Source organism: Plectropomus leopardus, chromosome 3, assembly GCF_008729295.1.
Source record: "Plectropomus leopardus isolate mb chromosome 3, YSFRI_Pleo_2.0, whole genome shotgun sequence".
NCBI classification, from domain to species: domain Eukaryota; kingdom Metazoa; phylum Chordata; class Actinopteri; order Perciformes; family Serranidae; genus Plectropomus; species Plectropomus leopardus.
This window is the reverse complement of record NC_056465.1, coordinates 27,245,971-27,318,059: the sequence shown is the minus strand read 5'-3', so window position 1 is coordinate 27,318,059 and position 72,089 is coordinate 27,245,971. Positions and strand designations below refer to the sequence as shown.

At 40.7% G+C, this 72,089-nt stretch overlaps 3 protein-coding genes across 3 annotated transcripts; 2 read left to right on the top strand and 1 right to left on the bottom strand.

Annotated features, from left to right (window-relative positions):
• The first annotated feature begins 14,498 nt into the window (after positions 1–14,498).
• Positions 14,499–31,562, top strand: onecut3a (one cut homeobox 3a). Its single transcript, XM_042484047.1, has 2 exons — positions 14,499–15,564; positions 31,270–31,562. The coding sequence occupies exons 1-2, from the start codon at positions 14,526–14,528 to the stop codon at positions 31,560–31,562; spliced, it is 1,332 nt and encodes a 443-aa protein (XP_042339981.1). The 5' UTR covers positions 14,499–14,525.
• A 6,972-nt stretch (positions 31,563–38,534) lies between these two features.
• atp8b3 (ATPase phospholipid transporting 8B3) lies at positions 38,535–60,705 on the bottom strand. Its single transcript, XM_042483702.1, has 29 exons — positions 60,640–60,705; positions 60,299–60,391; positions 59,969–60,027; positions 58,631–58,722; positions 58,355–58,468; positions 55,883–55,981; positions 55,192–55,253; positions 54,005–54,077; positions 53,637–53,707; positions 52,009–52,100; positions 51,730–51,888; positions 50,588–50,676; positions 50,303–50,496; positions 49,986–50,194; positions 48,621–48,652; positions 47,980–48,136; positions 47,446–47,634; positions 47,246–47,358; positions 45,462–45,629; positions 44,579–44,690; positions 44,390–44,465; positions 44,184–44,307; positions 42,914–43,100; positions 42,597–42,820; positions 42,396–42,479; positions 42,056–42,280; positions 40,238–40,376; positions 39,402–39,532; positions 38,535–38,880 (listed from the first exon to the last, which is right to left on the bottom strand). Exons 3-29 carry the CDS (start codon positions 59,991–59,993, stop codon positions 38,644–38,646), a joined length of 3,477 nt encoding a protein of 1,158 aa, XP_042339636.1. The 5' UTR covers positions 59,994–60,027; positions 60,299–60,391; positions 60,640–60,705; the 3' UTR covers positions 38,535–38,643.
• A 7,469-nt stretch (positions 60,706–68,174) lies between these two features.
• Positions 68,175–71,046, top strand: si:dkey-172o19.2. The gene is made up of 3 exons (XM_042484071.1): positions 68,175–68,193; positions 68,297–68,367; positions 69,134–71,046. The coding sequence occupies exon 3, from the start codon at positions 69,138–69,140 to the stop codon at positions 70,206–70,208; it is 1,071 nt and encodes a 356-aa protein (XP_042340005.1). The 5' UTR covers positions 68,175–68,193; positions 68,297–68,367; positions 69,134–69,137; the 3' UTR covers positions 70,209–71,046.
• The last annotated feature ends 1,043 nt before the right edge of the window (positions 71,047–72,089 follow it).

Sequence of the window (72,089 nt, the reverse complement as noted above, 5' to 3'; positions counted from 1 at the left end):
AAACGAAGGTGGAGATAAGATGGGGTAACTGTGAGAAAATGGCTGATGTCTTGACCAGGGGATGTAGCTTTGTGGAGCCGGCAGGAGAGCAGCTGCAAAAAGATGCGTCAACGAGGGTTTTTGAGGGCGCTTAATGTTAAATTAAAGACAATTTTACGTTGTCTGTGTTCTTATTTTGATATTTTATTGGAACATATTTAATTTACACTTTGTCTACAAATGAGCACCATCCTCTCTCAGTGCTTACATGTGCCTAAATCACACTTGCAATGCTATTAATATCTTTTTCTGCAGCTTTGCTCCACCTCTGTGCATGTCTGTGTTTTCTGTGGATACTCGGACTACATCACAGCCCTCGCTCTCACTCCTCCTGCCAATGGCTTTCTGATGGACTCCCTCTCCCTAACCTCTTTTCGGGCTCACCTCTGCGCCTGTCAGTCAACCCGCAACCCTCCTCCCATTGGCCAGAGATGCTCTGTTGATCAAACGACGGGGCCGTCCAATTGGCCAGAGAGCTCAGGGGGGAAGGAAGGAATTGATTTATCTGTGGTATTAGGGGATCAATTAATCCCCATTGTGTGTGCCAGCACAGATAGTCCGATGTGTCTTATTTGGTATGGCTTGTTTCTGCTCGGCCAAGATAAGAGTCTCTCCCATCACTTCCCTCAATGAGCAACAAATCAAATCAAATCGAAAGGGATGACGGCACGCAGAGGGTTCCTCCCCAGGCTGTGGCTGGCTGATCACAATAAGGAAAAGCCATCAATATGAAAAGCAGTCTGTGCAGAATAAATGCTGCTCATTTGAGGGCTGAGATGTCTGCCCTGTTGCCATGACAATCCCGAGTGAGGATATAAACATCTTAAATAACTCGAGTTGTCTCATGACCCTGTCTACAGTTGATCAATGACGTTGAATTCAAAAAACAGATACAGCGTGCAAACAGGTGGAGCTATTAAAGGATAGGTCCGCATTTTTCACGTCTGTCTTAAATGGATGTTGATTTATAACCATCTTTGTATCATAAATATTTGGGTATTGTGTGTAGATTAACTGTGGTAACCTTCCCTCCATCTCTCTGGCACCCAGATCTCCCTGCTCATCTCTCAGATCAAATCAAAAAAATTTTGCTGGTTCGAGGGCTGCTGCTCAAGGTACAGGTTGGACCTTCAAATTAGGATTCAAAGAAGCAGACTGATCTCTCAAACTCAGACCAATCTCAGCTCTAACAGTAAAAAAAAAGGCCGTCTGATCAAATATAACCCAAAATTCTATTTCTGCAATACTTATCTCTCACCTTAAACATTTTCATAACATATTTTAGACTATTGTTTAACTGTAAAGCAGAATATTTTGTCAGCAGCCAGTCGCTATATTGCATTCCGACAGAAGACTCACATTACGTAGTGGGAATGTTGATTGGTCCGTTGCAGCGCAGTGCATTCTGGTAGTTGTAGGTTTTCTACCTCTTGAGCAAATCAATCAAATTGTGTTTACATATAACGTTTCAAAGAAATCGAATGCAGTTCAAAGTGCTTTAGAGTTTGGTTGAAGAAACAAGAGCAAAAATTAATCTTAAAAAATGAATCTAAAAAAACTGAATAAGTACAAACCAAAATATTTGATAGTAAGACACTACATAAAAGCCAACTAAAAAGATAGCTTTTTAGTTTACATTTAAAAAGTATCAATATTTTCAGCTCCTCTCTTTTCCTCTGTCAGGCTGGTCCAGCATTTTGGAGCGAAATGGCAAAAATCACCAAATATTTTAGTTCTATTTTGCTGAACAGCCAAAAAATAAGAGTCGAAGGATTTGAGGGGCCTTCATGGTTCATAAACTAAAAGCATCTCTGAGATGTAGTCTGGTGCAAGGCCATGCAGTGCCTTATAAACTAATAAACACATTCTGAAATCAATGCAAAAACTAATAGGCAACCAATGTAGAATTTTTGAAAACAGGCAAATGTCACAGCCCTTTTCCCATTTTCTCTGGTCACGTGGCACCAGTTCAAAAGTATTTGGGTCTTTCTGCTGCATAGAAAGCCCAGTTTCATGAAAAAAAGAATTTCCCATTAGTGAAATACGTCTTTACCAATACACATGCACAAATGTTCATTGGAAGGTTTCTCTTGTAAGGAGCTGTATGCAACATTCAGAGCATTAACATAGCAGCAAATCACTATTTCCTTTGTAAAGATGCAGTGTAAAGACTCCCTCTGTGTGTACTGTAATCCGAGCATCTCTACTTGTTGTTCTGGTAAACCAGTCCAGCCACACGTCCATGTTAGTCCCTGTGAGCGCGTCCCACTGGCTTGCTAATCACTGGCGCTTTACACTGTGCTAATACAACCGTTACGGCTGATATAAGGATGGTTTTGTCACAGAGGCATAGCACGCATTTTTCAGTTTTCTGCCAGGCTAACAATGTTCTCTCTCTCAGCACTATTGCTGTGCTGTCACCGTTAGCTGCTAGCTGCCTTCTCAGTCACCTCTATACTCAGACAATCCCACCCCAGACCCTGAATTATAAGCCCCTTGCACACATACACTGCAAACCCAAAATTTTCTAGACATTACCCAGAGGAGCTGTATGCGACAATGGAAATGTCGTTATCAGTTGGATCGCAAATTAAACCGACTTCACCCTGCCAGCTCCCAATTACAAAGTCTTTGAACTGTCAGAGTAAGCAGGCAACGGTCCAGAGAATTCACAGCTAACTAACGGGCGTGTTGATGATGTTTCTATTATGAGGCTTACGCAAAACCGGATTTAACAAACATTTATGGATTAAGAAGCGAGATTATTTACACACAGACAGAAACAAACATGTATAATTGGAGTGATGACGACATTCGGAAAATTCTGTCGGTCAGGCACAAGGCCGAAATCATCAGAAGGAACAACAAGAGATATGGTCGTTTATGACCAAATCATAGACTGTATATAAAGAAGAACAACAGGACAGTTCGCCCTAAGTGTAACTTTTCAATCCTGATCGCCTCCTGATGTCTGACTGCAGTAAAGGTCATAAAGCCCGCCCCTCCATGTTAGTGAACTGGATATAGGCCAAACTACAAGTCGAAGTACAAGTCAAATACATTTTTCCCAAAGATGGTTTCTGTCACTAAAGGTCGTTCTCATCACCCTGATGTTTGTTCAAGTGACTGTTTTTATGATAAGTTAGGTTTTAATGAGTTATTCAATTCTACAAAAGGGGGCTTTTCCGCCATGACTGACAGCTCTGACAGCCAATCTGTGCACTTGCATTCAATGGAGCTGCTCGCAATTGGTTGGACAGGTGTTTCGGTGGGAACTCCTCCACCACGAATATTGCAACTGTGCAGACTCCGGCTCCAAATGACTGTGCCTTCACAAGATGGCAGCGCCCATATCTCGGATATATTTTAGGCTCGCCTAAGCATAGCGGGAGGAAGTGAGGGTGTTTCGTCCATCTTTATATACAGTCTATGAAACAAATTACAAACTGGCTATGTAATGGTGGTGTAGTCCCTGTTATAGTCAGCCTCCTGCACACCCCTCGCCTAAACCAAACAGAGTATTTCCAGTATGTGAGAAAGCTTCCGACACGGACAATTTCTTGTTCTGTGCATCAGGAGTAAAAGAGAAACTCCAGACAATGCTGGACTTCATTATCCAAAGTTTTGTCATGAGTAAATGAAAAAACAGCTACAGCTATGCTCTTAATGTTGAGCACAGCTCCTTCACATTGTTCTAAAAACATCTCAGACTGTTGAACCCTCATATCGGCTTTGGCTAAACTTGAGGATGCATTTCTGCACAGAATGAGGACTGTGGATTTTGTCCATTATTCATTTAAATGATAAAAAGTGTTTCTTTTTGCCTACTTTAGATTTGATTACGGCCACCAGTAACTATTTTGACATACATATGGGATCATTGTTTAAACTTATACTTCAATTGATTGGTGATCAACAGAAAAATAACAAGAAATAATTTAGTAACGTTTCAAGCAAAAATGCCTAAAATGGCTGCTTCTGATTTTTTTTTTTTTTTTTTTTTGTCTTATGATTGTTAAGTGAGCATAATAAATAGACTATTTGTCAGACTAAACAACACATCACTTTAACACTGCAATGGCAATTTTTCACTATTTTTTAACATTCTACAGACCAAACTCTTAATCTATGAAGTGATAAAGTATTAATCGATAATAAATACTCCGTAGTTGCATGCCTAATTGCAGCATCTTAATCATACATGATGCACATAAAAAAAAAATAGCACCACCTGAGAAACCAGGAGGAATGCAAGCAACATACTGTACTGCACATTTCTGAGTGGGAAAGCAATCATAGCCAGGGGAGGAAGGGAGAAGGGTCAATGGACCGATCACTTGCCGATACTCGCTCCGAGATGACAGTGAAAAGAAAAGGTAAGAGAGACTAGGATAGAAGTGGGTGCTAATTCCTACTTTTCAGTTTAAATAAAGATTGGAGCTGGATAAAAGCCATTAAGGGAGAAATCAGACAGGGCATGCTATGTAGGACAAGAGCTGACTGCAGGGAGGTGAGTGGTGGGATCGATACTCAGTCGATGCGCTCAACACCCAGCTCTGCACACACATACACACACACACACATACAGAGGGGCATGTGGTATTGCCGGGCATCTGCATGTTTGTGTGTACGTGTGTGTGTGTGTGTGTGTGTGTGTGTGTGCAGCAGTGACTAATGGAGAAAGAGAGGGAGAGCAAGAGTGCATGCAATATACAATTAACTCTCTTTTGAGTGAGGGAATATTAAACACGGGCTGCTTGTGCGGACTGTAATTTGTAGTGATAAAAGTATTAAAGCAAAGCACTTGGACAAAGATGGAAGGGTGGACAGCTGCAGAGATGGATTTATTTTCGGAGGCACGATACAGTTAACAAAGATAGATGTTTCAAAAGAGCGTCTTCAGCCCGAACTGGAGCCTCAGTACGACTGCAATCACTCTGCATTCTGTCCTCCCCTCCTCTCCTCTCTCTTCTTCTTCTCCCTCTCTTTCTTTTACCTTCTCCCTCCCTCCCTCGCCTCCCTTCCTCTCTCCCTCGCTCTCTCTCTCTGTAGAATTGATCGACTATGTCTCCTCAATCCATCTCTCCCTCTGTCGCTTAGCAACGGGTGCTCTATCGGGTGTGGAGGGTGGGAGTTTCACTAGGGGAGGGGTGGGAGGGAGAGGGGTAGCAGGGGAGGGGAGGGGGGCATGTATGGTTGTTGGTGGTGGGGGGGTTAAGCAAAAGCCAATTGTACTTGATTCCACATTTATTCTGACTGATACATGTTTCCCTTTCATACTCTGACTGTGAGGCTTCAGTACTCGCAAGATGAATATAGAGAAAGATTTACAAGGTAGCAAAACGATACCGGCACTGAGATTTTTTCACTATTTATTCCACCTAAAAAAAAAAACCTACATGTGCTGCAGTTGTAGCACACCAAAAACTGTTTGATATCCCAGCCAGGATGACTAGTAGTAGGTCACTGGTTCTGTTTTGTGCGTGTGAATGTTGCAAATCCAACCATCACTTTCCCTGAAGCTGTGTCACCGTTTCATACAGTGAGCCGTCTCTGTGAAAATACAAAAGCACGCTGGTGTGAGCCTGTAAATTTATCTACGCCTCCTGTTTTCTGTCTCTACAACACAGAGAAAAACCACAGAAAGAAAAAACTTCCAGGGTATTTTGGCTCAAAAACACACAACCTACATCTGCTGATAACAACACTTTGAAAAGATGCAAAATTACAGTAAACTTTTTTGTGTTATACTGAATTAAAACAAGTATTCTGGTGCCGAATTAAAACAAATAAAATGTGGGGAATATAATAAACCCCTGTGGCTATTAGAATCATTGTTGAAAGCATGAATATGATTTGAAACAAAAAGCTGTTCAAAGTGTACAATCCCTGAATTAACATGCATATGGGAATAAGAATAAGTGTTGAGCAAGAAGCATTGTTCTGTTTTTAAGACCTTATCCTTTTGATCTACACTTAATGTCTGATCCCCTTTGAGGAAGATGTGTAGGCTATTCTTTAAGCCTAATAAATCCAGCGTTAGCAGTACTTAAGAGGAGGAAAAGCTGTGTGGTTTAAAACCAGGAGGGCAGGGGGAGCAGAACAATGAATAATGCTCTTAACTAGCTTGTGAGATAATGCGTACATGTTACAATCTATAATCATTCTAATCTACGATCTATAAAGCAGAATAAACGTATAGATATTTGGGCCTCGGCTCAAAGCTATCATATACATCTACATTAAAATCAGAATCAGATTTATCAGCAAGTAGGTTTTCACTTGCAGGGAATTTGCTTTAGTTTTGTGGTGCACAAAATACACATACTACGAGGGATAAAAAAAAGTAATGCAACACTTGAAAATATAAATATAGAATAGAAAAGTTATTATAAAAATACAGCACAGATCATTTAAAAGTACTATAATGCAACAAATATGTGCAATATAGCTGTTTTAGAATAAGAGAGATGTACAGTTTGGTGCAGGATGAGCAAAAATTTTAGTCAGGTAATGTGCAAAAGTTTATAGGAGAGCAAATATGTGCACCATGCAGAGATAATAGGTGTGATGTGTGTTCATGTTTTTGCATACATACAGTGTCTTGGGGGTGGGGGGATGAAGAGGTGGGGTTTTCTACAAGTCCATGTCAGCGAGGCCCTGAAAAATATACAATTACAATCTTTAATCAATTACAATCTATGATCAATTACACTTACAATCTATGATCACTTTAATCCAGAATGTGTGCTGCGAGTTATTTTGACATGTAATACCTTTCACTAAAATGCATGCATACAAACAATTCTGCAGGTGCGCACACACACGCACACACACACCTGCGGTAACTGCAGTTATGCTGCACGTATATTGTCAGTCCAATACAAACAGCTGATGGATTGCAAAAACAAAATAAAACATTACAGTTTCACTTCAATTACATCTGATTAGCTCTGTGGCTCACGACAATTTTATGATCACTTTAAAAACAGAGTCAAATATGGACACTATCTATCTATCTATCTGACAAAAATACAAATTGTGGGCCTCCTGAAACTCCTTATGAAAATCCTTATTTTGACACAATTATAAACTGATGCAGAGAAGGCACAAATTGGTGTATAAAAATTCACCAAAATGCAGGAAATTTAGTGTTTGATGCAAGAAACTTTCTAAGGGAGGGCACCCAAAACTCCCATTTCATATGGGAGCATTTAATCAGTTCATTGGCTCAGGTCAGTTCTCCAATCAATATTTTAAAAGTCAAATATGTGCATTATCTATCTATCTATCTGACAAATATACAATTTGTAGGAATCCTCAAACAGCTACGCACACACAATACATAAATCTATATTGCTGCTGATATAGGTGTAGATTTTGAGGGGAGACACAGGGGACACGTCCCCCTCAATATTTAAAATATGCATTTGCAGAGGACCTGAAAGAAATACAAACCGATGCTAACAGGACACATATTGGTGCATAAAAATTCACCAGATGCACAAAATTTAGTGTGTGATGCTCAAAATGTTATGGCAGACTACCCCCAAACTCTCTTTTCCATGTGTGTCTCCCCAAAGTTGAAGCAAAACCCATGGCCTTGGCCCTTGGCTGTTTATAAGTCGAACACAGCTGATTGATTGCAAACACGAGATAAAAGACTAAAAAAATTAGTCGAAAGCAGTTTCAGTTCATTTGCATCTGATCAGCTCTTCAGTTTGCGTCAATTTTCTCATCAATATCTTTAAAAAAAGATTAAAAAATGTGCATTATCTACCTATCAGACATAAACATACAATTTGTAGGAATCCTGAAACAGCTACCTACAAACAGTATGAAAATCTATAGTGCTGTTTACATAGGTGTAGATTTCAGGGAGGGTTTGATGTGGACGCATCCCCATCAATATTTAGTGCATGTGCATTTGTCCCCATACATGAAAGTAGCAGAGGACTTATTCTAGCAACATTTTAAGACATTTACACTATAAACTGATGCATAAAAGGCACAATTTGTGCATGAATAAATTCACCAGGGCACAGAAAATTAAGTGTTTAACACTAAAAATTTGCTAGTGAAGGACATCAGAACGCCCTGTTATATATGTGTCCGCCCCAATGTTAAAGTGAAACCTCTTGGCTGTTTACATCTAAAACAACAATGGTAAACAAAAATAATGGCTGTAAAATTACATTTACAATGAGGAGTGACACACACACTGTATAGTATACTCACATAACAGTTATGACACAGCACATACACACACACACACACACACACAGAGAGAGAGAGAGAAATAATTTAAAGCTCAAAAATTTCATTAAAAGTCTTAGTGTTTATAATATTTATCCTCTCACTTTATTTTATTTTTTTTAAATTTGTATATACAGTAAAATGGTAAAATAGCAAACACTCAGCAGAATGCTACATTTAGGCTTCTCAATTGCCCCATAATAAATTAAATAAATAAAGTGAAAAAAAAAACTAAGGGATATTTTATTTTAATTTTGGAAAGACTACAACAAATTAAGTTCTTAAGTCTTCTTTATGTTGTTTACATTTTTTTTTGTCAACACCTTAAAAATTCCGCTCATTTGAGCTTTTAGGGCCTTTCCTTGTGGAAGTGGGGGGTGCCGAAAAAAACCGAAAAAAAAGAGTTAATCCGTATAACATTTAATAATCCAGCCCAATCTAATCGATGGTGTATTGAATGTGTTTGTGATTAGTAGCTCTATTGATTGCGGTGACATCATGTGAACACACCGGAGTGATGCTTATTTCGCTAACAGCTTGTCAGAATCAAAATATATCTGTAGGGTTTCAGTGACCTTTATGAAGAAAAATAAATAAATATGTAGTTTCAAATTGTTATTGTTTCCAATTGAGTTTGTTTTCGATAAATTACACGACACGTACAGACGGAGAGCTTTATTTGAAGACATTTGTCCTCTGACAAATTGGGCAAATGTCAGAATAGTGAAGCAAAATAGCTTCAGATCCAGAAGAAAATAAGAGTTTATTATAAACTAACAAATTAAAAGCTGCAACACTTATAAATGTATTTATTTAATTTATTTATTTTAATATCCTAACAAACAATCATTTTGAATATATTCCTCCTCTATGATATATAAAAATCATTATAGCGCTTTTTAAGGATATAAATATATATTTAAATAAAAAAAACATCTTACCGAGGATTATTGATAAGAGTCTCCATGCCAGGCTTATTTGGCACCTGTTGTCCTAAATATTTTTGGAGCCGTTACGCACACACACGGACGGGCCTGCTCTATTTAAGCGCCTATTTCAACATAAGTTGACTTTCATTCTGAGTGAAACCAAGAGCAGAGAAGAGATGTGCGCCCAATTCTTTCTGCCAATCGATCAGACTGCAAATGGATCGATATGGCACCAGGGCTATTGATCACCACAGTCCTCTATTGCTAGGCGCTTTCAAATGCAAATGCACCTAAATAATAATCTGTGGCAACACACTAATTCCTTAACAAACTGCAGGGAAACGCTTTGCAAACACAGCGATGTGTTCAATCTGCAAGTGATTTTTTAAGGCCTTTTTAAAAAATTTGAACTCTGACTGTGAAACAAGCGGATTTAACAGTAGGCTGCCGTTTAAAGATTTACAGGACAAACAGGTAACGTTCAAAATGCAGGGTGGACATTGATTTGGCCTGTAGCCTCTTTAAAGTTTGTTGAAAATGTTTCAAGGAATAAAAGTTAAAGGAGTAAAAATAATGACAATATATAGCCAAATAAAAACAACGGCTGCACAACAAAATAGTTCCTGTTGAGCCACAACAAAAAAAAAAGAAGTTTTAGTGTTAGGTGGTCAACGGGTTGCAAATTAAATGAGAATTATGGGCATATTTTCACATTTTACAAGGCGTAAGAATTAAAGGATAGTCAAATCTCTCATCCCAACACACGCTTACTTAAAGTAAAGCCAGGGGCAAACAAAGCAAATGTGAGTTTTTCTCAACAAGGCCACATCAGTGTGTGTGTGTGTGTGTGTGTGTGTGTGTGTGTGTGTGTGTGTGTGGTTTGGGGATGAGAGCAGCAGCCCCGTCCCGCTGACTTGCTCAGAGGCCTGATCAATGCGACATTACTAAACACTGCTGCTTAACTTTTGCCAATAGCCAGATTCAAGTAAATATACTTTAGAATACATTAAGCGTGATGCATCAGCCACGGAGTCATTCAAGAAGTCATGAAAAGATTAGTCTGTCTCTATCGAGTGATTCCTGGGAAAATAGACCAGCTTACACGGGAGAAGTTTACCCACTGGAAATACCTCCCATTATTATCTCGGTGTTAAATAGCCTATAAATACGATTTTTAAAAATGTAATCTGGGGTCTCTGCTGCAAAAAAGAAAAACATGTCCAATCATGAGAAATTAAAAATATTATTTTTTAAATCTGCACATTACTTTCGATAATAATAATTTACAATACAGTGCGTATTTACAATACAGAAATATAGATTTAATAATGTGTTTTTTTACACAGAGTCCATGCAGCACTCAGCCAAATGAAAAGCTCAGCTTAAAGTTTTCAGCTGAGTGCATGCCTGTGGTCATTTCCTGTAATGAAACTGCCTGTTGAGACAGGTCAAACACATAACAGGATAAGTTAAACCATTTTAGCAGAATGCATTTTGGGCGCTCCTATCGATCCTTCAGAAATGCATTGAGCGGAGCTCCGGGTTCAGCATTGATTAGTTGATCAGCAAACGACAGCAGTGCTTAAAGATAAAAACAAAATGCTTTTGGGTCTCATAAAACCCTGTAACAGTGAGTCTCAGTGAGTCGAAAACATACTGAATTACCTAAGTGCTATAGGAAATATTGTAACTTTTTTAGGACAGGAATTTACATTATTAACAAGTTAAAACACACAAAATGAGACTGCTGAACAATCACTGCATAGAGAGAGAGAGGGAAAGAGTGTGAGTGCGTGTGTGTGTGTGTGTGTGTGTGTGTGTGCGCGCGCAAAGTCGATGCCAACATGGTGCTGAGGCCACCGCCTCGCCCGCTGTTATTAATATGAAATAAATCACCGGGTCTCTGCGGCATCGCCCCAGTCACACCGCAGCTATCGACACAGTTAATATTTCATATTGTATTCGCCATAGGATATGCTTATTTAAGTATTCGAAAACAGTACATTAAAATACAAATTAAAACTGAGCTCTAGGCGGACACATGGATTTTTTTTGTGAGTGTGTGTGTGTGTGTGTGTGTGTGTGTGTGTGTGTGTGTGAGGGGGAAAATGGTTTACTTTGCATTCAAATTTTTATTTTGGCTGGCTGAATGAACGATTTGACCAAGCTGCATAAAATAGAAGTAAACAACATTGATTGAAATTGGGGGAGAGTACACTGATCAGCTCCCCACGCCCTGTTGACCCTGCTGGTTTGATCTGAGGGAGTTCACATGACCTCGCTTGCTGCACTATAGAGAAAAAGAAATTGGAAATGGGGGTACTGGTATGGAGTTTACAAGTTCTTGGTGAAAGTATAAAACTTTTCATCGCGTTGTTTTGGTTGTAAACCCTGGTGAATTAGGAGCGAGGAGCCAGCAATGAAAGTTAACATCCATCACCACCGCGACCAATAAGCTGCTCTGGCCGGCTGGCTGAGCACAGATGACGGATTCGCTGCTGTGCGGGCTTCGGTAATTCATTTTCGATAGCAGTGGTTGCTGGGATCAATACAGGGACATTAACCCAAGCGGACACTGCTGTTCTCCTGATGGCACAAGCCAAAAGCCACCATCCCCCGTTGGCAATCAGCAAAGACACAGTTTTTAGGGTCATTATTTGGAGGGGAAGAGGAGCTGTGTGCCAAGGCCGCTGATATCACAATTCATCAGTGCAGTTATGGATGGCCTTGACCTCGCTGTTGGTAAACACTGGTCAGGGAAATTATTTTATGCAATTTGCAAATGATTAGTGATGCCACTTCCTGGATTGTTGCACTACTTTTTTTTCCCAAGCTGCGGGTCGAAATCCTAATAGCCTAATTTTGCATAACATCGGTGTAAATGCCAGGGGTTCTCACTTAGTAACATAGTTTACAGAGCAAATAAAGGCCTACTGAGGACTGGCAACACACACACACACACACACACACACAAACACACACACACACACACACACACACACACACACACACACACACACACACACACATCACACTTGCAGGAACACACTCTCCAGTGTGTTCAAACATGTCTAAAACATGTCACAGAGGTGTTGATGTGATTTTTTGCAGTTTTCCAACATGTGTTAGTCTCAGTATCTCACCCTATAGAAAGCTGCACCTGCAGCTGGACAATTGCATAAAATAATTGTAATAATAAAATAATAACACAACCCTGTAATAAAGCGTATAATGTTATTTCCACAGTGCCAAATCTGACAAGTGAATCTTATTTAAAATCTTGGATTGCCTTTAAAAAGGAAAGTAGATATCACTACAAATCCCAATTTGTTTACTTTATATATAATTGCTAAGTTTAGCTTTATTTACATAATTTTGTGAAGCTGTTGCAACTTAAAAATGACAAAGGAATTACATTTCTAAGTGTTAGCAAATTCAGTAAACCAAGTTAGTCTGACTTAACTTGATCCAAACAAAGGATTTCAGTAATGATGATGGTAAAAGATCTGTGACTTCTGTTGTTTTAATACGTTTAAGAAAATACAAATATGACTGAGGTTAAAACCAGCAGAATACAAATATTTAGCACTGCATATTTGGTTTACTGAAGTTGCTTGAACATAGAAAGATTGACTTAATTAAACATGTCATTTTTAGGTTGCAACAACTTCACAATATTATGTATATATTACTAAATGATTTCCTTTTTTAAAAAAGTGAAATCATCTTCTCAGATTTTATAGTGTGAGGCCATAAGGGGACAAAACAACATGTAACATTTTACGTTATTAAATACAACAAATTATAGGCTTTATATTGTAACAGTATCACTACCAAATTGGCTGTTGTGCTGGACTGCATGTGCTCATGCCATTGCATCCAGCCCATTATATGAAGCAACACCTGGAATAAATAAGAAATATTTCGCTTATAGCACTTCAAACTCTCATCGTTTTCCACCCAAAACGCGTGACTTATTCGTGCGCCCCTTATACAGAATCCAATCCCTCGATCTCAACCTTATATTGCATCCATATTGCGGGCTCCTGCAATAGGCACCAACCTATAGATGCATCTCCTGATCCATACATACTTTGACATTGATGGATTGCTGACCTGGATTGACGTCAGCGAGCAGCAAGTTTTCATACAAGAAGTTTTGTGAGGCACGAGAACACAGTGAGGGAGTTATGCCTGAATCTGAGGAGCAAAGAGGCGAAAGGGGTCAAAGCCCAGAAGCGATGATGAAATGCAACTCGACGGATTTATTCAGTAAAATTTGCTGAAGGGAAAAAAAATCAGGAGTGAGGAAAAAGTAAAGAGTGAAAGTTAACAAGAAGAAAGATCTCATCGTTTACTTTTGAGATTGCGAAAAGAGACCGAATGTAAATTGGTACTCTGGTTAGCCTATAATTTAGACGTGTCAAAGGTCATCCACGCTGTCTGAAGCTTGTGTTTTGTACTCTCGAATAATTTATTTACATCTACAAATACAGCAGTTATTTCAGTTGGCGTCATTAGACATTAGACATTATGCATATCTAATTTCTGAATTAAAATACTAAAGATCAAAGCAGATCTGTGACCTCTTCTTCAAGATCACTCGTGGTTTTGTTATTCATCTCGTGGCCAGATGTGACACATGTCAATTAATATTTAACCTTCAGCAGAGGAATCACATGTTCTGGCGCCGTGTCAAACCTTTTTATCAGAGAAAACAAGGCGCGCGTCCATCTTATCCATCTGAGTGTAAATGTTGCACACACTGCAGAGGATTGCACTTCTGTGTGTTATCTTCACAAGTGTCTAATGCAATCGTTTTCAGGAATTTGAGGTCCAGCGCGCAACACGAACAACCCCATGACATTAGGGGCCAGTGACGTCAGGTTGGCCCCAGACAGAGTGCGCGAGTGCGAGGATACACCACGGGGGCGCGCACATGCGCACAGGCTCGATCTCATCTTAACATGAGCGCGGGCGCGTCAATATACACACAGAGAGGAGAGCAGCGCTTTGGGTATAGTAGAAGGTGCTCTACAGCGAGAGAAATCCGGGCAGGCGCAGACACCTTCACACTGAGCAGAGAGGGTTTTTTGCGGCGCAGTTTGTGTGGCGGCCGGGATCTTTTAAAACCATGCTGGATTGACTGCAAAGAGGCAACTACAATCAATGGCTTGGCTTTGAAATCGTTGAAAATTTATTGGAAAGGAGTGTGAGATAGAGCGACAGTGAGAGAGGGAGAGAAGCGAGGGAGAGAGCGAGAGAGTGGCGAGAGGGGTGGAAATAAAAATCCTTTCAGCGATGGAGCTTACAATGGAAAACATTGGAAATCTGCACGGTGTATCTCACTCCCATCAAACGAGCGACTTAATGAACTCCCCGCACGCGCGCCAGTCGTCGGCGTCGCATCGGAACTTGGTGTCGCACGGACGGTCAGCCATGGTGTCCAGCATGGCCTCGATATTGGAGGGAGCAGGGGACTACCGCACGGACCACGCTTTGTCTGGCCCCCTGCATCCGGCCATGACCATGTCGTGCGACTCCGGGATGAGCCTGAGCAGCACCTACACCACGCTGACGCCACTGCAGCACCTGCCCCCCATATCCACCGTGTCGGAGAAATTTCACCATCCACACCCACATGCTCACCATCATCCGGCGCACCAGCGACTCGCAGCTGGAAACGTCAGCGGCAGCTTCACCCTGATGAGGGACGACCGGAGCCTCGCCTCCATGAGCAACCTCTATGGCCACTATCCCAAAGACATGTCCGGCATGGGGCAGCCTCTGTCCCCTCTGTCCAACGGTCTTGGGTCTTTGCACAGCTCCCAGCAGACTCTCAGCGCCTACGGTCCCGGAGCTCACCTCTCCAACGACAAGATGATCTCCTCGGGGGGCTTCGAGTCCCACGCAGCCATGCTGTCCCGGGGCGAGGAGCACCTGGCGCGGGGTCTCGGGGGCCACGGGGCCGGGCTCATGACATCCTTGAACGGCATACACCATCACAGCCATCCGCACTCTCAGGCAAACGGGTCCATGCTGTCGGAGCGGGACAGGCAGACGGTGGTGGGAGGCGGGCAGGGAGGTGGGTCAGGGCAGGTGGAGGAGATAAACACCAAGGAGGTGGCACAGCGAATAACGGCGGAGCTCAAGCGCTACAGCATCCCCCAGGCCATCTTTGCTCAGAGGATCTTGTGCCGGTCCCAGGGAACTCTGTCTGACCTGCTGCGGAATCCTAAACCGTGGAGTAAACTCAAGTCCGGTCGGGAGACGTTCAGGAGGATGTGGAAGTGGCTCCAGGAGCCCGAGTTCCAGCGGATGTCGGCGCTCAGGCTTGCAGGTGAGTGAGGAGACAGCTCCCAACCTGAGTGATGTGGAGGGATCAATTTGAAGTCAATGTGGCGAGACTGTCAATAGCTGCTCAAACAGACATTACTAGAAGTTATTAGTCGATTGTATCGAGTAAAACTTCATCATGACAGTTGGGTGTTAAATGTTGGGGTAATCTATATTTTGATTGATGCTATGATCCATTATAGTATAAACAGACGCCTTGCAACACTGGAGGTGTTATAAACAAAAGAGAGGACGCATCTCAAAGTAGCGAAGGTGCAAACTGCACAGATGTTTGTTTTTACGCACATGCAGCGGTTTTACGCACGGATACAGCATGGATACACACTCCCTTCTCACTCTGTCTCACCCTCTGCCACTCTCACACACAAACAAAACACACAGAAAGGGGCCAAACAAAGGAAATCAAAACTTGATTACATCTTGCAGATATTACTTAAAATGGCAAACCAAATCTACACATTGCAACTCAAATTCTTGTTTTATGTTGGACTGATTTGTCACAAACAAACTTCTGTCACTCCCTCTGTCAAATAAGCGCGTCGTCGCAAACAAGGATCGTCTGAGGCCTGGCCAAAGAGTCGGGGGAGCATGACCTCCTATGGATCAATATTTCAGGTCCAGGCGTCCCCTTTCAGAGTAGCACACTGATAAATGATCGATTTGAATCTGAAAGACAGACACACAAACAGATGCGTCTTTCTCTGGCCTGTGTTGCACTCTGGGATATCTTGTCTCTTAAGTTGGCAGCCTGTCTGATACTAAAAAATGTGATTTGTTTGTGAGATTACTGGGATATGATCACACAAAAGAGTGGACATCCCGTACTTCAGCAGAAGACATATACTGTCTCTGCACTGGTTTATCTCTTTCATCCATCGTTTGGATTTTTATTGCGCAAAGATTATCACTAAACGCTGTGATTTGAACCCACATCCCCGCCCCCCTCTTTAAACCCTTTAACACTTTCCACCCGATTAACAGGACGTAAATGAAACCGAGAGACGTCGCAGTGGGGTTAAAACAGAGTTGTGAGCGAGAGGTCCCCCTCTCATTGATGTTTGTGTAAAGGCCCTGTTTAGACGTGCTGCGCTTCCAAACGTCAATCAGCTCTTTCTGTGTCGTATTTCAGCGAACAGTTCAATTAAGCAGATATAGTGGCATATTTTAGTTCCAGTCAATGCCCTATTGAAAAGCACTTAATGGCATGTAAATTGTTCCTTTGCGCATTTAGTGGGGTTCTGGTAAATAAAGATTTAAACACTCCACAATTGTCTCTTTAAGTGCCACTGCTGTTAAAGCTAATTGGGCTGTGGGGTTTTATATCTTCCACACCCGGCATCAGGATAAAACCCCCCCAATTCAATTGACATGTTGGAGTGGCACAGTCCTGTGCACACCTACTGCATATTTTAATGTGGCCTGGCCCAGGGCAGCCTATAGGTGAACGTGCGTGCGTACGTGCGTGCGTATTTGGTTGTAGAATGGAAATTAGGGCTGCACTCTTATCCTAATAGGATCTAGTAGTGGTAGATTTTATCAATTATTCTTTTCAAGAATGTATTTTATTACATTTCCAATATAAAGTATGTTCAGTTTTTATTTTAAATCAGCAGATTATTTAGGGGCCTTTTGTCCATTTTGCATTAACCTGCAGCCACAATAGGTCTCAAAGAAAATAAGCCAGTTGGGCAAAATGACAAATGACTTGTATGTAAATGCACCGAGCAACATTTTACTTATTGCATTTAAAATCACCATTATCCTCGGTGCGCATGTGGGCTGGGAGTGGGAGTTGAAGGGGGGTTGTGATGCTGAAAGTGAGGCTGGGCCATACTCGCTCGGCCACATCAATCAATAAATTCAAATTACTATTCCAAATTCATCACAGTCACACAAATCAATGCAGCTGCCCTGCTTAGCTAATGTGAAAATGCCAGTGTCTGCACACACACATGACAATCCAGCCCTGAAACGAAAAGCAGAGCAGAGATATAGGCCTGTTTGTTGGGGGGGAATGTGTGCCCTTCACGCTCAACATCTCCCGATGCGACGAGGGCAAAGACCCACAGGCACCTATTGTGTTCTTCATTTGCAGAGCCATAACACACAGGTCCGGTGAAAAGCCTTAACTTTTGGATGTCTTTTATTTTCTTAAAGCAAATGTTTTCGTCCAATACTGTATAAATAAATACTTCATTGTAAACCTGCACGAATAAGAAATACGCGGGCAAAGTGAAGGTTTGGGGGGCATTTAAAGATCGCATTAACGATGAAAACAATTCGTCTTTGCATCTGTGTTGAATTCCACACTCCATCTCAATGTATTTGGTCGGGTCAATACAGCCCTGATCGATAAGGATAGCCAGTGCATCTATCAATTATCCCGCCTCAGCACTCTCTCCCATTGGTCTCTCCCCGGAGCAGAGGGGGGAGGCGGGAGCCGGAAAAAAAAGGAGGGGAAAGAGGACAGCTGTTAAAAAAACGCTATTGCACACCTTTTTTTTCTTTGCTGTAATCATGTTCTGTTTGTTGTGTGTAATGCACTCACTCATTTGTCCTGTGGGGCTTGGGTTATATCGTCATTTTGGTAGCATTCACGCCACTTAAAATATTCAATTATATCACCAAAAGTCTGATTTATTCCCCCAAAAAGACCATTCCTATTCCTAGTTTTGGTACCAGATATGCTGCTTCCATGTGACAGTGATGAGGTGCATACCAGGGTCCCTCTCCCCTCGAAAAAAACGAAGCCCAGTTGGTTTATTACCATTTGAATGGCCGGAGCACGTGCCAGGGTGTGCAGGTCAAGACCTACGGGCCACGGAGGAAAACCATTGTTGAGAATGAGGGTGGGAGGCCTCTATTCATGTTTCAATGGACTACACGCAGTTTACACGGGCCTAATCCTGGAGCAATCCACATCCACCACCACAACCTCCCCCAACCCCGTCACACTGCGCCCTTTCCCCTGCGCGCGTGCACCACTGCAATACATTCCGTTTGGTTGGAAAACATATTTTTCTTTGAGGTTAGCAGTTGCCTTACGCAGCTTGCTTTGTTTGGGGGTCAGTTTTGCAATTGACTGTAGGCCAGGGGCCCAATACATGTTTCTGGGATTTTAGGACGTTTCTAGGATTTCTGAGCATTTTTAGGATTTTAGGACGTTTGTAGGATTTTAGAACATTGAAAGTATTTAGAACGTTTCTAGGATTAGAGGACATGTCTAGCACTTTAGGACGTTTGTAGGATTTTAGGACATTTTGAAGGATTATAGAACATTTCTATGATTTTAGGACGTTTTGTAGGATTTTAGGACATTTTGTAGGATTTTAGAACATTGCAAGTGTTTAGGACGTTTCTAGGATTAGAGGACATTTCTAGCACTTTAGGACGTTTCTTGGATTTTTTGACATTTCTGGGATTTTATGACGTTTCTGTGATGTTAGGACATTTCTAGGATTTTAGGACGTTTCTATGATTTTAGGACGTTTCTAGGATTTAAGGTCGTTTCTGGGATTTTCTTTGATGTTTCTGTGATGTTAGGACATTTCTAGGACTTTTGGATGCTTCTAGAATTTAGGATGTTTCAAGGATTTCCCGATGTTTCTGGGATGTTTTGATGTTTCTATGTGATTTGGGATTTTAAGACATTAGTTTAGCTAGGACCTATGTCAGGGGTGCAGGGGATCCTTCAATGTCATTTTTTTGAAGAACAAGCTCTATTTTGATACTGTTTTATGCTCTCTGGTACCTTATGTATACTAAAAGTATAAAACGAATTTCCAGTGTGAATCATTTTATTTTTTTAATGTGAATTCAAAAATGATCTGTTATTTTAGAAGAAAAGGGAGCATGGTGTATTCCTTTTCTGCAAAATAAGGCGATTAATCTAGGTATGCTACCTGAAAAAGGTTACGAACTGCCTTTTAAAAAATGTTCCCGCATTATTTGGTATGGGGAGAAAACAGTTTGCAGGTTAGTTCTCTAATGCGCTGTCCAGGGTGCTGAAATGAACTTCCATCAACAATGAACTGCAGGATCTCCTCTCTGTTTTGAGGACAGTTCAAGGTGGTGAACTGGAGTTTTAACCAATACATAGTTAATAGCGCTCTTGTAGGCCCTAAACACCATTATTTCATCCAACAGCTTCCACCCATCGATCAATATTACAATCCACAATCGCGTCAATCACACCACCCTGCACCCTACTTTCCAGTCCTGCACAAAGCCATTTAAATCTCATCTCTTGCCTCTGTTTTTGCAGAATACAAACCAGAAGTCATATTTTGGGGAGTCTGATTCTCACGAAAATATCCAAAAGCAATAATAAAAATAGTCAGGAGTGCATGGTGCTTCCCTTTTTTGGTCACTTAAGCCGGGATAATGGGTTTAATTGGATAGGGCATTAAGATGTGATTGATGCGGGTTAATCTAAAACAGGATTCTTTTTTTCATGAAGAGATGGCTTGATGTTAGCCCGCGAAATGATCGATTGGTACTTTAATAATTGATGTGTGAGGGGAAGATGGGGGGGGATAAACAGTGCAGCTGCGGTTTTCAGAGCCTCGTTCGTTAAGCACAGCAACGTGTGCTGTAAGTACTGAGACACGCATGTACAAGCATCGCCTTTGAAATCCTGCGGTGGGAGAGCAACAGTCATTTTCTTGAGGCTATACCTCGAGGCTATTTTGTTTAAATCGCGGGTTCAGTGTAGCTCCTACCACATGAAATGACATCTCACGCCTTGCATCATTATCTGTGCAGCCTGGCGATGAGGAGGCTGGACTGCATGTGGTGGAGGGGAAAGTCAATTCAACTTTAAATTTGCATACATTTTCATGTAGTGGGCTTATATGAATATGCATATTTTGGATGCAACGTGGGAAGTTATACAGGAAAAGGGGGAAACACCTACACAAGCACCGTGATTGATTGTATTTCTTCTGATTCACCACTGCAGGACAATATCATAGCAGCAACTACAGCCTGCATACGTGTCACCTCCCCGTTTCTTCTCTCCTGTGTGTATGTGATCGGGATGTAGAGTGCGTCTGCGCCACATTGTTAAGGCCGATCTGGCGAGCCCTGAATCTGTATCGATTTCCATTCCCCGGCCTCTGCTTTCCATCTCTGGAGCTGCGCCATGCAGCCATGCAACCCCCCCTCCATCTCCACCATGCAACACCATTTCTCCCATTAACAGCTCACCCTTCAAAACACACAACAGAATGACTAATAAACTCTCACGCTGGATTGTTGCACACCTCGCACCATGGCCCTGCTCGGTCAAAATAGTCAAATGCTGACTTTTTAAGAAATTGGAGAGCTTTAGCAGCTTCGCTCCAATTCTGTGATGGAGACGGATTAGCAGCACGAGACGACTCAAAGTTCACAGTTGTGTAACCTCTGTGCGCTCATTATACATCCCACCCACACTGCTCTGACCAAGTCGACCTTATTATTCAAAATAATGCAATTTTAATAGAAATCAGATTAGCGACACATGCAGGAGTCTGCACTGTCTCCCACATCTTCACCCATTCCTCTTTTTAGACAACACACACACTCTCTCTCTCTCACACACACACACACACACTCACGCACTGTTCCAATTCACACGGGGGGCGTGCTTAGCAATTATAAATGCAGCAGAGGTCTGGACTCTGTACAGTCTCGAATACCGTCTCTTCTATTTTAGATGATCAATTCCTACGCTACTCCGTCGCCCCCTCGCCAAACCGGATCGATAGGAGAGAATGACCTTTAAATCAAATTGCTGGCAGAGTCGACTGAATGCACGCGGCTAGCATCAAAGGGTTAATGGCACCGCGTGCATCCCCCCTTTCTTTCCTAGGCAACAACCCCCCCCCCCAAGAATAATAACAACAAAGGGCCCAAACCTAAAAGATAATCATAATTAAATCTTATTATTCGTCCTTGGCGCTTTGGAGTCAAACGTAAGGTGAACGCGGTGCTGGTCTCTCTCTCTCTCCCTCACTCTCTCTCTGTGTGTGTGTGTGTGTGTGTGTGTGTGTGTGTGTGTGTGTGTGTGTGTGTGAAGAAACAAATCATACGGTGGCTTTTGACCCGCCACAATCTGCAAAGGTTTACACAAGAGCTGAAGCGGTTCCAAAGAGCAGGCTGTTGAGCAATTAAAATGTTGACCAGAGTACATCAGCATTGTGCAGATGGAGCTCAGCGCGCTGTTATGTAACGCTGGGATGCCCCAAAAACTGGGTCTGTGCGTCCTGCGCATCCTCACGCATGCTGTCTTTTGTGCAATTCCTACAACGATTTAGATTCTTTTTGATAATCCGACAGTTTAAAAAAGTGTTAACACTTCGTTTTGAGGTATATTTTCCATCACATAACTTGTTTCTCCAACCTGATGATTCCCTCAGATTTTATTCCGAGATATCAGAGGATGTCTGCTGATGTAACCTGTCATGACGCTGCAAACACAGAGTGAGGAGTCTTGTAGAAATTACGGATTACTTTTTGGGGGGGTTAAAGTGGTTTTAAATCTGTGTCCAGCGCGCTGAAGCAGCAGTGAGGAAGCAGCAGTGAGGTAGAAGCGGTGTGTCCGCACACTGGCTGCTTATCTGACGCCCTGACAGGCCATCGGTTATTAAAGGCCCGATAATGGCTTGTTTAATGCGCAGCTTAAGAACACAAGGCAAGGACATTGTCCACGCAATTAAAAGGAAGTGAAGGCACATATCCAATTGCGCACGGCGAGGTTTCTAAAACAGAAAGACGTAATTTAATCTCCTGTTAGGTGTTACAATATGATTTCTGTATGTGGAGGTATGTTGTTGTTTTTTTTTTTTTTTTACAGCAGTAGTTTGAGGCAAAAAAAAAGAATACATGTTTTTTTTTCTTATATCAGATAAAATCTGAAATATTTAAAGTCCTTGAAGGGAAAATAAAATTTTGAGAGCCAATGCGCGAATAAATGTTTTCCCAATGCAGTCTGTAAATCTGTAGTTTAGTCAGTCTTTTTTTTGGATTTAATGTTTCATGTCCGCCTGAGTTGTGTAAAAATAAAACAGCAGGTAAAGACAAAAAAGTTAAAATTCACCCTGTGTCTCCACCTCGCCGGGCCTTTTTGAAACGCGAGCCTGCAGATGGTTTATAGGGAACCTCTGTAAGTCTGTCTGCAGGGTCGATCACAACAAAACCGCAAACACACACACATACATGCGCACGCGCTCATACACACACACGCACACATACACACACGCGCACACACACACACACACACACACACACACACACACACACACACACACACACACACACACACACACACACACAGCTGATCGTACCCACAGATGCAACCCGAAACTCCGGTTGGGCAACCCCACACAGATCAACAAAGGAACAAAACGACTGTGAAATCAATTGATGAATGAATCGATGACAGCGCGCATAGCCTTTATATTACATGTTATTAAATATAACGAACAGGCTGCGGGTTATTCTGAAATTAATAATTTGTTTAATTTGTTGCTTTACTGAGCCGATATTAAAACGCTGACTTTTGCCTCTTCAGTTAGTTTTCCAGGGTTTCTGTAGTGTGTGTGTGTGTGTATGTGTGTGTGTGTGTCTGTTTTGATTGCAATATATTTATTTTTGACAGACCAAAATAACTAATTATTATAGATGCACAGACTGCAGTCCAACATAAATTCTAACACTATAATTAATTACATTATTTCCACCCCTTTTTAAAAAAAATTCACAACGTATTTTGTTTTATTTATTTATTTGGATCCCCATATGCACCACCTAAAGCATTGGCCACTCTTCTCGTTCGTTTGTTAATTTGCATCTCTTTCCATTAGTGGTCGAAAACACAAAAATGATTATCAATTAATAATGAAAAATGAAATAAAATATAAATATATTTGGGACGATTCTGAACTAAATAAATTAACAGTCTGAGGAATTAGACATTTTTTCTACCAATTTGATTTGCAATAGGCGACAAAAAAAGCTAGGGAAAATTAATACTTTACTGAACCCTAAATAAAATTAAACCCTAAACAGACCAACGTTCTACAGAATAATAAGAGCTAAAAACATATTTTATTTATTTCAATTTAATATGCTTTGTTTGGCATTGGGAAAATAGACCATAGAAATGCAATTTGGTCACCGCAATTAGAGCTAGTGTAGAAGTATTTGTTGACTCTCTTTTCACATGATTGAGTGAGAACTGTATTAAATTTGAATCTGGAAAATTCCTGCATATTGAAAACCTGTCCGTCTCCCCGTGGAGAGTAAACAGTATCATCTGACTGCAGATCAGTTCGCTGATTCTTCTGTGACAAAATAAGAAACGAACAGATGGGTGGCAGCTGACATTTGGAATATATGGAAGTTTTCTGTGCACCCCGACATCAGTAGTGGTGATATAGAAGGAGGCGAGTTTTAAACTGAAGAAGCTGAAATAGGTAATAATGGAAACGCATCCTCACATAATGATTAAAATAAATAAATTAGTTCAGGCTCTTTTTAATTTTCTCCGTCACATCTGTTTTCTGTGTTAGACTACAAACGAGCTTCTGACAGATTTACGCAGCTTTAAAGAGTGTGTAAAGTCTATTCTGCAAATGAAAAGGAGTATGGAGCACACGGATTCACATCCGCATGAACTCCAAAACGGGGTGTATTGACTGGCCACAGAGCCTCTCCACCACAGCCAAAAGAGACCCACAGAGGCGGTTATTTGTTTAAATGTTAATGAATTTAATAAACTGTTTATGGGGTGAACGGAATTTCAAAGCGGCTAAATGGTTTATTTGTTGACTACTTTTTAAAAGTAACACGAATCCATTTATTTTATTTTATTTTTTTTAAACAGTGTCCAAGATTTCAGTCAGCACGATCAGGATTCAGTTGGAGTATAATTTATCTAAATCCCTCAAAGTGAAGAAGCTCCTAATAAATTTATACATTACGTGAAAACACACACAGCGGGCCCACACCTGTTGTCTGTGGGAAATGAAACCGTAGGCACTGCCTGTCTCTACAAAAAATAAAGCATCATGATCATTACCGCTATCACGCATAACTGGTCAAAGCAATTATGAACGAAATCAATGATAATCGCAGATAAGAGTATCACTCCAACAATGGAGCCACTCACACAAATAAATGGCACACTGCGGACCAAGGCTGCTATTAAACTGGCAATATAGCAGCCTTGGTCCGCTATATATATATATATATATATATATATATATATATATATATATATATATATATATATAATAATAATGCATGTTAAAATTCAGTCATACGGTTTCTCTCAATCATGCGCTTAAATGGCTGAGTGCGTTTAATTATCTAAAAACTCATAAAGAGCGTGATCATCACAGGCTGCAGCCTTTACTGATTATTGAATTCTTTTAAGCACTATGCAATTTCTTAGGTTTACCACTGGGTTGCTAATAACGCGCCGGTGTGAAAACAACTGAATAAAAGGATATTTCTCAGGTGCATTTTTGTGCATCTCAAACAGACTGAGAACATTTTTCTACATATATATATATATATATATATATATATATATATATATATATATATATATATATATATATATATATATATTATATATATCCAAAGTCCAGTGACAGAAGAGCAAACGTAAATGTTGCAGGCGGGCAGCTGACACACTGAGTTGGGATGTGGGCGAAGGTGTAACTGAGTTCAGGTTGAGTGTTATTGAAGTGCTGGAGAAGAAATGCCTCGCAGCTGAGTCGCTGGAGAACGCAAACAAACAAATTGTGTCGCTTTATCAGTATATTAACACCAATTCTCACTCATTACATTAAGGGGTATCGAGCTGGAAGTGTTTGGGCCTGGCGAGAGAAAGAGAGTGGGGGAGAGAGAGAGAGAGCTTGGCATTGCCCTGCAGCACAGAATAAAATAAATGCCACAGTATACAGAGAGAGAGAGGCCGCGCGGATATACATCAATCTTTAAGGCAACGGCCCATGCGAAACAACAGAGACGTTACTTAATAAATAGACTGAAACATCAAATTGCCCAATCATGCTTCTTACAATCTGGAGAGGAGTGCAACTACAAGCAAACTGGCCCTGCATGGATTAATAGTGATGACTGTGTGTGTGTGTGTGTGTGTGTGTGTGTGTGTGTATAAATGCGCCGAACCGTAACCGGTAAACATGTTTATTGGTAAATTAATTAAATCGGCAGACCTGGCGCGCTTTGCGGGATCTGTTGCAGCAGGAGGTTTGGAAATTAGAGAATAATCTGAGATGCAGATGTGTAAATAACCACGCTTTCATAAAACACTATAGGCATAATATTAGGCCGTTTGACTTTCTCATTATGAGCAGGAAGGGCAGCGGTGATCAATAAATGATTAATGCTCAAGATGGACTCACATCTGCAGGGACAGAGGAGGCCTGAGACAGCTGTGAGCGCGCGCTCAACACATGCAGCAGAACAGGTGATGATGATCATTTACTCATCTTCCTCTCCAAACATTTTTTTTTAAAGTCTGCAAAGAAAGCTGGATCATGATGCTTGCTTCCTTCCTTCCTTCCTGGTGTGTTTTGCGCGTCTCCACCCCTTCATGAATCTCCTCTCCGGGCCCACAACTCCCCCCTCCTCCTCCTCCGAGGCATAATTAATTGGACGAACTGAATTTCACACACGAATTATTCACGAATCTATCGATCGATATTGAACACCCAGGGCCTTTCTCTTAACCTCGCTTGGTTTGTCGTGAAGCAAAGAATATTAATGTCATCAGTGGAAAAGAAATGGGCCTAAGTTATACTCGTTTTCATCCGAGCAGAAAAAAAGAAGAAAAAATATCACTCATTTAGGAATTTCGTAGTTTTAAGAGAAAAGACTGGAGGCCGGTGAATTGACATTAATGGGATAAACTTCTGCTTCATGGGATGTAAATGATAAAGTTAAAAAAAAACATGCACAAAAAAAAAATGAAATCCAGGATGGACATGTCTTTGTATATTTATTAATCAGTCTTTGTATGCTTGTGTAAGTAGGTCAGCTCCTCAGCTCATAAAGCGCGTAACAGAAATCACATTTCTCTCTGCCCGTGTATCAGCGGGGTGTACACCTCAGAAAACACTCAACACCTAACAGGGATTTCTGCTCTTGTCCGGTTGCTCTTTGTGCATGAGTTTATGTCCGTCTCTCTGCTCGGTGCCTACTGTAGCTCTAAAAGCTGCAATGATCGATTTTTTTTTCTTTTCTACGCCGAGCTTGGTTCAGTAATCAGGGCCCCCTTCCTCACCGATCGATCGATATTGATTACTAAATCCAGCGCCTGTAGCAAAGGCAGCGCACTATGGCGCCCCGTGCAGTCGGGGCCACGGTGAGAGCGACACCTGCCGACCGGAGCGGCACAAAGCACGCGGTCGATGAGGTGGGCAGGACGTGACTCGCCGGTGGAGAGAGAAGCTGGGACTGTCTGAGCGTGTTGTGGAGGCACATTAACACCCCTCCCCATGCCTGTGCTTCTTGCGCAAAAAAGATTTTTTTTTTTTGTCTCTTTAATCTTAACCGTGGGGGATTTAAAGAGAATAAAGTCCTACATACTGTAATTACAAATACTCTGAGTTTGCAAAGCATTTGCCCCACAGGTTTGTGGTCAGCTTAAAAACAATCCATGGATAGATTTAGCAAGAATCCCCTTTCTGTAACTACATAGATCCATGTTGATTTTACAGCTTGAAAATACACATAGTGACATGGAGACAATTTATAGCTAATAAAATGTTCTGAGCAGAAAGAAATAACTAAAATAAGCCCAAAATATTGCTACTTTGAAAGACAATTTGATTGAATTTTCTCACAAGAAAAAAGGTGTATATATGCACAAAATAGATGAAAAAAACATCTCAAGTCAAACACTTCACATTTCCAGTATATGGCCAAGTGTGTGTGTGTGTGTGTGTGTGTGTTTGTTTACCTGTGCAAGGTCACACATCTGGACACAGAAAGAAAAAGGTCACGCACTGGAGGGAAGTGAAGGTGTTGAGGCCAACAGGAAGCTGCATAAAATAAATGGAAAGTCAGCTGGGACATGAATATTGAGGTGGTAATAAATCTATATTGATAATAATATTAACTGCATTGCTCCAGAGGAAGTTATTCTAAAAGCAAATTTCAATATTAAAAAATGCTGTTGCATAAGTTAATGCATACTAATACACGTTTGTATTTAATACTACATTTTAATTGTAGATGTTAGTGACAGAGAAGTAATGTGTAAAAATTGTATCAACAAAGACAAAACAAAAAATTGCAAAATATGTTAAATATTTAGTTTACGCCTTTTACAATAATCACCTGTGTTCACTGAGGTCTGGTGACTGTGGGGGTAAAGCAGTGCGCGTCAGCACTACTTGCTGCTCCTCCCTCGTCTTCAAACACACTTCACTGCATGTTCAGGCTCATTGTCCTGCTGGGAAACGAATCCTCTTCCACACGAGTTAAAAGCCAGAGGGGATGGCATGTCTTTGCTGAGTAGAACTGGTAGCTTCTCCTCGAGTCAGTGGGGAGCTGATGCAGTGTAAGTCCCTACATGGGGAACAAGCCAAGCATCCTCATGTTTGCATTACTTAAATCAGGTTTGCAACATAAACAAGAATTTATTCAGGTCTGAAATTTAGGTATTATCTGATAATGATAAATATAAATAAAAAGCTGCACAGTCAGCCATCATTTGACTAACTGAAGCAAGTGTTTGTTGTTCAGCTGGTTTTGTTTCTTAGATGAAAATGTTTTGTTGTCATAAAGATGCCATATAGTTTTGCTTTGGAATATTACAAACCTTAAATTAAACTGCGGTTTGGTGTGGATGGATTTTCACCAATAAGGAAAACAATTCAACGTCAAGACGCTTTAATTTCTGGTTTAATTAGATCTCTTCTGACACTGGCAGGGTTAACTGGAAAACATGATTAAACATTTATCAATAATAAAACGCAATAACGTATCAACGGCTGCATTGTATCATATATTAATAACTGCATCATCGAGCCAGCGTCCGGTTTATAGATCATCAAAACAATTCACACACTATGTATATATATATGAGGAGCGTACATGTTAGTTGGATGTTTGGCGTTAACAATTTGAGAAAATATTACTAAGCCTTGACGAATGTAACATGGCAGATAGCGTTTTTAAAATGTTTATGCGTATCTGTCAAAATTGATATATACTTGAATTAGAGGAATGAACTGAGTGAACTGATGAGTCCAGGGACATAACTTTAGTTTAAGAAGTGGGTGTGACACAATAAGTGTCTAAAAATTGCAATAATAATAATAATAAATGTTGAAAATGTATTTATAGAGTGCTTTTCATGGTACTCAAAGAAACTTAACATATGTTAAAAAGATCATAAAAGGGGGATACAATAAAAATATGTTACACACAACATTATTCACATGACATCATATAATTTCCTGGAAAACATTTGTGGGACTACGGAGACAAAAACGAAATTTGGGAAATGATCAATTTGGTCATCATGCAAAGTTTTGACAGAGGTGGAAATTACGCCTCGTTCAGGAAGAATCTATTTTTCAATGAATCCATCTTTTGCTAAACTTTCTAAAATGCTGGATATTATCTTGCATGTATCTTTGTGTTGTTTTTGAATGTTTGGGGATAGAAGTGCTTGTTATTTTAATTTAACAAAAACAGAAGCAAGAAATTCTAATTGCGGTGAAAGCAGGCCTTTTTAGTTAAAAAAAAATCCTTAATGTAACTTTAATGTGACTCCTCACTGCTTTAATGGTTTTTCCCGTTCTTCCTGACCTACTGAAACTTAACTCACGGAGACAATGTGAATATATCAGCTAAAATCAAAATGAAAAAATGACATCATCCTCCTCTTCGTCGTCGTCACGACTGCCCTTAATCTCATAATAAATCAAATATATATTTGATGATATACATACTGTACATACAAGCATGCATTTAGATAAATTTGTATGTGGCGTATTAGCGTGTGTGTGTATGATGTATATATAGCTGCAGTGTTGATGTGAAATATGAATATGATGGATGGGCTCGTGTGCAGGTTAGACATCTGTAGTAAACAGATTGGACTGCAATGGCTGATCAATGGGCTCTGTTCCACTGTAATTAGACACACAGCGCCACTGCTTGGCTCCAGCCACTTCAGCATAATCACAACCTCCTCCCACAAACACACACTCCTGCACACACACGTAGAACATGAGAGAGAGAGAGAGAGAGAGAGAAAAAAAAACTGTCCTTAAATGCATCAAGACGCGCGCACACACACACAGCGTGAGAGTGAGACATTATTGAAGTATGAAAGTATCAGACAATACCGACGGCAGCAGGTGGAGACCCCACAGGGATGGCATCTTTCTCTCTCTCCAATTTGCTCTCGTTTTATTGAGACAGTAGGGAAGCTGAGAGGGACACACAGTCCGTTCTGGCAGGATTCGATCCTAAGCCAGCAGGGGAACATGTGGCTGCAGAGGTGGTGCCATAACCTTCCACACACACACACACACACACACACACACACACACACACGAAACTCCTCCTACATCATCTCTGGGCGCCGTTTCTGCCTTTTTACCCCGCACCTGTCTGCTGCCTTCCACCCGTCTCCTACGAATACTTTGAGTTACAACACACTTACCCACAATACAACATTCTATTAACTATTAATTTCTGTGTTCGCTGCCTACAACCCCACCACCCCCCTCCCAAACGTGAAAGAGTACACTCGGTGTGTTTTCTTTTGAAAATTGCTCGGTGTATGGGAAGGGGCTCGTAGCAGCCGGTGCATGCACCTCTCGAGTGTTTGTGTTTGGGGATGGTGGGGGGGGGGCGGGCGGGTTATAAATACCCTCTCAGAGCTCAATAGAGTGGGCTCCAGTGGGCTCTGTTTGAAGTAGCAGACTGTAGACCTGCTGGGGGGGATTCTGACCTCAGTCCCTACAGAGAACCCCCCAATTCCTACAGCAAAGTCGGTCAATATCTCTCTTTCTCCTTCACTCGCCGCCCCTCCCTCCCTCTTCTCGGCTCCTCTCTTTGGCTCTCATACGCACACACAAATGCACACACTTTGTCTTACTCCTCCACCTTTTTCTGTTCTTTTCTCTCCAACCTTTTCTTTGCCGGCCCCTCCTCTATCTCTCATTTCCACACAAACACACACACAAAATGCTTACTTTTGTGCAACAGTCACTCAGTCCCCCATTGCGACTCAAACTGCATTAATATTGAATCAAACAGCAGTGTCTCCAGCTAGCAGGCAACAGCCAGTCCCACCCCCCTACTCCCCCCTCCTCACCCCATCTTTCTCTCACCGCAGGCTGGCTCCCTGTCTGCACTCTGCAGGATGGAAGGAATATTCCCACTGGGCAGGAGGCATGGATTAGCTTTAAATCAACTTTAATATGGCAATAGAGATGGAGCTGTAGAATCTCTGCTGGTGTATAAACTAGTTTTTATGTGTTTAAGTATTGGCTAATGATACATTTAGTTACTTCCCTCCACCTCCTGTCTTTGCTATCTAATCACCAACGTAATCACTTTTGTATATTTACCTTGCTTTGTGTTTCTTTTCCCCTCTTTGCCTCCCACTCTCATCCCCATCCCTCCCACCGCTGCCATCCACACCAAGCCTGCAAGCGCAAAGAACAGGAGCAACACAAGGACCGCAACACGGCGCCCAAGAAACAGCGTTTGGTCTTCACTGACCTGCAGCGCCGCACACTCATCGCCATCTTCAAGGAGAACAAGCGTCCATCCAAGGAAATGCAGATCACCATCTCCCAACAGCTCGGCCTGGAGCTCAGCACCGTCAGCAACTTCTTTATGAATGCTCGCCGCCGCTGTGTGGACCGCTGGCACGATGACCATGGTGCCAGCCCCGGGCAGCCGGGCACATCCGCCACCACGTTCTCGAAGGCCTGAGAGGAGGAGAGGACCGTCAGAGGGCCGGGGGGCCAGGTTGGAACAGCAGGCAACATGGAGAATTGGCTGTGAAACCTGTGTGTAACAACCCTACCTGGCCTGGGCCGTCTGAGTGTGTCCTCTGCCCGACAAAAAATCCTTTGTGCCATGCAATCATCTTTTTTGTCAGTCAGATTTTCAAGCTCTCACCTGAAACAAGCATAATCTAAAAAGGTGAATTGTGAAGTCAGGTCCACTCTGCATTACTCACATAAGGACAATCATTGATTCTGTCTTTTTTGAATCATTTTTATGGCATCTGACAAAAGTTAAGAGACACCAAAGATTTGATGTTTTTGTTGGACGGTACCAGACACATTGCCGGCCTCCTTCACCACCCAAGTAGCCACTGATTCTGCTTTTTTTTCTCCTTCTTCCAACTCACCTCCTTTGTGTCTGCCTCTTTAGTCTCTCTCTCATCCCCTCTACGCCGGCACACGGAAGCAACAAGGGCGAAAGAACGGCAATAAATCTGACAACAGAACAGCACACAGCCTTATTATCCAAGCCCCATCCTGCACACACAAGGCCGTCATAAAGAAAACAACGCAGCCTATGAAAAAAACAACAAGGCTTTCCAATTCTCCGCCTCTACCTCCCCCCCCCCTCCTCCTGTAGTCTCCTTCATTCCTCGGCCAAAGGTATTCCCTGATGGCCAGCCATTTCAGAGAGCAGCTCAGCCTGATCATACGGCAAACTAATGAATTGAAAAATGAATCGATGCAGACAGAGAGAGCGGGGCCTTGACCCCTCCTGAAGGTGAAACTCAAGATGCTCGGCAGCAGATACTCAGGTCTTCCAGGCCCAGGTCTATATTTTTTGCACAGATGTTGGGAGGCCTGTAGGGAGACATGTCATTGTTACTCTTAGCCCGAGCCTAGAGTCTGTGTTTCTCTGACCAACAGGAGAGGCGGGCGAGATGTCTGGACATGCTCTTTGTTCTGCTGGGAGCTTTTCCTCTGATCAATAACTGAGAAGCAAGCGACAACAACACGCTCGGGCATCCAGCCAACTACATTACAGCTGCATATGAAAAGCAGAATGTAAGAGGAGCACATGGAACCCACTGGAGATGGGGACACAAAGGCCTCATAACAGCAGCAGCAGCAGCAGCAGCAGCACACCTCTCCCTCCCCAGCTCCTGCCCACGCTGGCAGAGCAACAGTGCCCCCTGCTGTCGATAGCAGAGACCTGTATCCAGCAATGGGGCTGAGAGCGGAGGAGAGGGAGGGAAGAGCCACTAGATGCTGAGGAGAAGTCATGGCACAACACATTCAGGCCCTCACAGCTCTTTGAAGGCAGATCAATAGCTAACCATTATCCTATTGTTGTTCCTCATCCAACCAGCACTGGTGAAGCCGGAGGAGGGGGATGGTTAAACTGAATGCTGAAAACGCAGGGATTTAGCAAAGGCAGGGATTTATTTAGCCAATCCAAATCTTCACATAGAAATTACACAAAGACAGGATAGGGAAGTACAACAGAGTAAAAAGTAACAGCTCACCGAGACAAGACACATTTGAGGCATAGCGGAGGATTTACATTATTTTGGGAGGCTTCATATTTTGTCATTTTTCCATCCTTCCATCCCATCTGTTTGCAAAAAAAGCTCTCAACAGATGTGATTCAAACCAAATCTCCTGGTTATTCCCACACAAGGGTTATCAGTAGCTAACCCGAAGCTAACCACCACACTCAGCTGTCAAAATGCTACAATAATTAGTGCCAATGCTTACTGCCTTAATGCGAATCAGAGAATATGGTACTAGGGTTCACACACAGCTACAGTGCGCCCTACTGACGACGGGCGGTGTGTGCCATAGCAGCCAACAATCAGCTTTTATCTGAATTAAAAAATATATACTTTTTTAGTAAAAAAATGAAAAAAAAAGAATCAGATTTTAAGGCATACAATAACCAAAACCTCAAATGACAAAGATACCACACACACAGTATGTGTTACAAATACAAAAATGTCTCCAAAACATAACTGGACACATTTTGAAGCAGAAGAAAAAAAAATCTCTCATTCTATCTTTGGTTCTCTACCTCCTCTGTCCCTCTAACCCCATTGCCCCCCCTCTCTTTCTCTCTTCCTCTCTATATTGATGCGGGTATTTAATTAGTACCATAGACACAAAGTTTCTATTTCTTGTTACTATTGTGCTCTGTTGTGCATAAGTAAGGCACCTTGTTGATAAATCAAAAACAAAAAAGGAAGGACTTTTTAAAAGGAAAAAAAGAGGGATGCAAGGACCGAGGCCAATGAAGGACTTTTTTTTTCTTTCTTTTTTTGCATTCTATGTGAATAAAGACTCGGAGGAGACATTTCCGGTGAGAAAGAGGAGAAAAAGAAAAACAGGGAGCTGCTGAAGAGAAGAATAAATGGCGGACGCTCTCTCTCTTTTGGCATTTCATGTCAGAACTGTGGTACCCTCAGCCCCCTTTAAGCTGAGCCCCAAGAATGGGGTCAAAACGGAGGGGGGGACAAAACATGACCTCCAAATGTCCTGGCTGATTCAGTGAGTTTTACCTTTGAGGACGAGTGAGGAGGGGTAATGCTCGGGACTCAATTGTTATCTGTATGGTCTTAAGATGCAACTGTAGCATTTCCAACAATGTAGTCAGATTAGCGGTGCAGATTAGATAAGCGATGGTCATTGTAGAGGAGCTGATTGAGAGGTACTGACAAACTTCACGTTGCTGTAAGCAGTGAGTTAACGTCGCCAAAGGATGATGAGCTAAAATCGATTTGTGGTATACAGTTCAGTGAGCGTAGGTAAATAGCTAGATTCAGCTCTAGGTATTAGGCTGACAAAATGACATTTGTTTGTAGTGAGAACCAATGTGGCTACCTCACTAAGCTGAGTGGTTTGTGAAACCGCCACTAATACCAAAGATACTGCAGCCTACCGGTCCCAAACTGCCTAGGGGGACACAAACCAAAAAAAAAAAGAAAAAAATAAAGCCCCCCCTCTTTGCCCAAAATTGTTACAGACACACTGATACACACACAGCGCAGTCGGACTGCATCGTGCCACATAGGAGGAGGTGGCTGCATGCAGACAGAGTTGAGTGCCTTTTCCCTTCAACCACGGGTGGGACTGCACTGGACACACACAGACACACACAGACACACACAGACACACACAGACACACACACACACACACACACACGAGTGTGCATGCCTACAGCTGCACACCCATTTACAAACATGCACTCACATTCAGACACCCATAATTGGATGGACAGAAAGGGGGGCCAAAGAGAGGGACACAGAGTGGGGGCTGTGTCAGCATTTTCTCCCATATTGACTTTCCATCTTGATACACTAGAATACAAGCACTTTATCATGTAGAAAGTCTATAAAACATTTTCTATACACTATTTATTTGAAACAAAATTATATGTTACTCCTTAATCTGTCAGAGTCTTTGTTACTGTATCGCTGATCTTCTAGTAGCTCACAGCCTTTATGTTTTTCTTCTCTCCACCCGGTGTGCTTAGACTCTCGGCCACTTTACCTCGCTCGCATCAGAGATATTTTTGTGTAACAGAGAAAGAGGGGGGTAAAAAGGCCGAGGCTTTAAGCGCTCGCAGGGCTGTAAAAAAAAACTGCACCACTTAATGTCTCTCTCTCCACTGCGTGCAAGCACAGAGGCTGCACTAGAAAAGTGTGGAAGACTCACTGACAGTTTATAGACACAAATTTCTCTCCTCCCTCCACCTTGTCTGTCCAGTCGACCTCTCCCCCTGGCTAGTGCTAAGACCCGGTAGGCGTGTGTTGACAATTAATTCTGAAATACCTCAAAAACCTTTCATGTAAACTTTATGTAATTTAGACTGAAAATAATACTGCTAATGATAACAATGATTATGAAACTATGATACTATGATAGTTAGTTTTGGAACTTGTGACTTGAAGCTTTATACTGTTAAATTCCTTTTATTTGTTTGCTCATTTTTCTCGTACGTTCTCTCGTTTGTTTTTGCTACGGCATGTACTTAACTGTTTTCATAAAGGAAAAAGACATTGTGAATGTTTCTGTGAAGGGTTGCGCGAGAAAAGAAGAGACAGAAGAGAAGGCTAGAACAGAGAGAGAGGGGCACGAGCTGCTCACTTTAGATGTTTAGTTCAAAGCTCTGTCCGAGGTGGGTACGTTTAAAGGAAAATAACAAAAAAAGGAAAGAAACAATAAAAAAAATATATGATTTGGGCTGAGATCTTAACCAAAAATTTGATGTTAAACCAAAGGAGGAATAATCTTTTATTCATTGTTAGCTTTCTTCTGCCTTTAAGTTGTCTTTTCTCTGAAAAAAAAAATTCACAGTTACTTTTGAAGGTTCCTGGGTGTGTTCAAGTGCTCCTGATGTTCTTAGAATATTAAAGACCAGCACCTCCTATTGAAAAGAAGGTGCGCTTTTTTCTTTTGTGCATGGATATTGTATAACTGTATAGAAACCAACAGGAATGACCTGTGATTTTGTGGGGAGAGGAGGAGGATGGAAAGACTTGGGTGGGTGGAGAAGGGGTGGGGGATATTTTGGTTATCAAAAAAAAGGGGTGGGAGGATTTGGGTTTTAGGCGTTGGAGGGGTCCTTGTTTTTAGAATTTCCGTCACTGTTGGATTCACTGGTTGTGTGCATGTGTTGTTGCAACCCTTTCCCTTTTCCCCATGTTTCTTTGATGTATATAAATCCAGACAGTAGGGGGCAGTGTGTGCTGGGGGAGGTCAAACTCCTCTCCTCCCAATCAATAGCATTCAATCTTCATTCCTCAGCTTTGTGGTCCTAACTCGGGTCCTGAAATGTGTGTCTTGCTTTTCCAAAGACGGGCTGTTTACTTGGAGTTAATCAGAGGGACACACACAGGCGCGAGCGGCCTTGAATATACCTGTATGTCTGTCTACATGCTTTTCTTCAATCTGTGTATGTGTGTTCATTTGTACCTATGTGGAAGACAAAAGTGTTTCTTTTTTATGTTCCTTTACTATGGGTTGCAATATTTGTCATGCGAAAAATTTGAAACCATTTCTTACTGACTGACCGACCAACCAACCGCAGTACCATTTGGCAATCCGAGCCCCGAAATGTCGCCAGCATTTACTGTCAAACAGCATATGTGTGTGTCATTTCACTGTGGGATCGAATGTTGCCAATGGGACTGATGTAGACACCCCCAGTCACACTGTGCTCTCCCTCTTCTGTTACCTGTTAATCAATCAGAACCAAGTGTCTTTGTGATGGTAGAAGACAATCAGTTTCAAAACAAGAAAAAAGGTAGAGAGAGGGCAGGCCAGTGGGGAGGAGGAAGGGGAGGACGGAAGAACAAAATCAAGGGAAAAGAGGCTCTCTGAATGACCAGCTGTAGTGCCCGACTGCCAAACGACTGCCCCATCATCTCCCCTCCGCTCTCCATCTTCCACCCCATCAAGCTCGACATGATCGAAACACCCGAAACTCATTTTCAAATCCACTCCCTTCTCATCCCCTGTCACCTTTCCACCCTCCTGCACCCCTACTGCCATAACGTAGTGCACTGCAGGAGTCGAGAACGAGAGCTGTGGTGCAACGACCATATTTCCCATCACCCACCACAATTTCCTGCTAATCTAATGATGATGTAACCAGCCGCGAGGAATAAAAATGGCTCCGGTTGGTGGCTTTTGCACAGAGAACTATGCAAACACCTGACCCCCCCAATCTTAATCGTTGCTGCTGGGTCAGAGGGTACAACCCCCCCCCCCCCTGCCTCCTTGCCACATTCCACAACTCCCCTCACACTTTGACCTCCATGACCCATCACCCCCCTCCTCCCTTGAGCCCAGAGCGGGCGGAGAAACCCCGGTCACTCTGGGTACAGTAGAGAGTGACTCGGGGAGAGGAGAGCACTACAGCGCCCCCATGTTTCCACCACACTGATGTCGTACAGCTTTACATGAATGCCCCAAACTGCCATTGACATCAAAATGGAGTCCATGTTGATGTTTGCAAGCTGATCCTCCCCGCTCATGGCTCCATTGTTCTACAATGTTTGACTGTCTTTGTCCCCAGCGCCAAGGAAGGGCCACAATCAATGCAAAGACACTTACATTGTACTTACTTAAGTTTACAAAGTCGTCTGGAGACGGTGGCTTATATTGCACTCAGACAGACAGACACACAAACAGACACAGGCACATGCTGGAGAGGGTGAGTCTGCCTTTTGAGAGTGTTTGCTGAAACCAAAGATGAAATCAGAGGTATGACAATCTGGCTACCAAACCTAGAAGACAATGTTCAGCTCTCTGGGCTGCTCTACGGGTCCTGTGATTTACCGGCCATGTGGACATTCCACCTATTGCACTTAAACACACACACATACCCTGGTATAAACACAAACACACACACACAAACAAACACACACACAAACACACACACACACACACACACACCGCCCCACCCACACACAAACAAGGGATAAACCCACTCACGACGTCTGGTCAGAAAGCCTCTTTTCCCTCCTCCCACTGCAGAAGCCGGAGAGCCTGTGGAGGACTTTTAGTTTCACTCTTGCTGAGACTTTTGAGAAGGAAAAAAATCTGAGTAATAACTGTTACAGAAAAATAAAAACTTAAAAGGATAATATGGGTAAAATTGCGTGTTTTGAAATAAATTAACAAATAAAACAATTGTAAAACAAAGCGGTGCTGTCGGTTTATTGTGTTTGGTTTGATCTTCAAAGGGAATCCCCTGCGACCCCCCCCCCCCCCCCCACCAGCCGAAAATTTGATTTTTACCACAACAGACTCAAACAACACAGATGAGAGATTTTCATGCAGAGGTAAACTGTCTATGTAAAGACAATACACAAGAATTATAGTAAATAATGTATTTTGTATATTATAACAGTTACTTTCTAAAAACATAGCTATACAAAAGATGAGTGCGGACGCTGCTATACAAGTTTTAAGTACAGACACATACATTTGAATTCTATACTCCAGTAAAAATCTTAAAGATCAAATATTTTCCCATATCAAACTGTATCTTTGTCATTATTCATGTGCTGTTTGGTGCAACACTATTGTCCTTCATGTGAATTTGCACTTGTGAGTCAGTACTTGCAGTCACCTTCTCATCCACCGTTGGCACTGTGCTGCTGCGGATGCAGGTCGCTGAAGAGATGAAGCGTCCAGGCCCGGCCCCCTGAGACATGGCATAAGAGGAACGGCGAAGAGACGCCCCCCTTCTGAAGTTTGACCTCAGCTCCACTGGCTCACTGGACGCACTGTGGACCTGAATCACAGACAGGTGAGAGGGACATCTATGAGCATGCAGAATTGTTAGTATTGTCCATGATTTTGTTTTTGTAGGTGTTTAACCTCATATCTTGGTGACTGGGAAACAGCTCTACCCATCTCAGGTAAGGTACGTAAGTTTAGGCTTCTTATCGCTCCTAAATAACATAAAATGGCAACCAAATACAAAATAATACTGAGCTAGACATCAAGTCAGTTTTTTTTATTTAAACCTATAATCAGCAGAAAGCACATTTCCCAGTAGGATGCACAAAACTAGAGAATTGTTGCTGAGAAAAATAATACAAATATTATGTTACTGACATATTTTGGAACCATAAAAGTCTTCAATGGTTTGTGAAAAAGGCTGAGATGGATATGCAGGAGGTAAACTGCTGTATGCAAAGTTGTCCCAAAAAATTAAATGTACAGGTTGCTGTAAAATGGCTTCATTTCCAGTTTGATACACCACCTTTATTTTCTACAGTCTTAATTGGCTTTTTCATGCAGATGTCTCACCTTGTGTTTGTTATGCATGCTGAGGATGACATTCAAAGCACGAGCGGTCACTGAAGGTAAAACAGCGGTCCAGGTAGTGAGCAGAGCTGCGAGCCATACAAGTGGATCAATGAAGGCCTTATCAGCCGCACCTGATCGAAAGCACACGCAGAGCAATGAAACCTGTTCACAATTATTATGACAGAACAAAATTAAATAATCATTTAAGGAATACTCCACCCACCAAACGATCATTGGTATGTCACTGACTTCCCCTTTGTTACATTGAATTTAGAAAAATGAACGTAGAATCCAGAAAACCCTTGATGAATTGAAAATCATAGTGGTACTATTTCAAAACATCTGTTTACAAACTTCATAAACAAATGTAGTATTATTCAGTCCATTATGGTTTTATTGAAAATCACATGTTTGGGAAGTTGAGTATATGACTAGAAATAAGACTTGGATTATACTGCAAGAGTTATGTGAGAGTTTGTTAACTATGACTTCAGTTCACTCAGTATTTTCTCCCTTTTTGGATTCTTCATATACCATGGAGGATAGAAAGAAAAACAATTTTCTTCTGGAATTCAATGTAACAAGGGGTGAATAATTGATATTCAAAATATCATTCAGGTGGTGAAGTATTCCCTTAAATTGACATTTCTTCTTGCATGTTTCGTTGATTGCTTTTATCAACAATTGCTTTAATATTATCTGTCTTCAAGCGAATCAAGTCCAGCAGTTCCTGTACTAATAAACGTTAAAATGGCCACAGTAGGAAACAACATCACTGAAGTGACAGAAATTAGTAGAGGGAGGCGTGCTGTGCACTGAGATGAGCAGAAGTGTACCAACAAAGAAGTAGTCGCTGGGTGATTTTTCAAAAATGTGAGCGCTGTGGGTGATCTTGGAGCAGATGAAGAAAAATACAAAAGAGACACACACAGCTGCTATGTTGAACTTCGTCCAGTATCTGGTCAGCAGTATAATCTGAAAGACGACCAGAAACACTGTAATCAGAGAGGAAGGATTCATCTGGATATAAAAGTCTTCCTGCTCACACTCTGTCCTTAGAGACTGGCCTTCTGATTTGTTTACAAGCCACCACAGCGGCGAACTTTACCAGCTTGATCCTGTATTTACAATTCAGGTCATCAAACCATGCTGTGTTATTAGGCGGGTTTCCTTTACAGATCAGTGCAAAACGTAAGCAATATTTTTGAAATGTTGATAAAACACAAATGCAAGATGACTGCGTTTCCATGGAGTAATGTTATGCAACTTCTCTCGCAATGTCATGCGACTTCTGCTCTGGCGATAACATTCTAAGAAGCACGATGGATGTCCAGGTTTATTTCTATTGCAGCCACTGCACCAGCAGTCATTATTTCAAATCATAGTTGATGTGTTTTGCAAGCGATAATGAAAAGGCAATCCCCTTAAATTGGAGCTCGGCCACGTATAAGGGATTTCTGGGAGGTGACATCCCACGATTTGACAGAGGAATTGTGGATTCAAAATTTCATGATGATCTACTCAACTTTTTAGGAGTTATGCAATGCAATAATACCTCTTGTAGCACCTGCTGCTTCATGCCTGCCAACAAGTTTATAGCTATAGCATCATGTGACATAACATTAACTTGCTAACTAACCATTTACTTTAGATGAGTTGAACAATTCAGATTCAGTCACTGGGTAGCTAATCAATGGAGCATGTGTTCAAAGCAATCATACTAAAGGTAACGCAATGAGCGTGTTGAACGTTGCAGTACTGTTACCGTATGTATTAGTTAGGTGCCTGACATGAATAACTTTTCATGCAGCATGTTGTAGCAAGCTGGATAAATACTGGAACATCATATCAATAATTTACGTCACTACTGGAGGACTGTGTGGGAGACGAAAGTGCTGTATTACGAAGTACAATCCGGTGATGTATGATTTAGTCCTAAAGTAGGGCAAGTGTAAATATTTTGTTGTTACACGTCATCTTGTATTCCGTGTTTCATTGGAAATTAACGCAACTAAAGGGTAAAAAGGTTATATGACGCCACTGACAAGAAACCAATTGAAATGCAGCATTATCTTAAATACAATTACATATTTATCTGAGTTTAAAGATTGTTGGAAATGTTTCGAAAAATTTAAGTAGTCAATGAAACATAACGTATAAGGAATTTCTGATGGTTTTTAGTCATTTTAATGTGGAAATTTTTCTATCTTTAAATAAAGGCAGATTTACTTATTCAACCAAAGAACTAAGCAACTTATCATTCGTAATTATTTAATAATTTTCATCATAATTTGTCTCAATCTTGGATTCTCCTGCTGCACTTTGTAAAAGTGGATTCCATACTAGACGAGTTACTAGACAATGTTACAGCGGTCCACAGACAGTATTTTTGTACATTTATATATAATACACATTATCTTGTATTGTTACATTTTTATATAATTCGGAGTAATAGATCAAATCTACAGTGATCATTACATTATAATATAATAACATCACATTATGAGATCAACAGTTCATTTATTGAGGGTGCACAAAAAGTTGATGATGCAGTAATAAAAATGTCTAATATTCCTCTTCTACTTGTATCTACTTGTAATTTCAGGTTTCTGTGGTTCACTTCTGTATCTGTATCTGTAAAAAGTGTGACTGACCTCGATGGTGGCAGTGAACATGGCTGCCATGGACACAGTGACAGCCATGGTCTGGTAGTCGTAGGCTGTGTTGTAAAAGACTCCAAGCGGTATGAAGAAGAGAACGAGTGATGTGTAGACAGCATACAGGAGCGATGAGGACAGCATGAGAGGGCTGGACAGCTGCTGTCTCTGTCCAGACTTGTACAGCTCCGGCCATTTCAGGCTGCTGTCTGCACTCACGTCCTGCAACACAAAGACACGGGATAAATCATAAGTACTCGAAACTGATTTAAAAAAAAATAATATCAGACTATAGTTATTGATTACATAAAAACATTTGTCTCTTAAAATGTCTCACCTGTTCAAAGAAGGCCACACACATAATGGGGGCTGCTGTGTAGAAGACAGTGTAAAAAGCGATGAACCATGTCTCATACAGAGACTGCAGGAGAGAAATAGATGGTGGAATAAATGCAGGATGTTTTCCCCAAATTTAATTTCAGTTGATTGTATGACTTTAAGTGCTCTTGTGATTGAGTCTCATCCATGTATGTCTAACCTGAGCACTGAAGCCATTGAAGAAACCAAACCATATGTGCACGAGAGCAAAGCCACAGGTCTTAAACAGGAAGTAGCGCAGGAAGAAGGAAATGCGCCTGTAGGACCAGCGCCCATGAACCAACAGCAGCCTCTGCAGAAATCTGAACTGGGACAATGCAAAGTCTGCGTTCTGCACTGCCTGACCTCCCTCCACTCCTTCCACTCCCACACCGACATGAGCAGCTGATGATGGGGAAACCGTAGAAGAAAATTTAAAAATATGATAGTTCACTGATACACATGTATTTTGTCTGTCAGGATTTCAACATGACTTACTCTTGATCATGTTTACATCATTGGCACCATCCCCAATGGACATGGTGATGGATTTGGTGTGTTTCCTGACCAACGTGACGATGTCTGCCTTCTGTCCGGGTGTTACACGACAGCACAGCACCGACTGACACTGTTCTGCAAGGCTCATGAATTTGGCCCCCCACTCTGGTCTCTGGTCAAACTCTGCCTGGAGCACAACACCATCAAACAGCTGAGTTCAGATTATATTTATATAAAATGGACCTTTAAAGGAGTCTACACCTTTGCTTCTTGGTTTCAGATAGCATATGTTGACCTTTGACTATTTGGATATAAAATGTCATCACTTCATTTTATCCTATTTGACATTTGTGTAACATTTTGTCATTATTAATGTGAATACTTAAGTTATGGATAAAAACATATTTTGGGAGGTCAGAATGACCTCTGACCACCAAATTCTTGAGTCAAACTGGACGATTGCCAAATTTTGAAGAGATTCCCTCAAGGCATTGCTTGGATATCACATTGACAGGAATGGGACCAACAAACGGACAAGCTGAAAACATAATGCCTTCAGCCGCAGCCATTGCTGGTGTCCTGACACATAAAGCTATACCTCCTCAGAGTGAAATGTAGTTTAACTTATACAGATTTGTACTGATGATGATGATGATTTTATAGCTAGTTTTTTCAGTTATGATTTTTGTCTAATTATTATATCAATCTATTACTTTGTATTACTGAATTGTTTGACTTTCTGATCTGTAGATACATTTCTGCTTCTTTTTTATTTATTTTTTAACTGTGTCTTGTCAGGCGTCCTTCAGTGCTTTGTAAGGTACCTATAAAAATGCATAATAATAATAACAATAATAATATTATAAGTGGAGTATCTAATTCAGTTAGGTGGCTAATGCCATCAGAATGTGCTACCTCCTCTATAAATGTGGTTAAAAGTAAGGGCATGTCCTCTGAAATATATTCATTCGCCTCTTAAATGCAATTCAAACGTGCACATCGTGTTGACAGGTGTCTGAGTAGTAGCTCTATTTGTCAGAAGACAGGCATAGAGGTAAAAAAAAATATGTAAATATGTAAAAATCATACTTTGTGACAAATACAAAAAAACAACGTAAAGAGTTGCAGAGCCTTGCATATGCACTCTACTGTCCTCTCCCATTCTCTGGGAACTTTGTGAAACAGAGTCATTTGTTAACAGTGTGATGTTGGCGATTCGTCCATTTTTAAACTGTATGGGCAACCTATATCCTGTTTGTCCAGTGTTTACCAGCTCAGGTCCAGTGAGGACCACAGCAGTCTTTGCTCCAGCTGTCTGCTTGTCTACAGCCCACAGCTCTGTCTGTCTGGCCTTGAAGAAACTGACCCCTGGGTCTGGGGACTGGAGTATCTGTCTGCAGGGGCAAACACACAAAGATCAATGAGCTGGCGTGAGTGTGTGCATGTGTGTGTTTGTGTATTTTTATCATTGCTCACCTCAGCTCCTGCCATTCCAGTAATCTGGTGTTAGGATCCAGTAGCTTGCAAGAATATCCAATATTCACTGCAGTCTCTTCCAGGACAGAAAAGATGGAGCAGGAAAGAGAAAGGAAGGTCAGAAGCAGCAGTGAGACGTGTAGTTACAGCACAACAACTCCAACCTCCTGTTTCAGTATGTCATGATACCTTTTTTGTCCCCGGTTAGTACCCATACTTTGAGCCCAGCCTGTTGAAGCAGAGCAATAGTCTCAGGAACGCCCTCCTGGAGTCGGTCCTCTATCGCTGTCACACCCAGAAGCTATCAAAAACATGAAAGTTAAACTTTGTTTTCCTGCAAGACATTGGCTCAATTATATGGTAGCATGACAAGGAGACAAAAATTACAAGTTACTCCTTAAAAGAAAAAATGCAGGTTATTGATCGAAGTGGCTTTGAAACAAGGATTTAGTTTTCTCTATCCTTTGAACTAAAAAGTGATGTTGATCCAGGTTTTAGACACCTTTCACAAGTAGTCTACTTAAATCTTTGAATCCGAGCAACTTGGTTTGATTTCTTTCAAAAAAGCAGTGAGCAACTTGGCAAGAAATATTACACAAATTGCAAGAAATTAGTAGATTTAGAAATAAAATTTATTTATTTTTTTTAAGTTAGGGAAAAATGTCCAGAAAACTTTATTTCTAAAAGACAAAATTACAAATTTAAATTTCTTTATAGAGCTTTAAAAAATTAAGCACGTCCTTTCAGGCCATTTCCTTGCTTTTTTTATTTTTATCTATTTACTTGTTATTGTTTTTACTTTCCCGTTTTGTTTGTTGTTCCTTTACAAATTTTTCAGGTGAATTTATTGTATTTTTGACACGTCTTGCTAATTTATGTTGCTCATTGCCTTCATCACAGGTTTTAAACGGTTTAAGGACTACTTTGTGCTTCAGACATAAAAAGTTAATTTAGCAAAAAAGTACCGGCCAGAAACTCATGATTTAAAGAGTTATCTGTGTCAATGATCAGCTGTATCACTTTAAGTGAAAGACTGACAATAAACTTGTAAAAAAACGGAGGAGGAGCCCACCTGCAGGTCTCTCTCCATCTGATCATATAGCTTTTCCAGCAGTGAGTCACGGTCACAGGTCTCCATGGCAGCAGACTGGGCCAGAGTTTTACTCCACTGCTCCCATGATGCCTCAGGAACAGATCGAACCGCAACACACAAAGTCCTCAGACAGGCCTGGGCAAATAACTGACAGGAGATAAGTTAACACATTATTACAGGCTGCACATTATTTACTGAGTGATCTTTCAGGCAGAATTGAAGAATTGACAAAGAAAACACGAGATAAACACTTCAGTCTCGACATGGATGCCTCGGCTATCTCAGGTGGAGGTTGCTGGCATGATTTTTTTTTTCTTTTTAAACACTATTCATTATTGATTGATGAGCACTTTTAACTAATATGAGATGCTTAATACAGTGCGTAGAAGCTTTGAGAATCAGACAGTTGACAATATGAAAGATACTGTCCGTAGAGGCCAATGTGTCCCACTCAGATGATCACGATAAAGAGACTCTATTCATTGCATTTATTGCATATTTATTGCAAAACGTTTGCTGTTAACACAGGGGATGTCAATGTTAATCAGTCAGTTGGTCCACCAAAAACTATTGGATAAATTACCATAAAAATTTTGTCCAGACATTCACAGTTCCCAGAGGATAAATAGCACCACCATAAGGTTGACATGTTCGGCTTTTAGTGAAAATTATGACAACTATTGGAGAGGCTGCCATTAAATTTGGTACTACATGATATTCATGGTGCAGAGAGGATGAATCCTAATGACTTTGGAGATCCCTTGACATTTTATTTGAGTTAGGAGTTACAAGTCTTGATGGACTGCCATGAAATTTAGCACATTAACGGCAGACTCCCCATTGTTCCAACAATTCATATTTTCATAACACTAACAGTCTGAAAAAATGTCCCATCAGCCTGAAAGCCTATTTGTTTGACAGCTTGCTATACTGAAATCAAATGTGCACCCCAAAGGCCGGTTTTCTCTTAAGTAGGTGACGCACTCTCCGAAAAAGAAGTGCATGGCTCATTATTATGCAGAATGACTTCACTGAGTCATCAGATGCAGAGAACAGCGGGTGATGCCTTCACCTGTGCAGGAAAAAAATATTGTGGCTATCAGACCTCATGGTCAAATATTTAATTTACAATCCTTCTTCCCTGGTTGACATTATGCAGTGTTTCACGCAGCAGTAATATTACAATAGTAGTGACGGCTTAATCCCCTAAGAAGAAAAATCTACTTATGTTTTCTTGATGGACACACAATGATGATTGTCAGATCAGAGGTCTGATGTTTGGAGCAGCAAAGTGGTGTATGTGGTAAGTTACTAGACGTCAATTTCGACAGCCAAATACACAGATGCTCCCTATGAACCGGTGCAAAGCGGGTGTGAAAGGAGGCAGGGCTGACTACTGCAGGCTATGAATCTTTCTAAACACAGGGAGTGTGTACTTTACGGGATAGCAGGCTGTTGCATAAAAAGAGCAAATAGACTATCACTAGCTGTCGTAACAACAGCGTGGCACCTGAGGATACATTTTAAAAGGTTTGATTTTAGTATAGCGCCACCGTCTGGAAAATCTCAATTTGTCCAGTTCAGTTAGGCTAATTATAAAATGTTAACGTGCAAACACACATGGTTAAGATGGCTGATTTTTTAAGTTGTAAAATGCTTAATACTGATATAGAAACCAAAAGATATTAACAGAGTGACATAAAAAAAAAATTGTGGGCTCAATAACAGCACACACTAGTGGTTCAGTAGAAACTCCAGTTCACCTCCAGGGCTCTTTCAGTCCTTTCCTGATATGGACAGTCCTTCTGCAGTCTCTCCAGGATCACTATGTCTGCCCCTTTACAGTACAGCTTTAACCCACCCTCCGGCTCCCGCACTGAAAAACACAAACAAAACCAGTATAGATAATTTATTCAGGAAACAAGTTGAACATATATAGTTAGTGTGTATTTACTACTCTCACCTAGCACAGACATGCGTCTTCTCTTGCTGGTAAAGTCCAGCAGTGCAAGCAGCTGATACTGGCAAGGGACACCTAATTCAGATACATCAATAAAGTCTCTTGTCCTGGAGAGAAAGACCCAGCCCAGCTCCCTGGCTGCACCGACAAGAGCTTCCTCATCTGGGGATGCAGCCTGGTAAACTGGAGCCCCTGGAGGAATGAAGTCATCACACAAGGTGTAAACATGTTGTCTTACAGGAACGTAATCATATCAGTCAGAGCAGTGATTTACAAAGTGGACAATAACGGACAAGAAAGCATCATCCTTTCAAGTCTGGTCAATATTAGACAAGTCTGAAAGAACATATGCAGGTTATTTGACTTTATATTGTAGCACCCCATTAGGTCTATCCATGTAATACAAAACACAGTGAGATTTCAGTGTGTGAGTCAGTCTAACACTTATTAGGTTTATCAAGTGGAGGATGAAAACTAAACTGCTTTGATTTATATCATAAACAAATACGGATACTCTCATACAAACACAGACCTAACCTTCTTTCCACTCCGCCATGACAGTGTGACATAAAGACAGCGCTCTGAGGAACTGTCTAATAAACGGACACTGCTGTCCTCTGAGCTTCTCCAGCAGGTCGGGAGCCGACATGAACAGACCACCGCAGGAGTACGGATTCCAGCTTAAGTCCATCAGCTGCACATGTACAGGAGAAAATACAACAAATTTAACCGTGCACTGTAGAGCCCGACCTACACTCGATTTTTGAGGCTGATGCCGGTATTGGGGAGTAAAAAATGTAGACATTGATATAGCCGCTGTTATAGTGTGTGGTTATCAAATACTTGTGACAAATATATGTAATAGAGGCAGGATATTTTGCAGTTTCCCAATACATTTTATAGTCAAAAATGACATTGGCGCACTGAAACAATAAACTTCTATTGATATTTGATAATTCTAAAATTACGCTAAGCACCTTTTTCTTCATTATGCTTTGTTGAAAAATAAACTTTTCATTCCACGCATATTAGAAAACATTCAGCTGATACAAACATATCTCTGAAGGAAGGTTAAAGAATACCTTTGAATTAGATTGGAAATACATAACAATAGGCAAAATGGTAAAAAAAAAAACAACAACAAACAAACAAAAAAAAAGCAGGTTTGAAAGAAGTACCTCTGTGTCCTCTGCCCTAACTGATGCATCACCTGTGAAAGTAAAAAAATATAAATTTAACGACTACGGGCTAAATGGAGGTACAATACGTTGATAGAATATAGACAAGTGAAATAAAAACAGAGAAAAAAAAAGAATTCAGACATGTGGGCTGAACCAGGAAGTGGCTCAGACGTACAACATATGGTTGATGTGTTTCTGACAAGGTTTCAATTACAGTTGGTCTTCAGTGGGCAGAGTCGGTGTTAAATATTTAGTAGATGGACTCGTGTCTGTTGGATATGATGTGTCTCCTGTTGTCTCCCAAGAGGGATCTGTGTTCCACTGTGAGCCAGAGAGGAAACTTGGCTGTGCGGTCATTATCATCTCTGTGTTACATAAATTAATATTTAAGGAAGGAAATTACTGTGTTCATTAGACAGGATGCAGTCTTGTAACTTCACACGTTTTTGAACTCAGACTGGATTGTTGTAAAATACTGAGTGACAACAGATATAAAAAGTGTCTCATTGTCATAACAATTGTATCAAACTGAAAAGGACACAGTAGTATACGTTTACTTTATCGTCACAATAAAAGGCTTATCTCTTATATACTGATGCTAATACACAATTCATATATAGTATACCTTAAACATAATTATTCTGACATGTCCACTAGGGTTAGGCCTGATGATATATTATTAAAATACAATATTACTGTAAAATTCTAAACATGTTGCAATATGCTGAGTATTGCAATTAAATTTATTGTTTTACATTGTGATTTCTTCCCTTTTTTAAACTGCAAATGATGTCCCCAAAAGGACAACTTTGTCAACATCTGTTTACCTCATAAGATTGAGTTTCAGTCCATTCATCTCACTTTAGTCATTTTTATTGCAGCAAAATGTAACTAGTGGACAGAAAAAGACCCCATTGATTGTATTATTCTAGTAGGCTACAATTTAGATAATAAAAAATTGCGTCCCTGTTATTCTATATTGTCACTCAAAAATATTGTGATACTATGCTGCATATTTTTTCCCCATCCCTAATGCCTACACAGATGACATGCACTTTGAGAGTATGTTGAATTCATGATATGATGTACAAGGTGAATAAAATAAAACAAAATAAAGATGACATATTTGTTGGACTGGGCAGAGGGTGAGGCTGTTAAAAAAGTCTGTGAGGTTGGTTGAAATTTTAATTTTCAGCTAGCTGCACTGTGTGAAGTCAGATAAAGATTGTTTCTTTCCTAATAAGTAGAGCTACTGGAGTTGGGTTGCTGTTTTTTTCTAAGAAGTGAAATTAAAATATCACTAAATGTATAGATAGTATAATATTGATAAATAGATTTTAGATGGTTTCAGTGTATTTTTACCGTAGATCTCCCCGGCGATGCAGCATTGTCTGAAGAGCAGACGGTTCTGGGTTAGCGTCCCAGTTTTGTCACTCAGCAGGTATCCAACTTGGCCGAGCTCCTCGTTCAGTGAGGTATTCCTGGCCTGAGCCGGTCTGTCTGCCTGCTGCCAATACATCTCTATATCCCAGCCAATGAACAGGCTGTGGACCGTGTGGATCACCTCAAACCTGTGGACACACACACATACACAGTAAGACTGTATGCACACAAACACAGGTGTATTTCAGCCTTCCCGCCTACAATCAAATGAGCGCACTATTGTTGATAGAACTAACGAGATGTAGAGAGCAATCGGCATGGCCGGGCTGAGCAGGATGATGTAGCTCCAGATCACCAGGAACCCAGTGTAGACGGGATTGCCATTAACTACCAGAGCGGACGGAACCTCTGTATGGCTCATGACCCAACTCGAAAACACACCAGCGCCGATGGCAAGGAGCAGAGCCACGAGCAGCACGGTAAGGACAATCTAGAGATCCAGAATATAGACCCATACAGTTTAGAAAAAAACTCCACAAGTTATCTCATTCTTGTCATCCCCCTGCCCTTTACCTACTCACCCCGATCACCACTCTGTTAAAAACTTTCTCCATCTGCGTCCTCTTCACTCTCAGTTTCCCGCAGTTCCTCAGGATCTTGGTGTCCGCGCCTGGTACAGAGCAGACAACTATTAGATGCTATCGCTCCAGCGGCCTGGCCGAGCGAGTTGGGAGACCATCCTGCAGCCAGAGGGTGAAAGTTCAAGCCCTCATGTCAGCAAGCATCTGCTGATGTGCCCTTGAGCAAGATGCTGAATCCCTACCAGTTCCGGGGGTGTGTGACCCCGCTGCTGAGAGGTCAGCGGGAAGAGAGAATTTCCCCTGCAGGGATCAATAAAATATCACATTATGTTTTCCAGTGATGCTGTCTCAATCTCACATAGACTGCTGAAAAACGCTGAGCTGCATGCGTAAAAATGACACACACTGAGAATATGTGCCATATCTTAAAACTTGTTCAAGGACAGAAATGGACTCCAACTTATTCTCACTACAACAACAACATGCCAACCTTGATCATGCATTATTTAAAGTACGTTGTGTCAAGTGGGTTAGGAGTTATAATCACGCTGAACTGGGGTCACACCAACAGACACTCTCTGATGAATGGCATAAAACCCATCTCTGGAAGAATCTGATCGATTGATCTGCTTCACCAGAACTGAAAGGGTCACAGCGGTGAGATCCATGACACCTCAGCCTGGTCCGGTAATATCCGATCAATGATCACTTAAAAGACAGGAGGAGCCTGTAATCTGCCAAACGTTAACAGAGCCACATTTAAGACACAGCTGCAAGAGTTAAGTACTGTCCATAATTAGCAGTATAATGTATTCCACATAATAAAATTTGTCATTGAAACAAGTAGAGGCCACAGAAGAAGGTGAAATAAGGATAGGTGGCCGGGACACAAAAACATTTTGCAACAGTTTTATCTCCATTATCGTACACCTCTGGAGGAAATTGTGCCACATATCAGCATTTCTCCTCACACGGTTTACCTCATTTTTAGACTCAACAGACCAGTTTGGCTGTTGCTGTGACCCGTTTTCTGAATAAAAACAGCACTATTCATCCCCTCACTATCTCTCAGGCATATTCATTCCACACAAATCTGTGCTGATATCCCCTTTTCTAAGCTGAATAAATTCTGCAACATGTACCAGTGTATACAGCCAAGCCGTAGGCAAACTCTGTGTTGCGTAGGACTGTTCCCCTCAGGAGGATGTGCTCATTGTCCAGCAGAAGACACTCTCCTCGCCAGTGCAGCTGGCCTCTGAAGGTGTACAGGCGATTGTTTGGCTCCTCGCAGAGCACGACGCCTGTAACAGAAAAGATTACATTTGCTCTACAATGTGTAATGCTGTAAAAGAATGAATTTTGCTGTACTTAAAAAATGAGTACATCTGAATTTGCATTCTTAATAGAAAACATTTATTCACCATCAAAGGCAGCAAGCGTCTCCTCCGAGGGGTGAGAGGTCAGCTCGTTGTGTGTAGCACTGAGCGCCTGCCGGTACTTGAGGTTAGTTTCTCTGTATGAAGAAAAGACCACACATGCACACTAGACAGTTGATCCATTCATTAGAAATAATCATGAGAAGTCAAGGCAATATGCACTTTGTACACATTAAGAGAGACATGCAATATTAATTTCTTTTGTGGATAATCAGAATAAGGAAATTTCTATACTGTTTAGAAGTCTGGGGAAATTAATGTGATCATATTAAAATATTATCATCATATTAAAAGGTCTTAACTCTGCGATAAACCACAAGGCATTTTCATCTCTCTGAAACTGGATCTAACTGGTCTTAAACTAGAGATGTTTTGATACAATTTTTTCCCTCTCAACAATTTCAATACCTGAGCTTGTGTATTAGCTGATACTGAGTACCAATTCAATACCACTGTGTTATAATAATGGCAATAAGAAAAATGATAATAAAATGTTAAAAAATGTACAAAAATAAACAAATAAATAAATAATAATAGCTGTATATTACTAACCCTGTATGGATGTGAAATGATTTGCTATCATTGTTGTAATGCATGGCTCAGGTAGTTTGTGTAAAATACAACCAAATACGTCTGACATTTTGCTAAAGGTGAATGCAGCACAACTTGCTGTATAGGCTGCTGTTTTAGATCTGTTAAGAACTGATTTGCCATTTTATTTGGGAGTGAAATTACTTTAAAGGTTATAAATAAATTACCTGGATCAGTGCATAGACTCACGTACTTGCCAATATCTGCTCCAGCGTTTTAGGCAGTATCAGAGGCATCTAAGACACTGGCTTCCCACTCATTTTCAGTGACAAACTTTCAAAACATTTCCATGATTTTTCAAGGACCCATAATAAAAAAGAATATTCTTTCCCCTTTGGTTGACATTTGAGAAAATGACAAAGCGTATGTTACTGCAACAATTTCATTACACAAAATTGCATGACTTTTCCAAAACTGCCAATGGTGTTTACTAACTCTATGACTTTTCCAGGACTGGAAAATGCATTTGTAATAAAGTCCATAACTTTTCCAGGTTTTCCATGACTGTGGGAACCATGTTGATAATGGTGTCGGTATTGGAAGAACTCTTATTTGCTCTCTTATTTTGAACTAGTATCAAAATCACATCATTCAAACTGATTCTTCCACTGATTCCATATTTTATCTGACCCAAATTAATCATACACCTCTTTGCCCTTTTATGATTCACCTCAGATGCTCTTCACATGTGCAGACAGGGCCCCTCTGGCTGTCCCACAGTGTATAAATGATTTTAGACCTTTAAAGGTGACCAAGTATTTGTTGTCAAAGTCCCATGGCAACAGAAGAGGAGTCTGGAGAGCTTAGGCTTCAAAAATCAATATCACCTTTAAAATGAAATCTTAAAACTTCTTATGAACTCCTGATTTGTGCTATCATTTTTACCATTATATATTTTTTTATCCTACTCACTCCACACTGCACAGTTTTTATGTTGTAGGTACCCAATTGCTTTTGCTTGTTTTAATACATAGAATATGATGAATTTATTAATAGAATAAGAGAACAGATTAGTTTCTTACCCGTCGATATCTGCTGTCTCCACATAACACAGACTGTGAGGTTCTGAACTACACAGGAGGAGAAGGTCAGCCTGAGTGGAAAGAGGGAAACAGAAAAATCAAGACAGTGATAAATAGGAAGTTACTGGAAATATAAATAGAGCTATGGAGCATTTATTAAAATATTTAATCTTAAGCAGTTGCACGCTGCTATGCTGAAAATTTCCACTATCTGAAAATAATAATATATGCAAGCTATAGGGTAGGTTATAGGTTAGGTGAACAACTAATTCATGCAATCTTATTCTGCTTGAACAACAATGATTACTCAGACACTTTGTTTTCTATATCGCTGTTAATTTCTTTGTTGTATAAATTGAAAATCTCACAGGGATGACTTGATCTTTATGGATCCGCAGCACATCTCCCACACGCAGATCCTTCCACTGTGCTCTGCTGAAACTGAGACATAGGACAGATGAGCAGTGAGCAACTGGATAAAAATAATACATAAAAATAATCAATGGCTTTCATACACTTCATCTTGCTGGTCACAAATCTTCTAAATGTGCAATACAACCCTATATACAAACACTAAAACTTTCTCTTCTTAGACCAAAAGTAATGTTTGAATAGATTTTATATTGAAAACACAATCAGTAAGCCACATGTTTAAAATAATAAATACATTTAAAAAACCCACTATGAAATTTTCCCAAACCCCAAATAATTGACTCCTAATACACAAACTGACAGTATACAACACCTACATCTAAATTACTGTTTTCAAATACTATGAAAGATCTGTTTCAATGTGTGCTGAAATTGGTCCGGGTTACATCCCAAAAACTGCAAACTCTACCATGTTTGCTATGCAAATTTTCACAAAGCAAATGCAAACCCAGTTCTCTGTACTTAAAAATCCACTCTGGACTGGAGATTTTAGGTTTCTTTGCTGATGTTTTGTTGAAATCTGTTCTCTCATCAATCTGAATTTCTCCTTTCAGAGAACAATTGACTTTGGTATTAGTGACGTACCTAATCAAGACTGCGCTGAGTACATACGAATCTCAGATTTTAGGAAAGTGTACAGACATAGCCCCCTGTGGAATGTGAAAACTCCTCTCTGGTGATAAACTTTCCACAGATGCAAGTCTGTTTGTCAACATCAGACATTTTCGGGACATAAAGAGAATTTTTGAGTGAAGGGGGACTTAAACTACAATGCTGCTAAAACAATAATGTTCTTTAATATAGTTCTCCAGCAGTTACAACAATTTTAAGAGTAGACTACAAATTATTTTTTACATTTTTCTCTCAGTCCACAAGGGAAAGCAAATCATCTGGAGTGTAACAGTCGCAGAAACAGGCTGAGGCAAAAGTATCTCAGAGGACAGGAGAAGATGTCATCAAGAGGTTGGTCATAGTTCACGTCTTGCAATAGGTGTTTTTACCCTGCTCTAATGCACAAAGGGACCATCTAGGGATTCACTCATTCACACTTCATTAGAGCTTCATTAGAGGACCGTTTCAAACTGGAAGTCCTGAGAGAATAACACACTGTCTTTGTCCTCACCTCTGGGAAATGAGTACGTCACAGGGTCGGGAGTTAATCTCAGAGTCACTGCGTCTCCTTGCCTGAACCAGAGATGGAGAAAAAGAGAGAGAGAGACAAACCCAAAAAAAAGAATGAGCGGAGGGAAAGAGATCGACTGAAAAGCCTGACAAGAATGGAGAAAAAGAGTGATGGACAAGGAGTGTGTGAGAGGGAGTGCGGGTGGCCATGAAAGGTTGAACGGGAGAAAGGAGAAAGGAGGAACGCCATTACGGGGCTCTACAGTGACACCAGCTGGGAGATTTACACCCTCCACTAAATGATTAGTCAATAGAGAGGGGTCAAGCAAGCGTTTCACCCAGAGCTGTTAACGACCGTAACTCAGTGATGCACTTAACCAGAGAATTCTCCATGCAAAACATCACGCCTGCATTTAAAAGGAAAAGCTTTAATGATAGGAGAGAAAATTAATGCTACTGGGATGACTGGTTTTGTCAATGAGGAGAGGACAAGGAGTCAATGCGGACAATGAAGGAGAGAGAGGAGTGCGTACAATCTTAAGTGCCAGGTGCATAAATGCATGCGTGAGGCCGGTCGTATATTTGCGTTTAAGATCATGCATTTGTGTGTGAGCGGGTGGATTCATCGCTTAGGGATAACCCCCTCCCAGACTCCCCAACTGGGGGGGCTGCGGAGTGACTGGTGGTCTCACCATGTCGTTGACAAGGTCTTTCACTGCTCTCACAGAGAGTACGATGAGTAGTGGGATGATGGTTATGTACCAAGGTATGGATGAGATGGCAGGGACACACTGGACACCACAAGCAGGCATGGATACACACAGAGGGAAAAGGAAACAGTCACGGTATAAAACCATATGCACACACAGTGTTTCCAACAGTGACAATTTTTGTGCTTAAAAAAAATCTGACGAAACAGTCAAAAGCTCTCGAAGAAGTTGTTCAGTGGACCTTGATTTAAATCAGCTACAAAGAGTTTTTAAATGGTTATGAAACAGTCCCAGTTTAATACTGGTGCCTCTATATGACCTACATACGCCAACAAGACCTTCAGCGTGAAGACTGGCTTTTTCTGTGTAGTTTTTCTTAAAGCTACATTATGTAGCAAATCTGTTCCCTGTGCTTTGGTGCAACACCACTGTCGTTAAACAAAAAGTGATGTTAAGCCTTCGCCTCATAGTCAACGTGCATTTGTTGACAAGCTGAGGGATGCTGAGCCGTCAAAGACGTTGTGAGAGGCCAAAGAACCAGGTCCAATATTTACTCTAGTCCAGCTTCTTGCTCAGTCCGTCTCTGTTTTTCCTCTTCCTAGCGTCCTCTGTAACCACCCTCTTCCATTTCTTAGCCTCAGCTATTGTATCAAACACGACCGAGAGGAGCTTATTGGCTTCTTTTCAGCTGAAGGCTGGTGTGTGACGTAGTGCTGTAAAGCCGTAACTTTTCTCATAAGAGAACCACAGCTCACTGGCCAAGTTACAAGTTAAAGCAGGCAACCAGCGCACTCTATGGGAATGAGCTAATTGCCAGTGTACTATTAGATCAACTTCGAAATTTCTGCTTTATGGTGAAAAAACTACATAAAGTTGCTTTGATGCCTGTCCTCGGCTCTGATTCTCCGCAAAAATCAGAAAAATTGATCTGTGGCACACAGACCAGAGGAGCATAAGCCTGTATTTTCCCCATGGATGTATAAAAGGAACTGGATACAGCGTTGGAGGCAGAGCCACTTTAACTCGTGAAAGTTGCTGACTGGCACATGAAGCCAAAATTGTTTTTTGTTTTTTCTCTTTAAATAGACGATTCATTATTTTGGTTTGCATTTTAAACCTTAATAGAAAAATTCCGTTAAAATAACCCTGTAAATGTAATCTTGGTTCCACAACTTTCACATTGCAGTATTCCTGACCTACATGACATTATCACTAAGTCACAGTGGTGCAACCCAAACTAATTTTCTTTTAAAAAAAATAGAAATTAAAAAAAAAAAAGTAGCCCCTACTTCCTCAAACACAAATGCTGTTGAAGCTAAATGCACATTTAAACTTCTTTATGAGACACAAACAAAACACTTTCAACAACTTTCATCCAGGAGATCACTGTATAAGTCTCATGCAAAACCAAAAGACAACCTATTTAAATGTAATATTATGTCACTTACATACCTACATCCTATGTGAAAGCAAGTCTTTTTCTGTCCTCTACAAAAACTTAAATAGGGATAAAATTATCTAATCATTCCGTTCCTCTACATTTTTGAAATAATATCAGACTAAACGGATCACATGCCTTAAGTCATTTGCTGCAGGTTTTGACACTCCAGAAGTGTATCCACTGACTTACAGACATCTCTCTCACAATGTTAGGTCTACGGGAACAAGTCTTTCTGGGCCCAATGACATCACTGGACAGATGGTTGTAATTCCACAGTTTGGCCATTATGTCAACGTGGCTTTAAATGTTGGTGCTTGGTTTTCCCCAGCAAAGTTTTGCAGTGAGTGGTATGTTAGCAAGTTCAAAGGGACAATGAAAGAGCATGGGTAAATACAAGAGCCTCAAAAACAAAAAAACATGCTAGCCACATTAAGATCTTTATGATATGAGACAGTGCTGCTCATGGTAACACTACCACTTTTGTTAACAGGGGCTGCCAAAATCAACATAAAATGAGAGTTCCTTGTACTTACTTAATTAAGTCAAACTACACAAGACAAAAGGAATTCACAATGTCAGGATTAGGATAGGATTAGCTCTGATAGGCAGTTTTAGAGAGATCAAACAGCATGACATCTTGTTGGTGAACTTTTCTGTTAAGGTAATCTTTTTCCCCCCGAGGTGACAACTGAATTTATTTAAGGTGTGTCAGACCGTGGACCCTCCTTTGCAAACAGAAAAAAACGCCTATCTGTAGTTATAGTAGATTATTTCACAGATAACTGGTTGCACACCGTGTTTGATCTAACAGAACTAGATAGATTGATCACTGTGGAGGGACTATATCAGTATCATTCCTATGACTTCAGACTGTCTGCACATTTAAAAAAAACAAACAAAAAAAAAACCCTCTTTGGATATTGTTAACATGATACAGCAAGGACTAAAGATGAATGCATAAAAGAAAACAAGTAGAGAGATGGAGAAAGCCAACAGCTGAGGCTTCATCTGACCTGCAACACCACCATGAGGAGGAAGTAGAGATTGGCCACTCGCTGGAACTGTTCAAACAGTGTCAGGGGCAGGAAAGTCAGGGGGGAGTACTTGTAGCTGCGGACCACATTGTCCTGGCAACAAACATGAGCAGCAACAGAGAGAGAGAGAGAAACACAGTGTGCCACACAGAGACACGTGTATTAACAAATCAACCTGTTCCTCAACGCATCAGCATGTCAACAGGTGTTAGGTTACCGTGTGGAGGGAAGGAAGCACATGTGTAACTGACTCACCGCGTACCGCCCCCAGTGGAAGCACAGAAAGGATTTCTTCCGTTTGTGTTGGTGGTAGTGGCGGCGGTTTGCCCTCACCTCCCATGTGAAGCCTGTTAGAAACGAGTTTTAGCTCTCAATGACCATTTACACACAATTGCTGAATGCATCATTTACATCAGCAGACAGCAGATGGATGTGTGAATGTGTATTAAGGAAGTATTTCACTGCTGGAAAGATGTTTTTTTTTTTAATAAAACTAGGTTATCTATGCAGGACAAAGACATGAAAAAAGGGATTGTTTGCTCAAGAGGTAGAAAATCTACAAATACCAGAATGCACTTCCCCGCACCGGACCAATAAATGCTCCGCTGGTAGGTGGTATAATCTGAACTCGTATGTTTGTATTAGAGTAAAACAGTAAATTAAAACATTTTTCTGAAAACAGCTGGGGTGAGAAATTGGCAACTCGGTAACAGAATCTTGGTTTATATTTGATCAGCGCTGTTTAGTTTTACCGTTTGAGTTTTTCAGCCTCCTTTGCAGGAAGCAGTATGCTGCCCACTTCTGGTTCACAAACTCGCTATTACAGCTAACAAGGCACTATTATATGCTTCTGAAAACATTTTAGGTGAGAAATAGGTAGAGCATGAACAGAATCTTGGTTTATCTTTAATTAGTACTGCATAGTTTTACTGTTTAATCTTAGTTTGGTGTGAGAGAGAGACACACGGGTTTGTCTCTCGATTCACTTATATACTCTGCGTCCATGGTGGCAGCATGGGTGGTGGGCAATATTATAATGCAGAAGTACAGCCTATAATTCCAGCAACAGCCCGAGAGCGAGTGAAACACCGCTTTTGCAAATGAAGCAAAATGCATCATCTGGCAGAGTTTCACTGGAAGGGTAGCTGGAAGATCCTGGCACTGGTTAGATGGAGGGAAGTTTACCACGGTTCATTTACATATACTACTTCCTTTGTTAAGATACAAAGCTGGTTGAAAATTGGTGAAGTATCCCTTTAATATACATATACATACTACATATTTAATATTAATATACATATCTGTAGTGTTCTGCAAATCTCAAAGGGATTCTTGCATTGCCTATTTGAAAAGGCAAAAATGACATCTGCTGTAGAAACATGATCCTCTAAGGGAGAAGATATCAATCTAGACAACCATCACATGCAGGCTGCAATGCAAATATTATGCTGATAGGTTGTTTTAAATGATATCAGGTATGTTTTCATTTTTTAAAAAAAAGAATACATCCCAGTAGACACAGTGAGATAAAGAGACAGTGAGCAGCAAGAGAAAAAGAAAGAAAATAAATGATGGAGATCCAAAAACACATACCAGATTCAAGTCCCTCCAAAACCATGATGCAGACCCAACGTTTACAGACTTCTGCTATGCTATAGAAAAGAGACAACAGAGTGAAATGGCTGCTTGTGTCCCTCTCTAAGATAACAGTCTTGTAACTTATTACATCGTGTTACTATGCTCACCTATACCATAACGGACAACAGACAAAAGGTTACAAACCACTGGTGCTTCTCTAAACAGATTCCTCCATCAGATGTAACCCTACCCATCCTCAATTAACCGCTTGATTATATAAACAAAAGGCGAAGTAAGGGCAACTTGACGGTTGTATTCCATATGATGAAATAGTCAGAAATTTACCAACTCTTTCGGTTGAATCTCTGCTGAAAACTGGATGAGCAATCCTGGTGAAAGAGAACCGTGGCTGCTCAGATTGAAACATCTGAATCAAACCTGCAAGAATTAACATGGAGATTAATCAGCATGATAACTGTACCTGATGAGTCATGCTACATTTTACCCGTTGTTGATCAGTAACTATACCACCTTTGTCAACACATTAATAAACAGCGTAAAGACAGGCAGGACATCAAAACAGTTTATTTTGCTATGAATACATCCCTTCTGTAAAGCTGTCAACATTACCTTTGTTGTTGAAATTAACCAGCAGCACATACAGTTAGTAATCCAAAAACAATCACCTGCATTGTTAGCCAATGCTGTCTATGTGGTTCCTGAAGCATAGCTGAGCCATCAATCACAGAGATCTACGAACCACAACTAGACATTTTAACATGGCTGTTTTCATAACCATTCTTCGGCTGCTTTTCACAACACACACCTGTTTCATCCATCCCCCTCCTTCCTCTGCATGCTCCCGGCCCCGCCTTCCTCCCGCTCCCAGGTGAAGGCTCCGGTATCACAGACTGTACTCCCCGTGCACTTTACCTGTGGAGATGAAGAGGGATGGGGGAGGGGCAAGAAGGCCAGCGGAGTATAAGCATAACAAATCACTGTTTTGTTTATGTCATTTTCTGCAGGTATTACTGTAAAAACAGAGTCTTGTTTAGTTTTCGGGGAGTAAACTACTACAAACTGAGACTTGAGACTAACTGGGTGAACTTTTCAAACTAACCTAAATAACTTCAGTTGTCCCAGAAAGTCTTTGCAGTGGTATGGTAATGTAGCTGCTGTGGGAGTATTGGTTTACAGGAAAGGGAAAACAGAAAAATACTGCATTCAGACTGGGCATACATGGCCGAAACCAAACTCCAGTTCTTGTTTATTGTTTTAGCTGCCCTTTCTCATTGAACCTGTCCCAATATATGTACAGACACACAGGTACATCATCATTGTTATTATTATCATTATTATTATCTACAGAAGAAATGTGATTAAAAACATGCATAAACCAAGGTGTCTACATGCATCATGATATTAAATGCTTTATAAATCTTTATAAATCTTGAAAAAAATCAAGATTTATAAATCATTTTTAAACTGTTTTTTATACAAATCATCTTTTTCTTATTCAAGCATTGCAGGTAAGTAATATCGTTATTAGAGTGAGTTATTAACCTACTTTTTTGCACACAGGGTAATGCATGTATGAGATAAAAAGACAGTGTTTGGTTCAGTGGTGGGTTTTAAGATTTGTAACATCAGAAAAGTAGACTTTTATACTATAAAAGCATGACTCATTTTGACAAGAAGAAATTAAAGATGGATAAATACAATTGGATTTAAAAAAAAAGAGGGGCTATTAGGACTGCCTAAGGGCTTTTAAGACCTAATATTTTTTAAAACTATAGTTAAGAGATGTTAAGACTTTAAATACCTGATAAACATGCTGTATATAATATAGATTAAATAAACCCTGCATCCACTCCAGATTATGTTTGCTAAATTGCTGCAATGGTAAAATTCTTATTAATAGACAAATGCCTTTCACTGATACACAGTTTGCTTCCAAATATGAACTAAAATGGTGTTTTATAAGTAAACTTGCGTTATATTCATAGTTTCATTTGTACTGTACTACCCAAAAAAGTGGAAAAACGTGCCCTCCTGTGTTAAATTAATCAATCATCAGTCAATCAATCATCATATTCTTTCAGATAAAATTAAACATTAATCAGTTTTTTTAATAACAGTTTTTCATTCGCAAATTCTCAGAATGAACAACTATTCATTATCTTGAGTCCTGTCCAAAGATACTTACAGTTGAGTAATTAACTTTACGTTTTATATCTTATCTCTTTACTCTTTTATTGTAAATCTGTATCCTTCATCATGTTTTTATATTGTATGGCTCCTTAAAGCACTTTGAATTGCCCTGTTGTATGAAATGTGCTTTACAAATAAAGTTGCCTTGCCTTACCTATGCAGTCACTCAGTAAAAAATATGAATGTATGTATAAGTGTTTTTCACATTGATGATTTTTTCAAAGGTATCTTTTCTTTAGATAACATAACAAGGCATGCATTATTTATTTAAGTGCTGTAGTTAACACCTCTGCCTTTTTCATGAATCTAATGCCACCTGGTGGAGGTGAGCACCCACTGCAGTTTAACCATCAGCTGAAGGTCAAAAAAGGTGAATTGGACAACAATGGCAGCTCTGAACAAAACACAGCTGGCTGAATTTAAATCTACACTCATTGTCAGTTAAATGTACTATTTGTGGTTTCATATCTCTTCGTCTCATTTCTCTTTCCTATGTAAGTGAGGTCGTCCCCACAAATGCCACACATCAACACCTGAAGGTGCGTGTATCTTATGTCTTATATGTATGCTCGTGCATATCTGGGGCGATCTTTCCTATCTATTTTTACAGCTGGGCTGTGCAGCACAGTGGTTAGGGGGAACGTGCTGATGGTGTGGCACGAGTACTCGTAGGCCTCAAAAAAACAATGACAGTCAATAGGCCAAGCTGTTTTACCACAGTTTAACCGTTGCCCATCATGGCTGTCAAACCTAACGTCCATAAACACGTAGTCAAAGGGTCTCTTTGGGCCTGTGGGCTGTTTTCGAATTCCTACTCTGCAAATTTCAGGGGAGAAGATTAAGAAAGCATCACCAATACAATCTAATTCAATTGATAATGAATCCAAGCCAAATAAAATACTAAAATAAATTTAAAGTGATATCTTCAAGCAAAAATCTGGAAGATAATTTAAATGCTTAAATAACAGATTCACATTTGCAAGTCTGTTTTGAAATAATTCACCTATTTCAATAAGAACTGCTGTAGCTCCTATTGTTCTTCCTGTCCATACCAGCCAGAAAGAAATCCCAAAATCTACAGTCCTCATTACATGCTTGAATGACACCCTAAACTCTATCTAAAGCTAGTATGAGCATTCAGCAGTCTGAGTTAGCCAAATCAAGTGGGTATATAGCTGGGTAGATGTTCCCCTAAATATTAAGAACATGTGTATTTGTCCCTCCTTCGTAAAAAAAATTAAAAGTAGCAGATGAAATTTATTTAGAAAAAATTAAATACATTCACACTATAAACTGAAGTAGAGGGGCTCAAATTAGTGCATTAAAATTCACCAGTATGAAGGAAATTAAGAGTTTGATGCTGAAAATTTTCTGGTGGTCGACCCCCAAACCCTTTGTGTGGTCCCTCAAATGTTGAAATGAAACCTACACCCTTAGTATCCTCCAAAACAGACTGTGGATTTTGTCCCCCCCATCACCTACAATGTGATCTCATCAGAAATTATGTTTTCACAGTCAGTATGGAAGAATAATTATAGCTATTAAATTTAAATAAATAAACGTGTACGTAATATTGGATACTCTTATAGAAAGACAATGGCGGCAGGAATGATTGCAGCAGCTTTGCGCCTCCTGTTATTAATCTTAACTTTTAGTTCTATATTTGATACTAAATATTTCTTAGACTTTGTATTTAAATTGGTCAAATGTTATGTTGACTATAATCTCTTATATTCGTACCTTATTGTATGTGTGAATATGTGTGAAGTCATTTATTTATTCTTTTTAATAGTATACACCATTTGAGGATGACACATTTGTAATCTGGTTATGCTCGCATAATGAAAAAGTTTTTGAATCAAAGGGAAACACATTAAAGCAGAATGCAGTGGGACAACGCAAAGATACTCCTGGTATATAACTGCTAGAGGTCATAAAATTAACTGGAGAGTCAAAAACAATGAGAACCATAAAGTAATCATTAATCATGCCACTTTAAGGGCCATTTGCAAACAGGAACCAAGTGTAAGCAACATTTCTCATTTATTTCTACAACTTTTAAATTCATGGAACTGACTAAGTGATAAAGACGCCACTAATGATATACTAAAAAAAAAAAAACAGGTCACATCTTGCTAAGAGTGACATTCTTACCACAGCATCAGCAGGCAGTGAGAAAAACACAAGAGGAGGAGATGACAAGTTTAACTTCCTCATGTTTTGTTCATTACAAGTGAAACAGCTCTGCAAAAAACTACATCAGAAATGTAAACCAACAGACTAATTTCTTGAAATCTTGATCGTTACATACAGTAAGTCACTCTGCCGGACTCCAGAAATGTTTATGTATATTGTTTAAACTTTCTTTTGCTCACAGTGATTGTAACTGCAACACAACAAAGCATTAATTAGCACAGCCAAAATGTTTCTTTCAACTGCATCATATTTCTCACTTCATATAAACGTTAAACTCGACAATGAAAACCACAATCACCAAGTCCCACCCCAAAACAAACACATTGATTATCTCTCTGCTATTTATTGCACAGTCAAACATACAAGTTTCCATCACTTGTTTAATGTGAGCATGTTTGTTCTCATCTTATTCTGTATCTCACAAGATCTCAGCAGTGCATGACCCTCAGGACACCCTTGACTTCCTAACAGTGAGTGTGAGAAAGCCCTGGGCTGTGGGAAGCTTCTCAGAGCTCTTATTTCTCAGGGACCTACATTACTACCGTGAGGTTTTTAAAGTGGCAATGTGCAAAAGTCACACTGTTACTGACTACGAGGAGGTGATACCCTCAACCTAACTTCCTGTAGAAAGTGGTTAACTTCGTAGCCGTGAGTTAAGGAGTGCGAATCAGGTCAGCAAACCCCATCAAAATAATAAAAATAAAATTTAAAAAAAATCTCACAAATATTAAATATCTATGTTGTAAAAAGATTTAGTCTTGACGTGACATTCAAGCAAATGTTAATCTGGTTCAGATGAAGTCAAAACAAAGTGGCGGTATTTCGTCTAAAGTGGAGTTTCACTGCACAGCAGCGCAGTGAAAGTAGAACATGGTGGGTTTTGGATGGGAGTGGGTGTTTGTGTGTGAAGAGTGAGGATGACATAACATCAAAGTTTACAGGAACAAGCCGATAAGACTAAACCCCAAATGATGAGTCACCTCATCATGATTTGCATCTAAGCAAAGTGGCATCACGTTGCTCGGTGAAACGTGGGTACACTGAAACATGTCAATAATGATAAAACTGTGGTTAAGAGGGTACTGGTAAGACAGTGTGGTCCTGTGGAAGGCGTATCTGAGGGATACTCAAGTAATGTTATGCCATTTTCGAAGCAGTAATGCTGAAATAAATCATATTGAATGCAACTGGGCTACGCTCAAGCTCAACGACACCAAATTCTGGAGGAAAGCTCAGTTGACCGAGACTGCTTTAAGTCAAGTAGTCTTTTTTTTTCTATTTCTATCCCCAGATTTTGCTGCAGAGTGAGTGCTCTTGACTCTCACGCTACTCTTTGCACCTGCAGGCATGTAGTTAACGGCACAGAGCGAGAGCGAGACCGAACCGTAAAGTGAAAAAGTTGTGAATTTACAGCTCACAGCAAGATTACAGGATACAGTCTTTGTCTTTTGTTGACATCTAGTGTCGCCAAATAATGAGCCCCGTTCAAACTCTGTCTGGAAAACAAAAAACCTCTTTTAGAGACTTTTCAGAGACTTTTAGATAAGGAAAGATTAAAACCAGCTGTATCATGTAACAATGGCTTGTGAGTAAGGCCCACTGCATCTATATTTTTGGTAACACGCAAAGCAATAAGCAGCAAGGATGAATCAAACCGTCTCCCAAACGTGAGAAATGTAAACGAGACTGGCTGTGTGGTTCCCTCTCAGACAGAAATGTAAAAACTTAACTAATCACTCCATAGTTACGAAACCAGCCAGACATAATACTGCTTAAGATACATCATCAACATATCGAGAAATCATTTGCAACATGCAGTCAGGATGTGGGTGCTGCCAAACAAAGAGAAAGTGGCAGACATAAAATTATGTAGACATACCTTGCCATACCACAATGCTCTCTGAACATGTTCATTTGAACAGTGACAATTAGTCATCCTCAAAGGGAGCAGATTCAGTCAGTACTGAGAAGCACAGTCAATCAAAGCTGAATAAATCAAATCAAATAACATATTGGTGCTGCATTTAGTTATGAACCCAACGCTGTATTACTTGAAGCTATTACTGAATGACCTAACTTTCATAAATACACCTTTTCTATATGCTTCAGGTTTGTTAACTCTGTGCCCTTCATTTGATTGTGCATTTTTTTATATGTGATCATGTATATATGTTTACTTCTCATCAGACTAATCAGTGGGTATCAATAAAAGCTAACATGATACTAAATCTTTAAAAAAATCTGGAAACTAACTTCTACTGAGAGACTACCCCGACTGCTGGAACATGGCTGACTGTGGCATCTGTGGTTATAGTGAGACAGAGCGAAAAATCTGCTGGAGTTTTCTCTAAACGCAGAGCTGATAGATCAGAGGAAATCCCCCCCCTAATCTGGACAGCCCCCACACTCAGCAAACCATAGTGAAATCTTCAGCACAAACTGTACAAGAATGATCTTGTACCATGAACTGTGGTTTTCCAATTTGGTGGCATTATTTAGTGCATTATTGTCTTCACCATTTTGTTCGTTTTGATCTCACCTCTTCTTAACTTAAAATGTTTCTTTACTTTCCTTGCATCCATTTCTCTTCTAGTGAGCAGAGCTGAACTGCCAATCTGAGTAATTTCATTCAACGATAGGCTCCACCATCTCCAACGCCAAGTCAACATGCTGAATCTGCTGATAGCCAATCATTGACTGACAGCTGACTGTCTTTCATTGCAGGAGCATGGCCATCATAAGTGGACATATGATTTGCCCAGGGGACATGAGTGGCCAACTGAATTTTCAACACCATTCAAAAGGAAATATTACAATTTTGGCAGATGCTGTCAAGAGAGACATGGTGTCTGAGATGAGGAAGCACACAGTCTTTGGACCAATGTTAATAGCTGATGGAATCACAAATGTGTGTATATCGGAGCAATTCTCCTATAGTCCCTGTGAGTTTGTGCACATACATGGTCATGCATGCACATTTATACTGTGCAACATCCCCCAGCAAATATATGTTCCCACACATGATTTCGTTCATTAAGTAATCTGTCTGTAGACCTAAAAAATCTTGAAAAGTAAGATATAATCACGTCACCTGAAATTTAGAAAAAATAAAATTTGGCAACATTATATATACATTACCATTGGGTTAGGCTGACCATTTCCTAATAACTCCACAACTTTTATTGCAGGCATTCAGATACAGAGAATTTTTTTTTTTTTTTTTAATGGAAAAAGTCCTAGAAATTTCACCATCTGAGGAAAAGTAGCTAGAAACTAAGTTCCTTTGCTTGCCACGAACTGTGGTAGACAAACTGAGAGCACCTTTGAAGATTGTAAGTAATATTTTATGGTGCAAACGAGTTCATTATTTACCTAATTAAATTCAGCTTTTATTTTTAAATTCAGTTTGAAAATGCACAATTTCTTATCTTTTTTAAGCTATTAAGTTTACTGTTTTAATCACACACCAAAAATTGTATATGTCACATTTTAATGCAACCCCCCTGTAATGTCTGCAAACGGTGTAAAATAAAGCTCAGCGGATAAGGCTGCAGTGCGCTGTTCTGCAGTCAATAGATGTGCAGTTTAGTTTACCAAGAACACAAAGTAGGGCGGTTGATCCAAAATGACTCATTTTAGTAACACCTGATGGTCTAATCGTGGCCAACATTGTTGTCTAGGGCTTCCGCTCTCCAAAGTGAAGCTGCTCATCAGTTTCCACTGTGTTAAACAAACAGCACGAGGACACAACGCGATTGGCTGCATGCGCTCAGTATATACGCGCGCCGCCCCGCAGCTCCGCTCTCTTCAGCACCGCTGATTGTGATTGACAGGTAAGCGCAGCCTCTGGGCAAACACAAAACACACACTTGTTGATATAATCAAGCATATTATATGACTGCTGCCTCAAACTCTGTGAATTACTGTGTGTTTCAGAATTACAGGAAGCTCTCTCAAAGTTGATCCTGACTTCCAAATCATCCCACAGGTGTCATCTCATCTTTCAGGTCAGTGCCCGAGTTTAACACCGTAACCGTCAGCTCTGACTTGGTTTAAAGAGTAAAAATCTATGCTACTGATAAATCTACCCACTTACTTAATTAAGGTTATGTAAGGTTGATTGTAATAATGTCTTAAAATAAATCTTACGACACTTGATCGTCGTCTTCTCTGTTACCCGAAATAAATACTTTAAAGTGGTGAAAGAAGTTATTCAGATCCTTTGAGTACCCAATCGCAATGCAAAATACTCCACTACATGTTGAAATTCTGCGGTCAACAATTTACTCAAGTAAGATGCACTTAAACATGCTTCTTTTGTTTTAAGAGTGTTTGCAGACTAGTTTCTTTCGTGTGCATATAGTCAGCTGTATTAGTACATTATTAATACTAATGTGCATATGCATGATTTAATGTGTAGCAGCTAATTTTACCTACTTTGGGGAGTATAATCTTTCAGTGATCATTACAAGTGCTATATTTGTATGTGCATGGGCTAAAATCTGAATATGTAACGGAGTAACCTTGAAGGACAAACATTTCCACAAAGTGCATCAATATTAGCCTTCAGTAAACAATTTAATTAGTTTGCATCAGCAACTGTAAATATTATAGTCTAATTCAAGGACACGATTAGGCTATTTAAGCATAATCAGCATGTTGGTTAACAGTCATAAGGGGAGCAGTATAGGTTCAAACACCTCCTAATAGATGGAGAGAGGGTCTTTTTTCTGCAAAAAGCAGTTGGACTGAAACTTTGTATTGTCTCTATAGTGCCATGTCCACCTCAAGGAAACCTGACGGTCCCGGGGCAGCTGCTCCGTGCCAGCCCTCCTCCTCATTCGAGAGCAGCAGCTCAAAGGACCCTGATACAGACCCTGGAGGGCTCCTCTTCCCGGTGACCCGGTCCTCCCTGCTGGCTCGCCGTCTCCTGCGTCTCCGGGCCAACAGCAGACACTCAGGCCCCCTTACACGCCGCAAGAGGGAGATGATCTCCGACGACCAGAAAGATGCCACTTACTGGGACAAGCGACAGAAGAACAACCAGGCGGCCAAGCGATCCAGAGAGAAAAGGAGGCTGAACGACCTGATGCTGGAGGGTCAGCTGCTGGCTCTGAGTGATGAGAACGCACAGCTGCGGGCCCAGTTGCTCAGCCTGCAGTACCACCGCAACATGGGTGCAGAAAAGAGCAGAGATACCTGTGCAAAGTGCACTGCATCGGTCTCTTTGTCTACATCACCCGGATCGGCCTTCTTACAGCCAGGACTCTGGGGTAACGGCAACCAAGCCTCTGTCCTGAGGCAACAAGTAGCAGCCACAAACCCATTTGGGGCCAAGATTCCTTATTTTGGCTCATCTAGAGGTGTGTTTAATCCGCAGAGCTCTCACAAATGTGGTGCACAGCAGGGCTACACCCACTCCGGGCAAAGCATTCTCTCTCCCCGAGTAGTTGTAGAGGGCGGCAGGTCAGCGGAGGCAGAGCTGGATACTCAGCTACAAGTCTCCTCCAGCGATGACATCCACAACTCCACCGATGCGTCTTCCATCAATGCATTTTTGCCCACACCTGACAAGCGCCATCATGCCTCCATCCTGTCATATCCCCCTGGAAATTGGCTGGTGCCCCATCTGAATCACTCGGCAGTGTGCAATAACTTCCTGCTGCCTTGGAGGTCTTCCTACCTGACCCCACCGGCCGTCTACCCCGGTCTGCCTCTCTACAGACCGGAGAGACAAGGCCAGGGTGTCGGTGTGGAGACGGACATTCAGGGGACGTTCAAAAGCAGGTTAAGCAGCGCACCGGCGGTGCTGACTCAGGGGCTGCACCTCAGTCCTGATGGCCGCTAACAGGACAGTTTGTCACTGCGTTTATTGCTAAACGAAACTTACTTTCCCCTTTTTCAATTTTTTTTAAAATCATGTTTTGTAAAAATGCAAGTATTGATTTTAAATTGCCAATGTTCACAAAATATAATTAAGCAGCATATTAACAAGACATGCCTTTTAATCTGTGGTTTGGTCGTAATGAAAACTGCGGATATGTGTGGGCTATATTTACAGAAATATAGACTGCACATTGAATATTAATGCAGCTTATACACTGTGGATATAATGTATACAGACTTCCTGTGGTTTCAGATGTGTTTCTATTTTCTCAATAAGCGGTTACATTGCACGGCACGCATAGACCATTGCTGTCAGAAACTCTCGAAAACTCAACATCAGCAATATTAATGCGGCCCATTTCAAATCTGTCATCAATAATACGTTCATTATATAAAAGTATAAATGGAAGACATAAAAGTCATATCAGGCTTTTTGATTTGGTATATTACATACATTGAATTACTGAGTTCATGTCAGTGTGTCGTGGGGTTAATATTTATTGTTTGGGATTTTTTTTAACCGTTTATCTGCGGTGAAAAACATCAGAGAGCGAGCCAGTGAAACTGGGTGCTTGGTATTTCCCTGCGTGATTTCCCAGCAGATGGAAAACCTAACGTTGAACCGCTGATTTGTAGGCCTATAGCTCTGCAGGAGACACTATCCTCCATTGCATTTGGCTATTTTTTAAGCTTATTTCTTGTTAAAGTCAGGGTATCAATACAATTGATAAATACTTGCAACCAGTTGGTTCCTTAAGCTGCATGCATTATAAAAATAAATAAACAATAAACAACCTGTTTTTTAAACCATTAATGAAAATCTCAATATCTGATATCACAGCTCTTTGCAAAATAGTTATGATGGTGGTGGTGGTGGTTGGTAGGGTTGGGGGAGGTGGAGGGGCACAAGGGACAAATGGTCCTCAACATGTGCATGTGTCAATAAACACATTAAAGTAGCAGATAACTTTTATTTTGATGACTCTAAAGACATTTCCACATTAAATTGATGAAGAAAAAGCACAAATTTGAAAACACTGAACATTGAAACAAAATCTATGTGCTTAATGTCAATTCAAACCTATATTCATATAGGAGTCTGCATACAGCAACACTGGTGCCAGTGGTCAAACCATCTAAAAAGCTTTAGTTTTAAATGTAATGTTTATTCCTGTTTTTACAAAATCATTGTTCAGAATTATTCATTTCTCCTGGTTATCATGTCACTCACCTCTGACCATACTATGAAGCAGCTTACCAACAGGTGGTCCCCCTTCTTGCACTGTTAAGACAAGTTCCCAAAACCACCAGCAGAGCGCGCTGCAACACAATTTTGATGGAGAGTGGTAAATGCACAACTCAGACCAGTGAGTTATAGTTTCCTAAAAATAAAGATTTAAAATGTATTTCTGCCTCTCCAATGTTTTTGTTTGTTTGTTTTTTTTGCAGGGTAAGCTAGGCAAACAATAACAGTAAATTCAGTTACATTTGTAGCAGTTAATATCAAAATGTCAAACAACTAAATCGTCATCTAGTTTGCAAATGTTTTCTACATTGTTTAATGTCAAATGATATTCAATTTAAATAACTATGCAATACACTTTCTGGTTTTGACAAGAGGAATTTGAGCTGCAATGACTAGTCCATTAATCAATAAGTCACTCAAAAGAATATCGATGGCCAACTATTTCGATAATGAAGTGAGTGTTTCAGTCATTTTCAAGCAAAAATGTAATATTCGCTGGTTACAGCTTCTGCTGTTTTTGAAGAAACATGGGGTTTTGGACTGTTGGTTGGACAAAGGAAGCAATTTGAAGACATCACTTTGGACTCTGAGAAATTA

Excerpts from the sequence above, each read along its gene's own strand:
- onecut3a (XM_042484047.1), top strand. The coding sequence starts at position 14,526 with ATGGAGCTTACAATGGAAAACATTGGAAATCTGCACGGTGTATCTCAC. Across the intron at positions 15,565-31,269 it reads GTCGGCGCTCAGGCTTGCAG|CCTGCAAGCGCAAAGAACAG; the intron begins GTGAGTGAGGAG and ends ATCCACACCAAG.
- atp8b3 (XM_042483702.1), bottom strand. The coding sequence starts at position 59,993 with ATGGTTTTGGAGGGACTTGAATCTG. Across the intron at positions 50,195-50,302 it reads CCGATTGCTCTCTACATCTC|GTTTGAGGTGATCCACACGG; the intron begins GTTAGTTCTATC and ends GTGTGTCCACAG. Across the intron at positions 47,359-47,445 it reads AAGACGCATGTCTGTGCTAG|TGCGGGAGCCGGAGGGTGGG; the intron begins GTGAGAGTAGTA and ends TGTGTTTTTCAG.
- si:dkey-172o19.2 (XM_042484071.1), top strand. The coding sequence starts at position 69,138 with ATGTCCACCTCAAGGAAACCTGACGGTCCCGGGGCAGCTGCTCCGTGC.